Genomic DNA, 55860 nt, shown 5'->3' with positions numbered 1-55860 from the left:
TAATAAGTGTGCATTAAGCAGTGGTGACCATTGGCACCACTCAGTTCTGACTGGTATGCTGCTGAGTCCAGGAGATGTCCATAGACTGTGTGGCAGGGTGAAGTCTGGGGCCCTTTGCTGCACCAGCTGGCAGAGGAGAGGTTTCCAAACTCTTTCCTAATGCTGAGGTGAGATCTGTCAGGTAATAAGGAGTTTATACTTAAAATGACTGAAGGTGCCATTAGGAATGTGGATTGCCCCTGGGACTCCTCCCTGGCCTCCCACCCACCGCTGATTCCTCAGAGACAGTGAATGGGGCATTGCTGACTTGAGGTGGGACCACAGGTGAGCCCCCTCCTCTCCTCCTGCCTTCTGAGGTTCACTGTGAAATAGAAGCTAATTAAGGCTTCTCTCCTGTCAGTCACCAGGTGGAGAGGAGTCACAGGGAAGGTGACTCCCACCTGGAGCTCAGTGTATCTAAATAAAAAACTCTGGGGGAAAAAAAAAACCTCTCTGGATTTAGAAACTCCAGACCCTAGGAGGCCTCTGGGGCCACAAACTATGAATTAGAAGAAGAGATGAATTACCCATTTTTAAGGTTTTGGAGAGGAAAAAAAATTAAATGTAAAAGACAGGTGTTTTCCAGTGTTCCAATACACCAGGTAAAGCTTATTGATGGCTTCCAGCATGGGGCCTTCCAGGAAGTCATCCATGCATTTCATTCCCTTATTTATTCATTCACCCCCTCAACAGCTGTTTGGTGAATGCTCCCTGAGCCTGAGATTGCTAATAAGTGCTAAGTGAGGACTAAAGGTCAGTCTTAGTCCCTGCTGCCTCTCTGGGCCTGCTCTGGGGGTGTTGAAGGACTGCTAGTTTGAGGAGAGTTAAGGCCAGAGAAGGTAACATGGCCTTGATGAATAAATTGTCCCCAAAGCTCTGAGAACAAGTCCATGAAGCAAGTCAAATGAAGCTCTTGAAGTCTGAATGATGAAGTGGCCAACATCTTAGAAGAAGATGCTCCAGCTCCAGCCAGGGAGATTGTCCCAAACTCTGGATGGATTCCAGCAGCCCTGACAGAAGCAGATTTTACAGGGTGGTCACCAGTGGCCTCAGAGATTCACCTTTGCCACATCTCTGGGGCTTCTCATCCACGTCCCATCCTTAAAACCCAAGACCTGCCCAAGTCAGCCAGGCTTTGCCAGTCTGGAGGGCTTGGCAGGCCCGAGGCTGCCTTTGTGGTGGATTTAAATGGACAAGAGAGTCCTGCTGGGTACTGGTCCCACCTAGGTCTGGAGTGAGAAGCAGACAAGCCAGGGATTCAGTGCAGGAGGAAGACACCTCTGCCGCAGCCACCCCCCCGCCCCGCCACGGTGCTCAGCACATAGTAAGTGCTCAGTAAATATTAGTTAAATGAATGAATAAGTACTTTGGTGGAAGAAGCCCACAATACAGTGTGGGTCCAAAGGGAACTTAAGGAAGGCTTCCTGGAGGAAGTGACATTTGAATTGAGGTATGGAAAAGAGAGAGGAAAGAGTAGCCAGGCCAAGTAGGAAAGGATGAGAGTTCTTGGCAAAGGCCGAGGGGCCGAGGTGGTAGAGTTCAGCCCAGGCGCCCTTGGAATGCTGGGAAATGAGGCTGGAGTGGTAAACTGAGGCCAGATGTTCAAAAACCTAGGCATTGTGGCAGATAAGTTAGACAGAAAACGGTATTTGAATTTTAATGGGTGATAACTTTTATGCTCCCCTCCCTATTTTCTTGGCCTAGTGAGGTTTAATTGTCCTTAAAATGAAGAAATGGCCAGAGCGGGCATTTAACCAGTGGTGGCTGAAAGCCTTACAAGATGGCCATTTTTGCCCCCAAAAGCTTTGGAGCTAGACGATCCAGGGTTGGAATTCCCAGTTCTGTCCTTTACAGGGCAAGCCCCTCCTTCTCAGAATTCTGAAACAGGAAGCCAAGCACAATGTCCACCTCATAGGATCAAATGAGATAACCCATATAAGGTAGGGTTACTTTGCTTGCCCGAGAAACTGTCTGTCTCTCCGAGCCCTTCGGGGTCAGAGATCCAGCCTGAGTTACTGCCGGGTGCGGTGCCCAGCAGCGCTAGGCACACAATAGGTGCTCAGTAAATGAAACAATGCCGCGACGAATTCTGGCGTCGCACTGTGAAACTGTGTGTGGCCCTCTGGGTTCCGATTCCTCCCCCAGGCCGCAAGTGAGCGCCTTCGGGGCGGGGCTGGGGTGTTTGGGTTCTTCCCCTCTTCCCCCACCCTCGCCCCTGGCTCCGCGGCGTGAAAACAATAGGCGCTATTGGATGCCTGGAGACGGGTTGCTGGGGTCGGGTTGTGCGGAACACTAACTTTACACTCCGGGCTTAACGCTATAAACCGGGGGCGCCGGGGAGCTGGTGGTTCTCGCCCCTGAGCCCCCAAGACAGAACGCGACAGCCGGGGAGCAGCGCTGGGGGCCGGGCGCGGGCGGAGCCGGCTTTTCTGTCGGAGGACGTAGGCCCTCACGCAGCGCCTTTAAGGCTCCCGGCTGAGCCGGCCCCGGAGCTGAGAGCGGCGCGGGCGCGGGCGTTGCTGCTGGACCTGAGCAGGGGCCCGGGGCCGAGGACAGGCGTCTAGATAGTGCGGCTGGTCCCAGGCTGCTGAGGTCAGGTGAGGTGAGCGCTGGTGGGGCGGGGTGGGGCGGGCTGAGGCGCGGTGGGGGTGTGCACGTCTAGGAGGGAGTATCCGGGGGCTCCTCCAATGGCCCCGTGACCTACCCTCCGCTTACCGAGTGCGGGCTGCCTGGCCTCGCTCCAAGCGGCACGAGGTGATGAAGGGTCGGGAACCTGCACCTCCCTTTTTACTCCGTTCCCCCGCCCTGGCATCAGCCCCTGCGCGCTTCCTTCCGGTGCCTGGATAGGTTTGACATTCCCGAATCCCTGGTCCCCCTACTCCCCGGGCCCGGGGTGCCTGCTTTCCTAAGGCCGCGGACAAGGTGAGGATGGGTCGGGGACCTGCAACCTCTTTCTATTTGGCCTCCCCACTGCTTGCGCCATCATCAACCCGTGTGCGCTCCCCACCCAAGTGCCTGTGGGTGGTTTGGAGGCTCCTGCACCCCCGTTTCTCCCACTTTCTGGGGAAGGGCTGCTGCTCGGCTGCCTTCCCAGCCGCAGTCGCCTGCCCCCGTCCTGCCCCCAGACATCTGCACCCCTCAAGTCCTCTCCCAGCCAAAATCGACCTCCAGCAGCCTTTCAGCTCCCCTTTTCCCAGCCTGCCCCAATTCCCTTGCCCTTGCGCCCTCTCCTCCCCACAACTGGCGAGTCAGGATACTGGTCCAAACACCCTGACAGCCCGGAGCCGGCCGGCCGACAACCGCGGCATCCCCAGCCCACTCCTACAAGGGCTTCCTGGCAGTCTTGGAAATGCGGATTGTGTAACGCCAGCTGCAGGGCAGAGCACGTGCGGGTTTGCACCCCTGAACCCGCAGAGGAGTGGAAGAGGCCAAGTTGACAGAGTGGGGTAGGGAGGGAGGAAGAGGTTGCCAGAGGGTGAAAAGGCTGTGCATCCAAGGCCAATGTATGAGTCCTTTTTTGTGCCCCCGGGCCTGGCTGGTTAAGTAACAAAAGGTCCCTACTGAGACCAGAGGCCAGCATTTGTCTCACCTCTCGCCGGCTCAGAAATCCCTAATGGCTGACTCCACCTGGCTGGGAGTTAAAAATAGTTTATTAGTAATGATAGCTGACATACAATAAGCAAATACAGGGTGCCAGGCCCTTTCCTAAGCACCTTAAAAAAACTTACCTGCCTTATTCCTCCCAACAGCCCCATGAGGTAGGTGCCACCACTGTGCCCATTTCTTAGAGGAGGAAGGTGAGGGGTTCAGAGATGGTTCCCTCCCAGGGCACACAGTGAGTCTGACCTCAAAGCCCCCATTCTGAACCACTAGACTTATTTTATTGTTACTAATAAATTCTTATCAACAATATTTTTAAAATATAGGAAGTTAGAAATTAGAGAAATTAATAACCTGTGTTCCTACCATCAGTTTATTTTTCTAAAATTAGGTTTTCAGACCAGCAAGAGATCCTTGGTAGCCTCCTCTAGGATACTGATGCCCAGAGAGGAGAAGGGACTTGCTTGAGGCCACACAGCCTGACAATGCCAGGACCGGGTTGCAAAACAGGTCCTGGGATGGTTACTTGGGTACTTCCTGGGTTCTCTGATGCTGCCTCAACCTTTCGGCCTAGGCCCCTGGAGACCCTGCCCCCTCCCCCTCTGCATTGTGACCTCCCCTTTCCTTCTCTGCTTCCTTTGCTTTAGCCCAGGCTAGTGAACACACATTCTTCCTGCTGCTGCCTTTGCTTAGGCTGTCCCCACCTCTGGGAATGCCCTTCATGGAATCTCTAATGTCTAAATTGTCAAAAGTTCAGAAATAACAGAAGTAAAACCGCTGAATCACCAAAGTAGTAATTAGTAAAAATTTATTGTGCACACACCAAAAAGACAGAACCCGGAGCACTCAAACCAAAACGATGGAATGAGGGTCAGGGATATATTATTATAAAGCAGCTTACATAGGGAGAAAGCAGTGACGGTTTATTCTTTACAGTGATTGGTTATAGTATTAGAATTTTCTTAAATAACAGGGAATTGGTTAATAGTTACCTCATATCAACCTTGGGAAGCAGTTAAGGTTTTGCTTATGATTTTTAGGGACATAAGCAAGAAATGACCCAGGTCAAGTTAGTCTTGCAAAATAAATTAAGCTTTGTTTGTATGACTAAACTGGTCTCATCTGCTCAGGGAAGTTTTAAGGCTGGTCTCCATTTGTTTTTGATTTAACAAAATATTACCTACCCCTTAGGGTCTAGCTCATCTGTCCCCTCCAAGAACACTCCCCTGATTTCTCCCCTGCCCCCAACTAAAATTTGTTTCTTTCTCCCTTGGGATCCCATAGCTGGGATCCTACTACCTTCTACTCCAATGACGGCGTTTGGAAAGTTCTGCAGCACGCATCTGTCTTGTCCTCTTGGGTGCAGTTGTGCTGGCAGGATCACGAGTGTTCCCCAAGACTCCTCTTCCACCTGCCTGGTGAAGCCCCAGGACAGACAAAGAGGTCCATGGGGGATGGGGTGGTTTCTGAAGTAAGGATAAGCTCAGGATTTCTGAACCCTGCTACCCCAAACTCCCTTCATTGAGCTGCAGCTGATCAAAGAGAGAATGGCTCAGTGTGGTACCGAATGTTATAATTACATGTTTGTTTTTGTTTATAACCCAAAGGATTCCCACCAGAAAATCAGAGAGACTTGGGTCCAAATCCCATTTCTACCACTTGGTAGCTGTGTGGCCATGGGCCAGTTACCTAAACTCTGAGCCTCAGCTTCTGGTAATAGTACCTGCTTCAGAAGGCAGTGGTGAGATTTAGATAAAATAAAGCACAGGGCCCAGCATGTGGTAAGCACTCAGTAAGTACCAGCTATTATGAAGAGTGAGCACCACTTTGAATTACTGGAGAATTATTAACTCATTATTAAATGGCTCATACTGACTCTGCTTAGAGGTGGGTCAAGGGAGTTCGGGCCAAGGAGAGGTAAACATTTTTTTTTCTTTTAATTTATTATTATTATTTTTTAAAGATTCTGTACTTTAATTTATTTTTTATTTATTTATTTTTGGCTGCATTGGGTCTTCGTTGCTGCACACGAGCTTTCTCTAGTTGGGGCGAGCAGGGGCTACTCTGTTGCGGTGCGTGGGCTTCTCATTGCGGTGGCTTCTCTTGTTGCGGAGCACGGGCTCTAGGCGCGCGGGCTTCAGTAGTTGTGGCACGTGGGCTCAGTAGTTGTGGCTCGCAGGCTCTAGAGCGCAGGCTCAGTAGTTGTGGTGCAGGGGCTTAGTTGCTCCGCGGCATGTGGGCTCAGTAGTTGTGGCTCGCAGGCTCTAGAGCGCAGGCTCAGTAGTTGTGGTGCAGGGGCTTAGTTGCTCCGCGGCATGTGGGATCTTCCCAGACCAGGGCTCGAACCTGTGTCCCCTGCATTGGCAGGTGGATTCTTAACCACTGTGCCACCAGGGAAGCCCTCTTTTAGTTTTTATAGGAGTATAGTTGATTTACAATTTTTTTTTTTTTTTGAGATAAATATTTTTTGTACTCAGAAAGGCCAGTGAGAGTTTCTTCAACTCCAAACCATCCATTGCCTTTACAATGAGATAGAATTGCCTTTCTATTTTTTAGCTCTTTAAAAATTTATGAACTTCTAGTTCTGTGAGGATCTGCGCACCTGGAATGAATGTGTGAATGCGGTTTGTTCAATTGTAAGTGATTATGAAACAATGATAGGAGAAAAAAACTTGCTCTTAGAGATGACCTTGGTTTGCAGTGTGTGTTGGTTCAGGCCTATCTTGGGTGCAAGAGGTTCCATGCAAAAGTTATCTGGGTTTGGAGGGAAGGAAAGCAAGAGTGTTTTATCCTAGTACTCTAGTGAACTGCTAAGAGTGAAAATCAACTTTCCTGTGTCGTGTTCTTTTCCAGCTCCTGGTTATTCTGATGACTAGATCAATTATTACAATGATGAGTGTTCAAAAGAAGAGGGCCAGGAATGCCCCCCTCAAAGCTGTGTTTGGAATATGCTGGGAAGCTAGTTATGCAAGTTGAAAAAAATTTTTTTATTTTAAAATTTCTCCTAAATTGATTCTTTGTTGGAATACATTAGGATCCCATTTGATAATTTAAGGACTGTTGAGTTTAGATATTTTAAGACATAAGGTTTTGTAGGTTTCACAGTTCTATGGAATTTAGCAGACTTTAGGACTTTTCTTTATTTCTGTGACCCTGTAGGGATATAAACACTTATTGTACTATCCGTTAGTGACCTTTAGCCATATGTGGCTATTTAAATTAAAATTAATTCAAATTAAATAAAATTAAAAATTCTGTTCTTCAGTCACACTAGCCACATTTCAAGTGCTCATGTGCCATGTGGCCAGCAGCTACCGTATTAGGCAGAGCAAATAGAGAACATTTCTGTCTTCACAGAAAGTCCTATGGGATAGCACTGTTTATAAGGCCATGGGAAAGCCACTTGATTATGGGGTTAAGTTCCCTTCTTTCTGGCAAGTCATCTGCAGGCCAAGAAATGGAGTGTGCAGAGGATGTTTTACTGTCAAGAATGAGGATGTTAATAGATCCCCTTAGCCTCATTTTGGCTGAATGGCTCACTGGCTTTTAACACTGCCGGATTCAAAGGATGGGAGAGAGGGTGGAATCAGATGAAATGTCTCTGGGCAGTGCATCTCCTGGCTGCATGTTAGAACCTAGAGAAGGTTAAAAAATACCTATGCCTGGACTCTGCCCCAGGGCAGCTGAATCTGAATCTCCGAGGGTGGTCCCTGGAATCCCAGGAATCTGTATTTTTTTTAAAGCTCCCTGGGGGATTCTGTTGTGCAGACCAGGTTGAGAACCACTGCCTTCAAGAGAACAACTGCCTTCTAGACTGTTCCCTTAAAAAAAAAAAAAAAAATTCCTGAGCACTGGAAGAAAATGTTTCAAGGTAGATTTGGTGAGTGGCTAAAAATGCTCCTGATTAACTACAGTAATAAAGGTTGGAGTCAAGTGGGCTCACTTCCTGTAGAAGTGGTCTCCACTGAGGGCAGCTTTCCCCCTAGGGAGCATTTGGCAGCATCTGGAGACATTTTTGCTTGTCACAACTTGGGGGCCTCTCTCCAGTGGACAGATGCTGGGGATACTGCTAATTACCCTCACAATGCATAGGAAATGCATAGGAAAGCCCCTCACAACAAAGAATTAATCCGGCCCCAAAGACATAATTTTTGCAAACCAAAGTCCTCCCTGACCTTGGATGTAGTTGCCTCTTCAGAAGAGGTCAAGGGGGCTTCCCTGGTGGCGCAGTGGTTAAGAATCCGCCTGCCAATGCAGGGGACACGGGTTCGAGCCCTGGTCTGGGAAGATCCCACATGCCGTGGAGCAACTAAGCCCGTGCGCCACAGCTACGGAGCCTGTGTGCCACAACTGCTGAAGCCCGCGTGCCTAGAGCCCGGGCTCCACAACAAGAGAAGCCACCGCAATGAGAAGCCGCACACCGCAAGGAAGAGTAGCCCCCGCTCTCTGCAGCTAGAGAAGGCCAGCGCGCAGCAACGAAGGCCCAACGCAGCCATAAATGAATGAATGAACGAATGAATGAATGAAAGAAAGATAGAGATCAAGATATCCTCCTAAACGGAACCCTCAGAAACCCTCTTGATCATATTTCAGGTTTTTCAATCCCAGAAGCTGTGTAGGGTGTTGCTGCCCGTGGTTGGATGCCTTTGGGGCTGTACCAGGGAAGCTGCTGATTCAGGGAAGCTGTAGCTCCTGCTGAAGGTGTGGGCAGGTTCTTACTTACACTGCTGCAGGTTGAGATCCTCTTCTTGTGAAGTAATTACCCAAAGTGACAGCAGCCTTTCTCCTAGGTGGTTTAAGCTGTGGCTTTTGGCTGTTGGTATTGGGTGTTTGATCTGTGATATACCCAGAATAGGATTCAAGCTTGGACTTCCCTGGCGGTCCAGTGGTTAAGACTCTGCACTTCCACTGCAGGGGGCGCGGGTTCTATCCCTGGTCGGGGAAGTTCCACATGCTGCGTGGTACAGCACCCCCCCCCAACCCCGCCAAAAAAAAAAAAAAAGATTATATGGAATAGGATTCAAGCCTTATATGTGATAAAGTTTGGGAACTGAGCTATGGGTTACACTCTGGGAATATAAAGATAGCAGGCATCTGAACAGACCTGGGCACGGTGGCAGTGCAGGGTGATGGAGGTGTGGTGTTTCTGAACACAAGTTCGTGTGCCCGACACACAGAAAGGCCAAACAAACCAAAACGTCAGAGTTTGGAGCAGAGAAAGTTTATTGCAGGGCCAAGCAAGGAGAACAGGTGACTCATGCTCAAAAACCCCAAACTCCCAGATGGTTTTGGGGGAGACCGTTTTAAAGTCAAATCTGGGGTGCGGGCTGCAGGTTGTGAGTTTCTTCTGATTGGTTGGTGGTGAGGTAACAGGGTGGTGCTCCAGGAACCTTGCGCTCATCCTGAAGTTACCATCCTGCACCTGGGTGGGGGACTTAGTTTCTGCAGAAGAGGTCAAAGATACTGTGATGTATACTCCCTGAGGAGGAACCAGGACCCTGCCCCAAGGCTGCACTATTCTGACGGCTCCTCTGTTTCTGCATTCCCTCTCTTCCCTGATTAGCAACTGTTTGAATCTTCCCTTTGGAACTCAGGGAAGGTCAAGGAGGCTGAACGAAGCCTACAAACAAGAAATGGAGGACACAGAAGGGCTTTTGTGCCTAGGACGGCGCCATAGGGTCCTGCTCGGTTTCAGTGGCAGGGCTTTCTAGCTCCGCCTAGGAAGGCAGGCCAGCTCTTCCCGGCTGTGCTGTGAGCAGTCCCCATGCATCATCTCATTTTGTCTCCACACCGAGGCTCTAAGAGGTTCAGTGACTTGCCAAGGTCACACACGGATCAGTGACAGAGCAGAGAATTGAACCCAGGTTATGGAACTGCGCAGCTGAACCCTCAGAGGAGCATTTACAGATGGGGTAATGTTCTCCTAGCCAAGACTTGAAGGATGAGCCGGAGCTCACCAGGCAGGGGCGTGCTAGGGAGAGGGGAGCATTTGTGCCAAAGCTGTGTGGGTGTGAAGGAGCGTAAGGCATCGGGATTGCAGATCATTCAGGGAAAGGTGGGGCAGGGGCCTTCCATGTCATGCTGAGGGCCACTGTGAGCCACCAGTGGAGTAGGGGCAGAGGAGAGAAGAGCTGTGTGCCATTGGGCACCTGGCTTAACCTCTCTGGGTCTCACCTTCCCATCTGAACTGGAGCCTCTAAAGCTACACTGCTCTGATGAGGAATGTTCATTTTCTCGGTGGCAGTAATGAACAAAGTGAAGGAATGGCCTGCAGTGGCGCTGCTGGGGCCGTCCTGCTGATTCATGGCTTTCATGCTTTCACTTGGTATTTATACCAAGTGCCCACCAAGTGTTACCGAGTCCAAGCTAGCTCTGCTCGCCGCACAAGAGGCCAGTGAATCGGAGACGAGGTGTTGAGGCAAGGAAGACGACTTTATTCGGAAAGCTGGCTGATCGAGAAGATCGCAGACTAGTGTCTCTGATAAACCATCTTATCTGGATTTGGATGCCAGTTTCTTTTATAGAATCAGAGAGGGGGAGGTGGTGAGGAAGTAAAGTAATAAGGCAGAATAGAGAGGGAGAGGCGGAGAGGAAGTAAAGTAAAAGGGCCATCGGTCTTGCAGAACCATCTCCTGGAATGACCAGCCTCGGTGAGGGGCTGTGTTAGTTTCTTTTTTTCTTGCAGCCGTTGACAGGTGGGCAGGGTTCCCTGAGGCAGGCCATTATGTATGAGTATAATAACAAAAACCACGAAAAGCAAAGGTTAAAGTCAAAGAAGCAGATCCAATGTGGGGTCCCATTTAGCTCTTCCCTGTCACACAAGGGCAAGGCACGTGTATGCTAAAGTGCCATGGCAGATGCAGAGATGTAGTAAGACTTGTCTTCAAGGAGCTTGCAGCCTAGTGGAGGGTACAGCCAGTGTTTTCGTGAGTATTATGGTAAAAGATGCAGGTCATAAATACTTGTAGGTATGGAGAATGAAGCCGAGGTTGCTAATGGCTGGGGGACTGAAGGAGATAACTCTTAGTTCTGCCAGAAAGATTTGTTAGGGGATGGGGATAGATAGAGGGTATCGTCCAGGTTGACAGAAAATGGGGCAGTGGAGAAAAACACAAAGCCAGTTCAGGTACAGTCACCAGAGGGTCAGATTATCAGCCTATCTAGTAACAGATTCCCCATAGTTTCCAGGTTTTAGCGGGGAAGCAGACGTTATAACAGGAAAATATTCATTAATGGACTTGCCACTTACAAACTTGGGTCCCAGCCCATCGTGCCTCCCTCTCTTTTCAACACTGGTGTCCAGCCACGCTCCAGGAGCATCTACCTCTTGGTCATCGTCTCTCCCAGGTCGTTAAGGACATTTTACAAATACAAGACAAACCTTGGAGAGAGAGACATGGGATTTCATGAACTCACCGCAGAAGCCGCTTGACTGTGGAGGCAATAATAGATGGGATCTGGCAATGTGACACCTGTTAGTTGATGATGAGAGGGCGGGACTTGAAAATCAAAGGATTGAGAGGCCCGGGGCAAAGCAGTAAAGCATTTTTGCAAAAAACGTCCCCTGCGTAATAGCGCTGTGACAACCAAATGTTAACTGTAAGGACTTACCATACTCTAAGGCAATTTACATGCGGTTTATTCTTTGTTCTAAGAATTAGCACAGGATGGCAGTTATAACTTAAATTTTGTTCCATATTTGCTATTGATCTTAGGATAGACAGATTTTGATTTTTGTTTACTTATTTGGATAAAGTTCTAAACAAAACTGTGTTCTAACTTTGAAATTTTGAGCGTGGCATCACCTTTTTCTGATGCTGATTTCCCTGGGTTACAGAGATCTCTGGGGAAGAGATTCTGGCTAGAGAAGGTAGGGACCAGCTCATGAAGGGCTCTGAATGCTGAACCTCATGCTGGGAGCCAGAGGTCTTGTCCTGGTAGAACCTGCCAGCTGTTTATAACAGGGCTCCTTTTTGTCTCACACTGGCTTTGTCCCTGCAGTTAGAAAATACTGTAGACCAGCTTCCCTCCTTTAGAAATGACAAAGCCCTCTTTAATCTCCTTGCTTTTCTTTTGAGTTCAGAGCACAGATTCAAGCAATGGGAGAGTGTTTTGGGGCCCTGAGGTTCTATTTCAGGCCTTCTGCTATTGCATACCCATATAGAGGGCTATTTTAATTCCTTTCAGTCATGTGGAAAATAGTCACTTATGTGATGCTCTTTCTAGCACTTTACCTTTGAGAGCTGATCTCAGCCAATGACAGTGCATGTGTTCGCATTAATTCATAGAGCAGTGTTCAAATTAAAGCTTGTTCTGGGCTGCCTGAGAGCGTGAAGACTTTGTGGTCTTTGGAGGTAAAGAGTCAAGTGGCTTTTGTCTCCTCTTTTATCCAGTGGAAGACTGGCTTGTATTTCTGTAGGGTTTTCTTGCTTTAAGCATGATTTCAAGCAGGTGGTTATTTCAGACTAATCACCGCAGCCTACATCTTGATCCCAGAGGCTGATGCTTTGAAGGTGCTGGGCTAGTTGAGGATACGTTGTGCGTGTTTCATTGCCCTGCTTCTTGGCCAATACGATTTTTTTAGAAGATATGCCACTGGGTACATAAGCCACCTGCCTTCCAGCTGAGCCCCTGATTGATCTGCCTGCCTCTCTCTCCTCGGGCTGTGTCTCTTTTCCTCAGGATTGGGTAGCACGGTTTTCTGGTTCTCTGATTCTCTGTCTACAGGACCAGCCTGCTAGGCTGAGCTTCCTTGCCCACAGTGCTGCCCCAGGTGGCAGAAGCAGGGGATGGGGCTGTGGGCTTGGCTGGCTCTCGAGCAAAAACCCCCATGGGGAATCAGCTGCTAGTGATTTGGTACAAAGCAGGACGGAGTGAATCTTCTTATCAGTACCTTTCCCAGAACCATGAAGGAGATACACTTTCTGTGGCTATTGAGCGTGTGAAATGTGGCTAGCGCAGCTGAGGAGCTGAATTTTACGTTTTATTTAGTTTTGATCATTTTAAATTTAAACAGTCACCATGTGGCTAGTGGCTACTGTATTGGACAATGTAGGATAGACCACTGTACTTGAGTTTATATTGTATTTTTAAAAATATTTTACTTTATTTACTTATTTTTATTTTTGGCTGCATCGGGTCTTAGTTGTGGCACGCGAGCTCTCTTCTTTGTGGCTTGCAGGCTCTTCACTGTGGTGCGTGGGCTTCTCTCTAGTTGTGTCGTGCGGGTTTTCTCTTCTCTAGTTGTGGCGCGTGGGCTCTGTAGTTTGTGGCACGCGGGCTCTGTAGTTTGTGGCACGCGGCTCAGTAGTTGTGGTGCATGGGCTTAGTTGCCCTGCGGCACTTGGGATCTTAGTTACCCGACCGGGATTCGAACCCGCGTCCCCTGCATTGCAGGACGGATTCTTTACCACTGGACCACCAAGGGAGTCCCTATATTGTATTTTTTGATTAAATAGGGAAAACCTTGAACATGCACATGGTAGCAATTCAAAAAGTACAAAAGGATATCAGTGAAAAGTCTCCCTCATCTCTGCCCCTAGCCTCTCAGTTTCCTTCCCAGCCCCAGTCATGATTACCATCTGTATCCATCCTGAAACATTTTACACACATATAAGCATAACATGCATATTTCTCTCTCTCTCAATGCAAGAGATGTTATTCTACCCATTCTCTTCTGTTCCTTGCATTTTTAGTTAACAGTGTACCTTGGAGGTCATTACCCGTAGAGACAAATATGCCTCATTATTTTAATGGCTTATAGTTAATTTTATTTGTATTTAATGGCTATACATTATACTTCTTTATAAAGTTGTACCATCATTTACTTAACATATCCCCTACGAGTGGGCATGTGAGTTCCAATTTTTTTTGCCATGATAAGTAATACTATAACAAATAACCCTTCACAAACATGTTCTCAAACATGTTCAGGTCTGAACACAAATAAGTTCCTAGAAATTAGATTATTAGATCAAAGGTATGTGTACTGTACATTGCTGGAGATTTTGCCAAAATGCCATCTTTAGGGGTTGTTGATGGGAGTATAAATCTGTACCTTGTGTGAGGGCATCTATTTTCCCACGGCCCCAGCAGCACAGTCTGTTATTACACTTTTTGTTCTTTGCCAATACAATAAACAAAGATCACCATCGCCGTGTAGGTTTAATTTGCATTTCTCTTGTAAATGAGAGTGAGCATCTTTTTATATGTCGAAGAGTCATTTGTATTTCCTTTCTGTTACATGATCTACTCAGATCATTCGCCCGTTTTTTCTACTGGATTTTGTTGTTGTTTTTATTGATTTGTAGGAACCCTTTATTAGTCTGTCGTCTCTGATATGTATTGACACATTGTAACCTTGTCCATGATATCCTTTTTTTTAATATTTATTTTATTTACTATTCATTTTATTTATTAATTTGGTTGTGACGGGTCTTAGTTGTGGCAGGCAGGCTCCTTAGTTGCGGCTCGCCGGCTCCTTTAGTTGTGGCACGTGTGCTCCTTAGTGGAGGCCAGCAGCCTCCTTAGTTGCAGCTCACGGGCTCCTCAGTTGTGGCACGCAAACTCTTAGTTTCGGCATGCATGTGGGATCTAGTTCCCTGATCAGGGATCGAACCTGGGCCCCTGGCATTGGGAGCATGGAGTCTTAACCACTGCACCACCAGGGAAGTCCTATGATATCCCTTTCCATGTGGACATTTAAAAACATTTTTATGCAGTCAGCTTATTAATCTTTATGTTATGGCCCCTAGGTTTTAAATCTTAACTTAGAAAGGCTTTCCCTGTGAAGATGTTTTCAAACAGAGTTCTCATGTTTTCTTCTAGCACTTTCATGGTGTTATTTTTTTTTAATTTTTTAATTTTATTTATTTTTTTATACAGCAGGTTCTTAGTCATCCATTTTATACACATCAGTGTACACATGTCAATCCCAATCGCCCAATTCATCACACCACCCCCCCCACCCCCCCGCCGCTTTCTCCCCTTGGTGTCCATACATTTGTTCTCTACATCTGTGTCTCAACTTCTGCCCTGCAAACCGGTTCATTTGTACCATTTTTCTAGGCTCCACATACATGCATTAATATACGATATTTGTTTTTCTCTTTTGACTTACTTCACTCTGTATGACAGTCTCTAGATCCATCCATGTCTCAGCAAATGACCCAATTTCATTCCTTTTTATGGCTGAGTAATATTCCATTGTATGTATGTACCACATCTTCTTTATCCATTCGTCTGTCGATGGGCATTTAGGTTGCTTCCATGACCTGGCTATTGTAAATAGTGCTGCAATGAACATTGGGGTGCATGTGTCTTTTTGAATTACGGTTTTCTCTGGGTATATGCCCAGTAGTGGGATTGCTGGGTCATATGGTAATTCTATTTTTAGTTTTTTAAGGAACCTCCATACTGTTCTCTATAGTGGCTGTATCAATTTACATTCCCACCAACAGTGCAAGAGGATTCCCTTTTCTCCACACCCTCTCCAGCATTTGTTGTTTGTAGATTTTCTGATGATGCCCATTCTAACTGGTGTGAGGTGATACCTCATTGTAGTTTTGATTTGCATTTCTCTAATAATGAGTGATGTTGAGCAGCTTTTCATGTGCTTCTTGGCCATCTGTATATCTTCTTTGGAGAAATGTCTATTTAGGACTTCTGCCCATTTTTGGATTGGGTTGTTTGTTTTTTTAATATTGAGCTGCATGAGCTGTTTATATATTTTGGAGATTAATCCTTTGTCCGTTGATTCGTTTGCAGATATTTTCTCCCATTCTGAGGATTGTCTTTTCGTCTTGTTTATGGTTTCCTTTGCTGTGCAAAAGCTTTGAAGTTTCATTAGGTCCCATTTGTTTATATTTGTTTTTATTTCCATTACTCTAGGAGGTGGATCAAAAAACATCTTGCTGTGATTTATGTCAAAGAGTGTTCTTCCTATGGTTTCCTCTAAGAGTTTTATAGTGTCCAGTCTTACATTTAGGTCTCTAATCCATTTTGAGTTTATTTTTGTGTATGGTGTTAGGGAGTGTTCTAATTTCATTCTTTTACATGTAGCTGTCCAGTTTTCCCAGCACCACTTATTGAAGAGACTGTCTTTTCTCCATTGTATATCCTTGCCTCCTTTGTCATAGATTAGTTGACCATAGGTGCATGGGTTTATCTCTGGGCTTTCTCTCTTGTTCCATTGATCTATGTTTCTGTTTTTGTGCCAGTACCATATTGTCTTGATTACTGTAGCTTTGTAGTATAGTCTGAAGTCAGGGAGTCTGATTCCTCCAGCTCCGTTTTTTTCTCTCAAGACTGCTTTGGCTATTCAGGGTCTTTTGTGTCTCTATACAAATTTTAAGATTTTTTGTTCTAGTTCCATAAAAAATGCCATTGGTAATTTGATAGGGATTGTACTGAATCTGTAGATTGCTTTGAGTAGTATAGTCATTTTTACAGTATTGATTTTTCCAATCCAAGAACATGGTATATCTCTCCATCTCTTGGTATCATCTTTAATTTCTTTCATCAGTGTCTTATAGTTTTCTGAATACAGGTCTTTTGTCTCCCTAGGTAGGTTTATTCCTAGGTATTTTATTTTTTTTGTTGCAATGGTAAATGGGAGTGTTTCCTTAATTTCTCTTTCAGATATCTCATCATTAGTGTATAGGAATGCAAGAGATTTCTGTGCATTAATTTTGTATCCTGCAACTTTACCAAATTCATTGATTAGATCTAATAGTTTTCTGGTGGCACCTTTAGGATTCTCTATGTATAGTATCACGTCATTTGCAAACAGTGACAGTTTTACTTCTTCTTTTCCAATTTGTGTTTCTTTTATTTCTTTTTCTTCTCTGATTGCCGTGGCTAGGACTTCCAAAACTATGTTGAATAATAGTGGTGAGAGTAGACATCCTTGTCTTGTTCCTGATCTTAGAGGAAATGCTTTCAGTTTTTCACCACTGAGAATGATGTTTGCTGTGGGTTTGTCGTATATGGCCTTTATTATGTTGACATAGGTTCCCTCTATGCCCACTTTCTGGAGAGTTTTTATCATAAATGGTTGTTGAATTTTGTCAAAAGCTTTTTCTGCATCTATTGAGATGATCATATGGATTTTATTCTTCAATTTGTTAATATGGTGTATCACATTGATTGATTTGCGTATATTGAAGAATCCTTGCATCCCTGGGATAAATCCCACTTGATCGTGGTGTATGATCCTTTTAATGTGTTGTTGGATTCTGTTTGCTAGTATTTTGTTGAGGATTTTTGCATCTATATTCATCAGTGATATTGGTCTGTAATTTTCTTTTTTTGTAGTATCTTTGTCTGGTTTTGGTATCAGGGTGATGGTGGCCTCATAGAATGAGTTTGGGAGTGTTCCTTCCTCTGCAACTTTTTGGAAGAGTTTGAGAAGGATGGGTGTTAGCTCTTCTCTAAATGTTTGATAGAATTCACCTGTGAAGCCATCTGGTCCTGGACTTTTGTTTGTTGGAAGATTTTTAATCACAGTTTCAATTTCATTACTTGTGATTGGTCTGTTCATATTTTCTATTTCTTCCTGGTTCAGTCTTGGAGGGTTATACCTTTCTAAGAATTTGTCCATTTTTTCCAGGTTGTCCATTTTGTTGGCATGGAGTTGCTTGTAGTAGTGTCTTAGGATGCTTTGTATTTCTGCGGTGTCTGTTGTAACTTCTCCTTTTTCATTTCTAATTTTATTGATTTGAGTCCTCTCCCTCTTTTTCTTGATGAGTCTGGCTAATGGTTTATCAATTTTGTTTATCTTCTCAAAGAACCAGCTTTTAGTTTTATTGATCTTTGCTATTGTTTTCTTTGTTTTTATTTCATTTATTTCTTCTCTGATCTTTATGATTTCTTTCCTTCTGCTAACTTTGGGTTTTGTTTGTTCTTCTTTCTCTAGTTCCTTTAGGTGTAAGGTTAGATTGTTTATTTGAGATTTTTCTTGTTTCTTGAGGTAGGCTTGTATAGCTATAAACTTCCCTCTTAGAACTGCTTTTGCTCTATCCCATAGGTTTTGGATGGTCGTGTTTTCATTGTCATTTGTCTCTAGGTATTTTTTGATTTCCTCTTTGATTTCTTCAGTGATCTCTTGGTTATTTAGTAATGTATTGTTTAGCCTCCATGTGTTTGGGTTTTTTACGTTTTTTTCCCTGTAATTGATTTCTAATCTCATAGCATTGTGGTCAGAAAAGATGCTTGATATGATTTCAATTTTCTTAAATTTACTGAGGCTTGATTTGTGACCCAAGATGTGCTCTATCCTGGAGAATGTTCCGTCGCACTTGAGAAGAAAGTGTAATCTGCTGTTTTTAGGTGGAATGTCCTATAAATATCAATTAAATCTATCTGGTCTATTGTGTCATTTAAAGCTTCTGTTTCCTTATTTATTTTCATTTTGGATGATCTGTCCGTTGGTGTAAATGAGGTGTTAAAGTCCCGCACTATTACTGTGTTACTGTCGATTTCCTCTTTTATAGCTGTTAGCAGTTGCCTTATATATTGAGGTGCTCCTATGTTGGGTGCATATATATTTATAATTGTTACATCTTCTTCTTGGATTGATCCCTTGATCGTTATGTAGTGTCCTTCCTTGTCTCTTGTAACATTCTTTATTTTAAAGTCTATTTTATCTGATATGAGTATTGCTATTCCAGCTTTCTTTTGATTTCCATTTGCATGGAATATCTTTTTTCATCCCTTCACTTTCAGTCTGTATGTGTCCCTAGGTCTGAAGTGGGTCTCTTGTAGACAGCATATATATGGGTCTTGTTTTTGTGTCCATTCAGCAAGCCTGTGTCTTTTGGTTGGAGCATTTAATCCATTCACATTTAAGGTAATTATCAATATGTTTGTTCCTATGACCATTTTCTTAATTGTTTTGGGTTTGTTTTTGTAGGTCCTTTTCTTCTCTGTGTTTCCCACTTAGAGAAGTTCCTTTAGCATTTGTTGTAGAGCTGGTTTGGCGGTTCTGAATTCTCTTAGCTTTTGCTTGTCTGTAAAGCTTTTGATTTCTCCATCGAATCTGAATGAGATCCTTGCCGGGTAGAGTAATCTTGGTTGTAGGTTCTTCCCTTTCATCACTTTAAATATATCATGCCACTCCCTTCTGGCTTGCAGAGTTTCTGCTGAGAAATCAGCGGTTAACCTTATGGGAGTTCCCTTGTATGTTATTTGTCGTTTTTCCCTTGCTGCTTTCAGTAATTTTTCTTTGTCTTTAATATTTGCCAATTTGCTTACTGTGTGTCTCGGTGTGTTTCTCCTTAGGTTTATCCTGTATGGGACTCGCTGCGCTTCCTGGACTTGGGTGGCTGTTTCCTTTCCCATGTTAGGGAAGTTTTCACCTATAATCTCTTCAAATATTTTCTGCGGTCCTTTCTCTCTCTCTTCTCCTTCTGGGACCCCTATAATGTGAATGTTGTTACATTTAATGTTGTCCCTGAGGTCTTTTAGGCTGTCTTCATTTCTTTTCATTCTTTTTTCTTTATTGTGTTCCGCAGCAGTGAATTCCACCATTCTGTGTTCCAGGTCACTTATCCGTTCTTCTGCCTCAGTTATGCTTCTAATAATTCCTTCTAGTGTAGTTTTCATTTCAGTTATTGTATTGTTCATCTCTGTTTGTTTGTTCTTTAATTCTTCTAGGTCTTTGTTAAACATTTCTTGCATCTTCTCCATCTTTGCCTCCATTCTTTTTCCGAGGTCCTGGATCATCTTCACTATCATTATTCTGAATTCTTTTTCTGGAAGGTTCCCTATCTCCACTTCATTTAGTTGTTTTTCTGGGGTTTTATCTTGTTCCTTCATCTGGTAAATAGCCCTCTGCCTTTTCATCTTGTCTATCTTTCTGTGAACGTGGTTTTTGTTCCACAGGCTGCAGGATTGTAGTTCTTCTTGCTTCTGCTGTCTGCTCTCTGGTGGATGAGGCTATCTTGGTGTTATTTTTTTATGTTTAATTCCTTGACCCCTCTGAAATAATTCAGGGGTTTTGTGGATTTACCTTCAATCACCCATCTACCCGTCTCCTCATTTTTCTGCTGCAGCGCCTTTGCCAGCATTTCTGCTCTGTCCAGCCCTGTTTTTGAGCTTTGTGGTCCCCTCTCTCTAGCCACTCTAGTAGAAATATTGTATTCATTTGCCCATTGGTTGCCACCTTCCTCTCATTCCTTTCTGAGTATAACTTTAGGTAACCCTAACCCCAGATGGAGAAGGGGAGTTTTAATCTTTATTTGAAGGTCTTAGTTAAGTTTGAAGCCTTCAGAACCTCCTCTCACCCAAGCATGCCTGTTTCCCTTATTGCCTTTCTGGCTCCTGCAGCCCAGGAATCACCAGCTCAGTCCCATGCTTTATCCTCATCACAGATTCCTTCTCTGACCTTCACACCCTCCTGGCCAAGCTCTTTATCTCACTTGCCCTGCCTACCCTTTGTGCAGGTTGTTTAATTAGGGGAGGTGACCTGAACCGGAGGGAACTTTAAAGCCACAGGATATTTGCACTTCTCCTGTGCCAAGGAGGAGATGTTCCCCCTTGCTGGTTGGTTGTTAGCACTTCATTCATATTCTCTAATATGATTTAATGCTTTGTCATTTTCTTTCCTTTGATTCCAGAGTCTCATTTTCAGCTTCTGCCAGAGCCAGTAGCAGTTGGGAAAGAAGGCTGTGCTCTTCAAAGAGTGAGTATGGATTTTTAACACCATATGTTACAGGGGGGGGAAAACAGGCAGCCCTTTAATGAGAGTGGGGCTACTCTGTAAGCTCCCTGGCACCCTTCTGCAGGCCAGCCTATTTGGGGGCAGAGGTGTTCTCTGTTTCAGGAGGTCTGGTGGGGAGGGGATTGGGCACCTGAAGATTTTTAAAGCTCAAGATATATATCCAAAAGCCCTCCCTTCTCAAAGACTGTGCCTGGAGCAGGGCTCTGAGTTTGAAGGGAGTCGAGAAGACCGGGGCCTGTGAGGACCAGGATGCTTTCCTGGGGAGTGTGACACTTGAATCAGCCCCAAAGGCAGAGAGGAGTTCATCAGGCAGGCGGGACAGGGAGTGCTCCACACGAAGGGGACAGTGTGAGAAAGATGAAGTGTGAGGCTGTGCGGGGCTTTCGTGGGGGCAGGAGTTGGATATTTGGGGTGCAGGCGGAGGTGGGGGCCAGGAAGTTGAGTCGAGATCATACGGAGTGCTCAGAGTTCACACTAGACCAGAGCCCCCAGTCCTTGGCGTGAGCTGAGAAGATTCCTCTGGCAGCTGGTGGTGGAAGGACTGAATGGGGTGTGAAAGAGCAGTCTTCACAGAAGTGGGAGCAAGGAGAGATGAGGACCTGGATGCAGGGTGGTGGCTGAGGGAGCTGTGGTCTGACTCCTACAAAGTCTCACACCTGGTGGGAATGTTTCTTCCCCCATGACATTCCTAGTAAACGTTAAGCCAAAGGAATTGGTTGCAAGAGGCTTTCGGGGGTGTAGACCCACTAAAACTGTGCTGTCCAATGCAGCAGCTCCTATTCATATGTGACTCTCAAGCATTTACAATGTGATGGATGTGACTGAAGGACTGAACTTTGAATTTTATCTAATTAATTTAAATTTAAATAGCCACCTATAAACAGTGCAGTTTGTCTACACTCAGACAAGTTGGCTCCAGCGCTGGCACCTCCCCTGCCATTGCCTGACAGGAGTGTTGAGCAAGGAGGAAGAGTGAAAGATGCATCGGAGTCTGGGAGGCCAGACTGATGGGGATACTGTTGGCAGGAATCGACAAGTCAGGAGCAAGGGGAGAGATGTACCTAAGACCTTGTAGGACAGGACTTTTGGGTCATGGAGATAGTCAAGCAGGCTTCTGGAAAAGTCTGGAAGAAGGTCCTGGCCAGGTATGTTGATTTTCACGTTTCCTGTAGGAGGGAGTGGCAGAGGGTGTAGATATGGTGAGCTCTTCCAGGAAGACAATGAAGAGCACATCACGGGACTGTTCAAGGGGGCAGGTAAGGAGAGCATCATGGGACTATCAGGGGAGAGCGGGAGCAGAGAATTTTAGGAACCAGGCTATGCATGCTCAGAGCCATGGCTTGTCTGAACAGCAGGGGTGTCTGAGCTGCCAAGTACAGAGGAGGAATGGGCTCAGCCAGAGTGAGGGGGAGACAAGGCCAGGAGGGCAGAGGTGAGCACCTTATGGCAGCAATCCTAGGGTCGTGCCACACTTTCAGTAATGACTGGGCAGGCTTAACTACTTCCTTGGAACTTTCAGTGTGATTTTCTGTCGCGTTGGAGAAGATTACTGTGACGAGGCGTTAGAACTGCTCATTTCTCAAATTACTCTGTCTCATCGATCCTGGGGCTTCCATACAAGAGAATCTTAGTATCTTTTTTAGCTGTTGGTCATTAGTGATAGTTTTGAGGAATCGGTTTATCTTTACAAGAACCTAGTTTCAGGGCTTCCCTGGTGGCACAGTGGTTAAGAATCCGCCTGCCAATGCAGGGGACACGGGTTTGAGCACTGGTCCAGGAAGATCGCACATGCCACGGAGCAGCTAAGCCCGTGCGCCACAACTACTGAGCCTGCGCTCTAGAGCCCGTGAGCCACAACTACTGAGCCCACGTGCCAAAACTACTGAAGCCTGCGCACCTAGACCCCATCCTCCGCAACAAGAGAAGCCACTGCAGTGAGAAGCCCACGCACCGCAACGAAGAGTAGCCCCCACTCGCCTCAACTAGAGAAAGCACGCACGCAGCAAGGAAGACCCAACGCAGCCAAAACTAAATAAATAAAATAAATTAATTAATTTAAAAAAATTTATTAAAAAAAAAAAAGAACCTAGTTTCAGAAATCAGTGTTGGGTAGATGCAACAATGTTTAACAGCTGGGATTTTATACTCAGATTTCAAGAACTTAGTGCTTTTTCCAGGTGGAAAACACTGTGGAAAGAATTTTCATATTGTAGAATTAAAGAAAAAAATTATGAGCAGCACTGGTTAGTTTTTTGTTGTTGTTGTTTTTTGGTCTTTTTTGGGTGTGTCAGTTCTTAGTAGCGGTACATGGGCTCTTCGTTGTGGTGTGCGGGTTTCTCTCTAGTTGTGGCGTGCGGGTTTTCTCTTCTTTAGTCGTGGCGCGCGGGTTCCAGAGCGTGTGGGCTCTAGCAGGCTCTCTAGTTGAGGCCCGCAGGGCTTAGTTGCCTGCATTGTAAGGCGGATTCTTTACCACTGGACCACCAGGGAAGTCCCAGCACTGGTTAGTTTTTCAAAGACACCAGCAACAATAAGGTAACAAGTTGTTAACTTGTAAAGTTAGCATGTTACTTCCTCTTAAAATAGTTCTGGAGAAGTGCAAAGAATGTCTATGGGAACACTGAACTGGGAACACTGAACTCCTGTGCCTTTTGTGTAATTGATGCACAATAAATATCTGCTTAGCAAGTGCTGAGAGAAGGCAAAGGTAGCATGAGCCAGGCACACCTACAGGATTGGATTGAAATGCAGCTCATGCCATGTACCAGTCAGGTGACCTTGGGGGCATTTGTTAACAACTTCTGTAAGCTTCAGTTTCTCCATCTTTAAAATGTGAGAAATGCTTCTTACTCCCAGTGTTGTGCAGGATAAAATGAGAGGATGTATGTGGACCACCTGCACGGGGCCTGGCATACAGCAGTCATCCAATACATGGAGGCTGTCGCTCTTCTATCTTTGGCTATGGTGGTAGTGGCCATGGTCATTATTGTTGTTGCTATAGTTATTAAAATAATCATTATTTTGAAGAGACCAGGACTTCAGTTTGTCAAAATTGATGGCATATGAGTAGATGTCCAGGGGAAGGCAAGATTCTATAAAAGTGTTTTACATTCTGTTTATTCTTGGAATTTTGCTTTATACCTTAAGATTAAAGTATCAGAACTCAGGATGACGGGTTTTAAAAGTCAGTGAGAACATTAAAAGACAATTGTGATACGTTATGCCTGACCTCTAACCCCCGACTAAACTTGGGAACATGAGTCCAATGTTTATCTGGATCTACTGATTAATTTTTGTCCCTGCGCTCAGAGATAAAGGCCTTGAATGCACAGCTTGGATGTTAACAGGGGAAGGCCACGTGGCAGGCTCCGGTCTCGGGGTGAGAGCGTGTTACCCTCCCTGGTACCATAAAGGCCAGCTTTCCTTCCTGATGTCCCCTCGTGTCAGACTGTGCCGCAAAGCTGCTGAAATCACTGTCATTAACACTGGGCTGTCTCACGTGACACACCAGATACGTAAAACGAGTTCATTTTTCTTTTTCAGTCTATTCAGCCATTATCAAACACCAGAACATTATCAAACATTGCCACGCACCAGATATTTCCCAGATACTGTTTTAGGTTTTGGGGAAAATGTAACAGGGAACGAGATTCTCGTGTGGAGCCAGCCAGATCCTACTCTTCAATTGTCTGGCATAATTTCAGAAATGTTTTAAGTCACCAGAGTAGGAAAAGGCAGACGAGATGTTTTGGACGAATGTTCTCATTAATAGATGAGGAAACCAAGGTCTCCCAGCCGGTGCGTGGAAGAGCCAGCGGAGCGCCCCACCCCCGTCCATCACACACATCTGCCCCAGTGGCAGCCATTCGTCTGTCACCACCATGATGTTCACCAGATCCGTGTTATCACCGATTAGCATTTTTCTTTAACTCATTTCCTTCTTTTAACTTAGATTAATGTGCATCACTACCGTAAACTGAAAATATCCATAAAAATCAACACAAACAACGTTATTAAATAGCTAGATACTGTTGCCTGCGGGAGGCTCAAGGGTTAGAAAGCTATTTAATAACCACACTGAGAGTTTCTCTTTGACCTAAGCAGGGCGGGAAAAGAACTGCAAAGAGATGACTTTCTCAGTATGAGTGTGAGTGTTTCCTGATGCTGTGTAGCCCTGAGTGTTCTCCTGCGCCCTGAAGTCATCTTGCAAACATCAGTTGTTTGGGCCCTGTGCTTAGGGAAGCTCCACGCTCTACCCCTTAGTTGATGTTCAGTCATTGGTGATTCTGGGTTCACAAGGCTTCAGTTTTTCTGTGTCCAGCTTCCGCCTTGGGTACATAGAACAGCCTATAAACAAACCCCAGCAGGGTAGGGCAGCTGCCTTTTCAAAGGCTGGGGCAAGTCCTTTGTAAAACGAAGGATGTTGCAGAGGTAGGAATAATGGTCAGCTCTTTATAGAAAACTTAGAAAACATTAGTGTCTTCACTCAGGGCCTGTCTGTATTTGATGTCATCAGGGAAAGTGTGCAGGATTCTTTGTAACAAGTCCAAGCCTTGCTAAATTGATGATGTTCTGCAAAAGCTCCTCATTAAAGACTTTATTCTGCTGTTAAGTGGAGGATGGAGCCAGATAAAACCTTCCCCTAAACTGACTGTGACATCCCTAGCAGGCATTGATGAAGCCATGAGGTTTCTTTTTGATGATCATGACTTCATGTTGGGGCTCCCATCTCCAGTGTCAGAGTCTGTGACATATATGGCTTTGGGCATAAAATGTTCTCATTCCTAGTCTAAAAGAACATCATGCAATTAACTTCCTGCAGCTCAGGAATCAGAATTCACGGTGACCCTCAGCAGTTTTTAAGGCCTTTATGTGATGTGGAAAAGTCCTCTTGAATCTGACATTTCCCATCTTCATCAGCTCTTGTGACCCACACTATTCACATAGATTCGTAAAATTCCCTTCACTCTGTGATTAACTTGCTTACCCCTTGACAGTGGGGCCTTTGTAGCACCGTAAATTGTACCCAGCATTAAATAGGTGACTCCTCTGGGGAGTTTTGTAATTATTGAAAGAGAGAAAAGTCAGGTCTCTTATAGCATCATTGGGAATGGTTGTCCCTAAGACAAATAGGATTGAACCCATTTTGTAACTTTGATTTTCATTAATTCATTTGCACCTTATTTGTGTCCTGGGCTTATTCTAGGCACTGAGAAAGAACATGTATGATTATTCCTACCCTCTAGGAGCTCTGGTTCTGGGAGGAGAAAGAGGCCAGTGATATAAGTGTGCTGGAAAAAGTGTTTACAGTGACTGAGAAACTGAGAGGACAGTTGAATCAGAAACACAGACAGTGCTTCTGCCCCTGAGAAGGCGGCAGCTTTCATTACTGTAGACTCAGTACTGTCCCCGGATAGAGTGTGTGTGAAACTGAAAGGAACCATCTAACCCACCTACAGATGTATCTGTTTCCCCCTCTAGACCGAGGGGCTTGTTTCACCAAACCTCTCACAAGAGACCAAACATCTAAATGGAGATGTCACATCTTCATGGAGAAATCAGGGGTGACAAATGTGGGTATTTAACAGCAGAGAGGTTACAAAGATTGAGAAAAGGCCATTTGAAAAAAATTAGACCAAGTGGAGTTAGGAGCATAGAGAGTGGGTCCAAGTCAGAAACTTGTTTTATAATCATGACTACCAGCTGAGTGACCTTGGGCAAGTTACTTAACCTCTCTGTGCCTTAGTTGCCTCAGCCTATAATTAGGGAATGAAACAGTCACCTTGCCTGTTTGATGGAGTTGGTGTGCTCAATCAAGGGTTAGCAAATTACAACCTGAAGGCTGTTTTTTACAATAAAATTTTATTGGCACACAGTCACACCCATTCATTACATGTTATATGGCTGCTGTCTCACTACAAGGGCAGCTTGAAGAGTTGCGATAGAGACCTTATAACCCGCAATGCTGAAATATTTATCATCTGCCCTTTACAGAAAAAGTTGGCTGACCCCCATACTCAGTGGTCATACTGTGCCATCATGAAATCATTATAAAATTGAAACACACATCAGTTGATAGAGGTGTATGGGACAAAGCCTTCCATTTCACAGGAAATATAAGGAAGACCATGATTTGCTAGATGTTTGCTTTTTCTTGAAGAAGGCTCTTTTTTATGTTAGTGAGATACACACTTAACACAAGTGGCCAAGTCCTCAGATGGCAAAGGGCCACTCCTGACTTACAGATCCTTGCAGGAGTTGTTTTCTCTATTGGGGAGGATGACGGGACTTGAAATATTTTTTATTCCATGAAAAAAGAATAAACCATGTTGTGAGTGAGTTCATGAGACAGGACTGGGTGGGGACCTCTAATTCAGTGGTGATTTCTAGAGTGCCTAGAAATGGGTCAGGCCCTAGTCTGAATGCTGGGTGGGGATACAGTCCCTCCTCTCCTGGAGCTCACATCCTAGCCTTCAGATGTGTCCACCAAGTCTATGGAAGGACATCAGAAAGTATACTGAAAACTCTGCTGTTCTAATGTGTTCCCTCCTAACTTTTTACTGTATATTACTTATATTTGAAGTCTATGCCTGTACATGATACATAACCAAAGATTTTAAAGTGTAGACCGTGAAAAGCAAGTCTCCCTCTATCCCTGACACCCATCTGATTCCCCACCTCAGATGCAAACACTGTTGCTGGTTTCTTGTACACCTTCCAGTGATAGTCTGTATATAGATAAGCATCCATGTGTACATGTGTATTTTTTCCTTCCTCTCTTCCCTTCCTCCCTTCCTCCCTTCCTTCCTTCCAGGTCTTCTGTCCTCCCTAACTTTTCATTTTTAAAAATTGCAAACCTAATAGGAAAGTTAGAGGTTACCAGTACATTTCACCACACTTACTTTATTTCTCCTTCCCCTACACACACACGCACGCACGCATGCACACACACACACGGGCAAACCCAGATGCACACACGCATGCACACATGCATGCACACATATGCACACTCAGATGCACACACGCTCACACACACGCACATATACATTTTTTCTTTCCTCAACTTTTAAAAGTGAGTAGCAGATATTACTATTCTTTATCCCTTAATACTTCAGCAGACGCTAGGAACAAGGACGTTCTCTTACATATAAACATAACCACAATTTCATCACCACACTCACTAATACAATAATATTATCTAATAACCAGTCCTTACTCAAATTTCCCCAGTTGCCCCCACAGTTTCCTTTATAGCTTAAAAAAAAATCCAGGATCATCTTAAGGATTCCTCATTACATTTAGTTGTCCTGCCTATTTAGATTTTTTAAAGCACTTGCCTACTTTCGTTTCCTCCTGATCCTTGCCCTCATTCTGTGTCATTCACTTCTCTGTCCTGCTTTGCTTCTTCACCTTGTCTCCTGAGACGGACTTTTTTTTTTTTAATTTTTTTAAAAATTTTTATTTATTTTTGGCCGCATTGGGTCTTTGTTGCTGCACGCGGGCTTTCTTTAGCTGCGGCTACTCTTTGTTGCCGTGCGCGGGCTTCTCATTGCGGTGGCTTCTCTTGTTGTGGAGCACAGGCTCTAGGCACGCAGGTTTCAGTAGTTGTGGCATGCAGGCTCAGTAGTTGTGGCTCGCGGGCTTAGTTGCTCCAGTGCATGTGGGATCTTCCTGGACCAGGGATGGAACCCGTGTCCCCTGCATTGGCAGGCAGATTCTTAACCACTGCACCATCAGGGAAGTCCCTGAGACGGAGTTTTTCAATACTGTCTCTCTCTTCAGCCCCTGCAGGTGTCAGCCAGCCCTAAAGAGCAGGATGGATCTTGACGTGGTTAACATGTTTGTGATCGCGGGCGGGACGCTGGCCATCCCAATCCTGGCATTTGTAGCTTCATTTCTCCTGTGGCCTTCGGCACTGATAAGAATCTATTACTGGTAAGTTCATTTTATAGTTCAAGTTTTCAGGAGTATCATGGCCACGCCATCTTCTCTGCTTGTCCTTTTTGGTTGTGGCTGTTCAACATTTATCATGAAATATTTCAAACTTACAGAAAAGTTGAAAGACATCCTTTCTTGAATGTTGGGAGTGTTCCTGAAGTAGTGGTAGCTTCTCCCCAGGTAAATTCTTCCAGGTTTCTGATGGTGTCTTTGCTCAGGAGACCACTCTGTCTCCCAATGTCACTGATTCATGGGAATTCCTTTGGTTTTTCTTGGTCGTTGGATTCTGATCCAGTGATGTCTTGACAGGTGCAGTGAAATGCACTGAAAAATGAGTCAGAAAGAGCAGGATCATGGAGATGGCATGGGTAGGACAGAATGGTTTTAGGTTTTTTTAAAAGCAATCATTAGTTGCGCCTACCCAGGGATGCCAAAAAAAAAAAAAAAGTGTTCATTAGTAAAGTGATGGAAAGGAAAAGAAGTTTCCAAAACTTCTGTCATTCTTGAATCACCTTTATGCTTCTTGCTCTATCTGCGTACCACCTCTACTTTTGTTTTGTATTTTCTTTAGAGTGACTTTTTAAGAAAACCTTCAATCAATTTAAGAGTGACATATCACTACCTTAAGTGGAAAGCTTGCCATACATGCCAAAAATATTAAATTAATATAAGAAAGTAAAAATAAGCACAATGCCATTAAACTATGTTCATAAATTCTAGCCTAGATACTATTGCCTACCAAAGACTCTCTCCTTTCTCTTTGGTACAAAGTCTGAGAGGTGTGAAAGGTATAGAGCCTTTCTCCTTGATGGAGTCAGAAGGTTAACAGTTGAAAAGAGAGAAGCTTTCTCATGATGTGCTTCAGGGACTTTTCATGCCACAGTCCATTTACCAAATAAAATCACCTCTTACACTCCCATGGATTCGTCCCATGATGAAGGAAATACTGAAATAGACCTGGTTCCTCTCTGTGCCGTAGGGAAACACACTGAGATTTTATCACGACTTCTGGAACTTAGGACTGCCTTCTGTGCCCCGAGAGAAGAATGCAGGGAGGTTGTGCTTGTGCCCTTTATCTGCCCTCCCTTCTGGCTCCCTTTTGTTTCATTAGAGTGTGGAATTTTCCGCCTGCCAGCCGGGCTCTGATCCTTGAAAAGAAGCTAATTGAACAGAAGGGAGCTTTCATGTTTCACTCACTCTTGTGGGGAGGTGATGACCCCTTCATAGGGTCACCCAGGACCCGCCTCCGCATTGATGAAGCTAAGATTCTGGCTGCTTAAATGCCATTGCCCTTGAAGCACTGGCAGTAGGAGTGCTTTGGGGCCAGGACTCCCATGTGGCCCCTGACATGGAGAGGCCAGAGTGGTGTGCCCCTCTCCACCCTGCAGAGGCACCGTGGACCTCCACATGCAAATTTCATTTTTCTTGAAGTGAAGCAGAGAATGCAGTTCAGTGATGTGACCCATAATCATGTACATGGCTGCATGCAGAGGTGTGATTATTCTACCCGCCACCACATGCGGAAACCAGCCTCTGCTGCAGAGTCCCCCAACACCCAAGTTCCTTGGGCCATCACGGAGAAGGCTTTCAGAGTCAGAATGTTAGAATAATTTTGATGCTTGATCTCTCAAGAGAAAATTAACTTCATAGCAAATAATTCACTTTTTTGAGTTAAAATTCATATAATTTAAACTTCACCATTTTAAAGTATGCATTTAATTGGCTTTAATATATTCACCGTACTGTGAATTACCACTATCTCATTGAGAACATTTCCATCTCCCGCAAAAGAACCCCCCTACTTGTTAGCAGGTACTCCCAGTTTTCTACTCCCTCTCTTCATCCCCTGGTAACTAGTAATCTACCTTCTGTCTCTTCGGATTTGCCTGTTGTGGACATTTCATATAAATGAGATCGTACGATTTGTGGTTTTTTTGGGTCTGGCTTCTTGCGCTTTTCAAGGCTTACTCATGCTGCAGCGTGTATCTGTACTTTGTTCATTGTGATGGCTGAATAATGGTCCATTGTATGGTTATACCACATTTTATTTATCCAAATGGACGTTTGTGTTGTTTCCACTTTTTGCTATTATGAATAATGCCTCATAGCAAATAATTCACTTTTATTAACAAGTAATACCACCAAAACCCAGCGAGGCGCCACAGAGAACATTCAGTCCTTTATTATTTGATGGCGCAGATGCAGGTGACCTTAAAGCCTGCCCATGCCGGTCACTTCACTCAGAGCTGTAGCCGGAGAATGAACACAACGCTCTTTATTTTGTGAACTCAGCCACACAGGCCAAGAAGAAACCCAGTTGGCTGGGGAGGGTGAAAATCCTAGAAATCCTTTCGGATTATGCCGGGTAGCGCTGTGGCAGGGGGGCTGTGATTATAGTAATAGAACCCGTAATGCCATTGCAGAGTCGCCGGAATTCCTGTGAGCGGCTTCCCCCACCCCACTGAAACGCACAGCCTGTTTCCTTCAAATCACCTCACTGCAAGGGACACTTTCACAGTGGTTGTCATAGGGTGAGCAGCTTTGCTGTGAGTCACTTATGTCCCTTAACCACAGCTACTCCTCCAAAGGCCTTCATTTTACTCCGCTGCCCGTAACGACCACCCATAGGTTCACCCTGCAGACCTGGCTTAGCCAAGTTGATTTTCAGGATTGCGATGTGAACAGGAACAGCAGGCAGTAGAGGTAGCTGGGCATCCCTGATACCCCAAGCCACGCTGCCGAGTGAGCATATGGGTATGAGGAAGGCATCTCGGGGCGCTCTCGCCTGGACTTCCCTCTGGGTCTTCTGAGCTCCTCAGGGCACAGTGTCCCTGGTGGGTCACAGCCAGCCTTCAGAGAACTCTCTCTGGGTCTAAGTGTCCCTGGAGCGTGGCTAGCACAGTTCCACAGAGATGGGGACTCTGATAGCTCCTGCAGGAGATGGCAAATACGTGGCTGTGAGAGTCCACAGAGAGCCACACTGGAGATGCCGTGGCCACTGTGGGTGACATCAGGGGCTGCTCTGGCTTTCGTTGTGTAAACTGTCAAAACTGTTCACCGAATGAAAAAGACTGAGATTTTTAAAGATTTTTGTTTTCCCAAAGAAGCTCAGTTGTGCGATCAAGATAAGAAATCGTACATATAAGAGAGAGAAGAGGATTAATTGGAAAAGAGGAAATAAAACTGATGTTGTTTTTGATGGCATGATTGTGTACGTAGAAAGTCCAGAAGAATCTATCGATAATTTGTTAGAATTAAAAATGTGAGGGGCTTCCCTGGTGGCGCAGTGGTTAAGAATCTGCCTGCCAATGCAGGGGACACGGGTTCGAGCCCTGGTCCGGGAAGATCCCACATGCTGCAGAGCAACTAAACCCGTGCACCACAACTACTGAGCCTGCACTCTAGATCCCGTGAGCCACAACTACTGAAGCCGCACGCCACAACTACTGAAGCCCGCGTGCCTAGAGCCCATGCTCTGCAACAAGAGAAGCCACTGCAATGAGAAGCCCGTGCACCACAACGAAGAGTAGCCCCCGCTCACCACAACTAGAGAAAGCCCGTGCACAGCAACGAAGACCCAAAGCAGCCAAAAATTAAAAAATTAATTAATTAATTTAAAAAAATGTGAATTTGGCAAGATTGCTAAATACAAGATAAGTAAACAAAAATCAGTTGTATTCTTATATAATAGCAACAAACAAATAGAAAATGAAAATATCTTGTATCAACAAATATAAAATACCTAAGAATAAATCTAAAGAACAATGTGCAAAGCCTTTACTCAGAAAACTACAAAGTATTAGTGAGAGAAATTTTGAGCAACCTAAATTAATGGAGGGGATAGACAATATTTGTGAGTTGCAAGGCTTTCCAATAGAGAGATGTCAGATTTCCCTAGAGTGACCTGTAGATTCAGTGTACACACGTTTTAAAATCCCAGCAGGTTTCTTTCTTATAGAATTTAATAAACTGATTCTTAAATTTATAAGGAAAAACAAAGAGCCAAATTAAGCAAGACAGTCTTGAACGAGAACAATACTAGATGATTTACACTACCAGCTATCAAGACTAGTTATTAAGCAACAGCAGTCAAGACAATGTGAAATTGGCACAAAGGACAAATAAGCCAACGGGACAGGAGAGTCCGGTAGCAGATGTAGATAGATATGGTCTCTTGAATTGTGACAGGTAGCACTGCTCTGAAGCAGGGAAAGGGGACGGGGTCAACTAGATACCCATCTGAAAAAAAGTCAAACTTGACCCCTTTGGCAGGTAGAATTACTAAAACAGCCCCACCAAGAACTACCTCCGTAATCCCCAGAACCTATGAGTATGATGAAATATTACTCCCACGGTTATGTTGTATTATATACACTTGACCTAAAGATGGGGAGATAATGGCCAATAAACATGTGAAATGATGCTCAATTTTGTTGGCCCTAAGGGATATTCAAATTAAAACCACAGTGAGATACCATTTCACACCCATCAGAATGGCTAAAATGAAAAGGGCTGACTGACAATTCCAAGTATTGGCAAGGATGTTGTATTAGTTTCCTAGGGCTGCTGTAACAAATTGCCACAAACTGGGTGACTTACAACAACAGAAATTTATCCTCTCACGGTCCTAGAGGCTAGAAATACTACATCAAAGCGCTGGCAAGGTTGGTTCCTTCTGGAAGCTCTGAGGGAGGATCTGTTCCATTTCCCCCTCCCTAGCTTCTACTGGTTGCCAGCAACCCTTGGCATTCCTTGACTTGTAGTTGTGTTACTCCAGTCTCTGCCTCTGTCTTCACATGGTGTTCTTCCTTCTGTGTGTTTCTGTGTCCTAATTTCCCTCTTATAAGGACACCAGTCGCATTGGATTTGAGGCCAACCCTAATCCACTATGACCTCAACTTAACTTGACTACATCTGCAAAGACCCTATTTCCAAATAAGGTCATATTCACGGTTTCCAGGTGGACATGAATTCTACCGGGATACTATTAACCCACTATAGATTTGCAACAACTAGAATCTGCTGTATTGTTGACTGAAGTGTAAACTGGTTCATCCACTTTGGAAAACTGTTTGACAAAATGACCCACTAATTTCACCCAATAGAAGTGTGTGTATGTATTGATCAAAAGATATATACAAAAATGTTCCATAGCAGCTCCATTTATAATACCTCCAAACTGGAAACACCCAATGTCCATTAATACTGTAATAGATAAATAAATTGAGGTATAGTCATACCATTATTCACACAATGGAGTACTATATAGCTATGAAAATGGAAAGAAGTAATGCTACATTTTACAACATGAATGATCCTTACAAACATAATATTGAGTGGAAGGAGTCAGATACAAATAAGAACTTATTGTATGATAAAATTCTAAAACATGCAGAACTCTCCTGTTTGAAAATGAGGTAGTGGTTACCTTTAGGAGGTATTAATGGGGCGAGGCGTGAGGTGGATATCTGGGATGCTGGTTGTGGTCTAGACCTTGATCTGGGTGGCAGATAATGGGTTCATTCACTTTGTGCAGATTCATCAGGCTGTACACTTATAATATGTGTACTTTTCTGTATTATTTATACTTATATTGAAAGTTTCTCTAAAAAATAACAATGAAGGATGTAGAGAAATTGGATCCCTCATATACTGCTAGTGGAGAATGTGAAATGATGTAGCCACTTTGGAATACAGTCTGGCAGTTCCTCAAAAGGTTTTTTTTTAAAAAAGCTACTATATGACCCAGGAATTCTACTCCTACATGAACTGAGAACCCCCAAGAGAATAGAAAACATATGTCCATAGGAAAACTTGTATATGTATGTTCATAGTGGCACTATTCCTAATAGCTGAGAAGTAGAAACAACCCAAATGTCCATCAACAGTTGAATGGATAAACAGATATGGCATATCCATACGATGGAATATTATTTAGCCTTAAAAAGGAATGAAATACTGATACATTCTATAATGGATGAACTTGAAAACACGCTAAGTGAAATACGCCAGACACAAAAGGCCACATATTGAATGAACCCGTTCATGGGAAATGTCTAGAATAGGCAAATCCATAGAGACTTGAAGTAAACTAGTGGTTGCCAGGAGCTGCAGAGGAGAATGGTGAGTGAGTGCTCATGGGTATGGATTTCTTTCTTTTTCTTTTTTAATTGTGGTAAAATATACACAATATAAAATTTACCTTTTTAACTATTTGTAAGTATATAGTTCAGTTGGGTTTCTTTTTTCTTTTTTTTTTTTTTTTTTGAGATTGAAGCAGTGCAAGCTTTATTCAATGGCCAGAGAATGGAGAAGTGGGAACTTAGTTTACAACTATCAACTTAGTTTACAACTATCACCTTAATGGCGAGAAGGATTTGCTTTTTTGGGGGGGGGGGCGGATATAGTTGTTTTACAATGTTGTGTTAGTTTCTACTGTATACAGCGAAGTGAAGTAGAGTACCCTATGCTGTACAGCAGGTTCTCATTAGTTATCTATTTTATACATATTAGTGTATACAGGTCAATCCCAATCTCCCAATTCTTCCTACCCGACCCCCCCTTTCCCCCCCTTGGTGTCCATACGTTTGTTTTCTACATCTGTGTCTATTTTGCAGTCAGGTTTCTTTTTGATAAAAATGTTCCAGGATTAGTGGTGATGGTTGTACAACTTTGTGAATATACTAAAAACACGTCAGTTGTACCATTTAAAAGGGTGAATTTTATGGTATGTAAATTTTATCTCAATAAAAAGAAATGTATATTCAACATCCTTGTCCTTAGGGAAATGCAAATGAAAACCACAGTGATATACTACACACACATTAGGATGGCTATTATTAAAAAAATGGAAAATAGCAAGTGTTGGTGAGGATGTAGAGAAACTGGAACCCTTGTGCTTTGCTGGTAGAAATGTAAAGTGGTATAACTACTGTGGAAAAGTTTAGTGGTTCCTTAAAAAGTTAAACACAGAATTACTATGTGATCCAACAATTCTACTTCTATACCCCAAAGACTTGAAAGCAAGGACTCAAACAGATACTTATATACCAATGTACATAGCATTATGCACAATTGCCAAAAAAATGGAAACAATCCAAATATCCATCAACAGATGAATGATAAACAAAATGTGGTATATACATGCAATGGGATATTATTCAACCTTAAAAAGGAATAAAATTCTGATGTAGGGTACAACATGGATGAACCTTGAAAACATTATGCTAAGTGAAATAAGCCAGACACCAAAGAACAAATATTGTATGATTCCACTTATATGGCTATCATATTTGTCACAAAATTTTCCACAATTTTCCCTGGAATTTTGGCAAATGATATATTTGAAGGACAGAATCTTTTTTATATAATAATAAAACTACCATTTATTGAATATTTCCCGTGTGTTGGGCATTGAACCAGACTTTGTAATGGATTATCTCTTTTAACCTTAACCATATCCTTAATAGAATGCAACGTTTTCCCATATTATAGATGAGGAAATTGAGTTTCATGATCATATAGCCAGTAAATGAATGAGCTGGGATATGAATGAGTGAACAAATTCATGTTACCATATCATATTTCATATCATGAAATATGCATGTTTTGTCATAAGAGCTGTTAAGCTAGCCAGTTTTATTGTGTCTTTAATGTTTTGAATAGGCAATATATTCATTGAAAAAGTACTAAGAAAAGCATGGTAAGTCTCCCTCCCACCGCTGTTCCCTCTCCACCTACTTCTCACAGTATTTCCCACCTCCGCTCCAGATACTCATTTTAGTAGTACCTTGTATATGCTCCCATGCATTTTGTATGCAGGTATGAGTAAATATGAATATATATCCTCATCTCCCTCTCCCTTTATTTTACACAAAGGGTTAAAGTTGGTCCATTTAGTCTATTTGCTATTGTAAGACTTGGCTACCTCTTTGGTGCAAAGTATACCACAGAGTGAATCTCTGATAGAATTAATTATCTTTCATCTTGGAGAGATTCTTCATGCAGAGAGTTCAATTTGTTTAGATGGTAATTTCATACTGAAATCAGTTTCAGGCCAAACTCCAGCACTGCCAAATCTTATGTAACCAACAGAAGCTGAGCTTTCAACCAGCTGCCATATGTTGTAAGGAATAAAACCAGAGGACTGATGAGATAATTCTTAAGAAACACGTTCTCACTCTCAGAGTCTCTAGGAAAAATATATCTGGAGTGGAAGGCAGGGGAGGGTATATGACCTTTATCAAGCTTATCCACCATAGTGGAAATAACATCTGTACAAAACCAAATGTTTGTTATCATAAATTCTGCATCACAATTAAAATCCAAACAGTTTTTTTTTTTAAGCAGTCAAATCAATCAAAATCCAATACTTGAGAATGAAGAGCTTCTTTGAAACCACAGTAACATTTAAATATGGTTAAGACTCTGATGGCCAGTCCTTGTGTCTGAGTGATTCCCTGGGCCCAGCAGAGGGACCAAGTTTCCAGAGCCCTGAAGACAAGGGATAACACCCCAAAATATGGTCTGATTTTCCACTCCACGTTCATTGGCCAGGCAGCTGCTAAGAACAAAGGCTGCATCTCCCAATACCTGGCAAACAAATGCAGTATATCCTCATAAATTGATTGCTTCTCTGAGGTGCCCTCTAGTGTATTTGTGGAGAAGCTTCAAGAACAAGTCAAGGAGCAGCTGTCCTTCTATGAGACTGGAGAGGTTCCATGAAAGAATCTGGATGTCATGAAGGAGGCAATGGTTCAGGCAGAGGAAGCCGCCGCTGAGATTACTAGGAAGCTGGAGAAACAGGAGAAGAAACGCTTAAAGAAGGAAAAGAACAGTTGGCTGCAGTTCCCCTTGCATCTTCAGAAAACAACATCAGTGCTCAGGGGGAGTGCGAGGAGACAAGTGCAAGATCCAGAAAGAAGACAGTGAAAGCCCCAGGAGGCTTCTCAGGAGAATGGCATGGAAGATTCTTCAGTCTCTTTCTCCAAACCCAAGAAAAAGAAATCTTTTTCCAAGGAGGAGCTGTAAGCTGTGGACCGGAGGAGGCTGCTGGCAGCAAGAGCAGCAGTTCCAAGGAGTGAAAAAGTTCCAAAAGTTACCCCAGGAAGATTAGAATGGACCTTTCCCTGGTGAGGCGTAACCTGCGGAGGTACTTCCCAACCCATCTCCTGTATCCCAATAAAAACAAATTCACAAGAATAGATAAATAAATAAGGTTAAGACTCAAATGCAGAAATCTGGTGGGTTGAAAGGCTAATTAAACTTCCAGCTTGCTCAAATAGAATTACAAATAGGCAAAGTAGTGTTTTTCACAGCAGTCACTGGAATCACCCACACTGGACAGCTGTGAGGTATGTTGAGCCCTGAGACAATAAGGAATCCAGGCATCCATCAGACAGCCTTCTGTCCTTTGTTCTGTCCTTTCTTCCCATCCAGAGATTTGTGGATGTGGAATGACACCACCACCAGCAACTGCAGCCTTGATGAGTCCGATTCTTCATCTCCATGAGTAGCAAGTTGTAGGTGACAAGAGGGAACACACTTTACCTTTAAGTCTTTTGATGCATTTCCTTCCAGTTAAAGTACCTCTGCAGTGAGGTCCTCTAGGACTCCAGCGCGACTGCCCTGTACCCAGAGTCACTGACGCCCACAAGTCCACAGCTGCTCGTCCCAGATTTCAGGTGTCAATGAACATGGCCCACCAGGAACTGCAAGCCAGCTGTCTTCGAGGGGAAACCACCTTTGTCTTGGCGTCTCTGGAGTCCTTCCCAGCCTTACCACCAGCCGTTTCCAATTCTGCTGAAGCTCAAACAAGCAAGGCAGAGAAAGGACTCAAGTCAGACACCCAGTGAGGTCCCATTGCCTGCTCCTTCTTTGCACTGCGATTCTAAACTGCTAGAAATTCATGTTAACAAAGGGTTATTATGTGTCATGCTTCTTAAGAAAACACCCCCTTTTCCCTTTCTAATAGGCTGCTTAGTAACATATATACATGTTAATTACAGAATAATCATGTAAGGTGCTTTCTGGAATGGTTTGGCTTAGTGCTCCTTGAGGGTGAAGCTCTGGGGGCTCCAGAGACATGCGTGGAGGATGAGGGCTGGGAAAAGTGTTGGTCTTACTTCAAAGTGAGACTATACAGAGTCCCCCTCCCGAAGCTGCTTCTCTGGAGCTCAGTGACTTTGACTTGCCTGTATTTTCTGTCCCCAGGTACTGGCGGAGGGCACTGGGCATGCAGGTGCGCTATGTGCGCCACGAAGACTATCAGTTCTGTTACTCCTTCCGCGGCAGGCCTGGGAACAAGCCTTCCATCCTCATGCTCCACGGATTCTCTGCCCATAAGGACATGTGGCTCAGCGTGGTCAAGGTGCAGTCCTAGAACCTTCTCTCTTCAGAGGGTGTCACTCAGTCAAGAAGAGGTTTCCACTTGGACACGATGTCATCAGGGGTAGAAAGCAAGGGGAACCCAGAACTGTGGCTCAAATCATCCTAAAATTAATGCAGTATATTATTCAGATCCTTTTATCAGACAAAATCTATTGAATTGAATGTTATTTGTAAAATCTGTCCCTTAAAAATCGTTTCACCGTATGAGTATTTCTTAGGGAAGATTTCAGACACTTAGCTTCATCTCAGGCCTGTCATGACTATCAAGATCCAGCTTTTAAAAAATCATTTGTTTTTTTATACTCCAAGATTCTCCCCTTCCTTCCCCTCCTCCTCCCTTTTCTGTTTCTCCTTCTCCCCTCCCCATTTCCTTCCGTCTTCCTTCTATTTCTGCTTTTTCTTTTCCGTAGCCCTTTAGAGAAACAGTCTTGATCTGGCAGCTTTCTGGGATAGTTTTCCAAATCACTCCCTTTCTGTCCTGGTTTACTTGGGTGTGGCAACTTGCTTTACTGGTGAAGATGGGGGCTGGGAGAGGTCTTGGGAGGGAAGCACTCAAGCAGGCTCCCACCTCAAGCAGGACCATACCTGAATGATCCCAAGTATGCTTCACACCAGGAGGAAAAAGCTCATACATCCTCTACTTCCTTATGTTCTTATTTCCAAATTTCACTATGACAGTCATCCTCATGCCTTAATCAACCTCTCACTTGCTGTCTCCATCTTTCATATAACTGGATATTTGTTAATTGATAATTGATGTTTCTCAGGTTCCTGGTTAAATGTGACACATATTTAAATGGAAGAAGGTGTTTAGGATAAAAATACCCTAGGAATTAGACCTAATGCAGGAAAAAAAAGTTGAAACCAGAATTAGGGCAATCAGACATGGTTCTTAGGAAAAGCATTGCTCCTGTGGGCGCTGCAGCTGGACAGGACTCTGGGAGAACAGAACTATCCCTTATAGTCCCAAGTCAGTGGCTGCGTGACTGGAGTTAAGTGTGGAAGGGGTGAGGGAAAGGAGAAGGATGTAATACCTGCCAGCTGGTGTCAAGAAAGAGCAAAGGACGCAGGCCTGCTACCCTGACCTTTGTCCCCCTTTTCCAGTCATCCCCTGAGTCCCCTTCCATTTCTGTATTAGATTTTGGGGGTTTCTGCTCCCTATAAGGCTACTGGCAATGTTTATTCACATCAGACGTTACTAGGGTAAGATACTGGGTGGTCCAGGTTCATAACCTCCCCGGGAGTGGCTGTCCAGGTCACTTGGTAAGTAGGGGTAGCCTCCCCAGAAAAATGGGCAGACATGTTCTACACTGCACATACTGACACTCTGCGCCTGTGTATCCTCAGTTCCTTCCAAAGAACCTGCACTTGGTCTGCGTGGACATGCCAGGACATGAGGGCACCACCCGCTCCTCCCTGGATGATCTGTCCATAGATGGGCAAGCCAAGAGGATACACCAGGTAAGCAGGAGGCTCCACCAAAAATTGCCCAGGTGGGTCTTGCCCACCATTGCATGCCCAAGTCTGAAGAGCAGGCAAGGGAGTTCCAACCATTCTCCAATGCATTCTGCCTGCAAGTAATTGCAAGCAAAATGGCAGCAGCCCAGTGGTATCCTTGGTCAGCTGTGGAGGACCAGGGCTTATTGCAGACTGTTCTCCTCTAAGCCTATTGCAGTTGTTTCTAAAGAAATACAATCTGGGCATTTTCTCAGCTCTTCAGAAAGGGAGTTTAGAATTCCTCAAGACCATTTATTTTTTTAGAGTCTGTTTTTCTGCTTACCAGCTACATGATGACAATAACAGCATGTCTGCCTAATTGTAGAGGATGGGGAGGGTGCTTTTTGCATTTTGTTCTAATTTAGTATCTGTCTTCAGCCGCCTCTGACTGGGCTTTCAAGGTCATGGGGCTCATGAACTATTTCAAAATTTAGTTGTTCATAAGCTTCAAATTGACGTATTTTCCCCAGTTGAGGATATTTATTTAATGCCTGCCCCTCTCCTCCCATTGAACTATGTATTCTGTTGAGGTCAGGAACCTTGTTTCTTTGACTCTTTGCTGTATCCTCAGCAGCTGACCATAGTTCCTTGTACATAATAGACATCCAATAAATATTTTTTAGGTGAATGGGCAGATGGGTGGAGAGTTGGTTGAATGGTTGGATAGATGGAAAGTTGGATGGATGGTTGGATGAGTGGTTGGATGGTTGAATAGACGGATGGGTGGATCATTATCTGAATGGATGGTTGGATGGATGGGAAGGCCTGTAAATTAGGGCAGCAGTCAGCAAACTGTGGCCCGTGGGCTCTGTTTGGCCTGCCACCGAGTTTTTTGTAAGGTAAGTTTTATTGGGACTCAGCCACACTCACTCATTAACGTGTTGTCTTTAGCTGCTTTTGTGCTACAACAGGAGAGTTGAATAGTTGCAACAGAGGTCATGTGACCCACAAAAATTTTCCGAAGAAAATATTGACTCTTGGAACCTTTATTTAAAAGTTTGCTGACTGATGAATTAGGGGAATCCTTGTTGATTTTATACTTACAAATGACCCTTCAGTAACCTGTGCCAGGTAAAGAGAAGTACATGCATGTAACAGGGCTCATCTGGATAATAGATGCAGTAGATTCCAGATTCCCTTTCATCAACAGTCCTTTTCACTTGTCCGCATAGGAAGAACAGAGGTTTTCTACTCTGTAATCACCACTGTCATTGTCCACAGCTGTGTAACCAAGCCTCTTTCTCATTTCCCTTCCTAGTTTGTAGAATGCCTCAAGCTGAACAAAAGACCCTTCCACCTGATAGGCACCTCCATGGGCGGCCACGTGGCTGGGGTGTATGCTGCTTATTACCCATCAGACGTCTGCAGCCTGTCTCTTGTGTGCCCTGCTGGTGAGTTATGAGGCTGAAATAACCCTATGAGTGACTTGAGCACAGCGGGGTCTGAATCTCTGAAGACATAAATGGCAGTGTCTGCTATGACTGTTTTTTTAGAATCATCTTTTCGACGATATTTTAGAGATACTAATCAGATTGCTTCAGTGATACAAACAATAGTTGTATAACCATAATCATAACCATATTGAGTGTTTTTTTAATTTTAACATCTGTATTAGAGTATAATTGCTTTACAATGGTGTGTCAGTTTCTGCTTGATAACAAAGTGAATCAGTTATACATATACATATGTGCCCATATCTCTTCCCTCTTGCATCTCCCTCCCTCCCACCCTCCCTATCCCACCCCTCTAGGTGGTCACAAAGCACCGAGCTGATCTCCCTGTGCTAGTGGTCACAAAGCACCGAGCTGATCTCCCTGTGCTATGCGACTGCTTCCCACTAGCTATTTATTTTACATTTGAAAAATATGGAACGCTTCACGAATTTGCATGTCCTTGTGCAAGGGCCATGCTAATCTTCTCTGTATGGTTCCAATTTTAGTATATGTGCTGTCGAAGCGAGCACTTGAGTTTTAAAATACAGAGCCAGCCTTATTCCACAAAGAATTTGAGGTTAATTTAAAAGTGTATAGTACCTTATGACATATAAATACTTTGAAATATAATGATAATATTAACACACAACATTTATTGAATTCTTATGAGCTAAGAATTTATATGGATTTATATGGATTTAATTCTTGCCTTAACCTTATGAGGTGAAGGTACTATTATTATGCCTCCTCCTTTTTTTGCTGAAAACTCAGAGATCTTTATTCATTATAAGATTTTTTTTTAAATTAATTAATTTATTTATTTTTGGCTGTGTTGGGTCTTCGATGCTGCACGCGGGCTTTCTCTAGTTGTGGCGAGCGGGGGCTACTCTTCCTTGTGGTGCATGGGCTTCTCATTGCTGTGTCTTCTCTTGTTGTGGAGCACAGGCTCTAGGCACGGGGGCTTCAGTAATTGCAGCACATGGGCTCAGTAGTTGTGGCTCGCAGGCTCTAGAGCACAGGCTCAGTAGTTGTGGCACAGGCTTAGTTGCTCCAAGGCATGTGGGATCTTCCCAGACCAGGGCTCGAACCTGTGTCTCCTGCATTGACAGGCGAATTCTTAACCACTGCACCACCAGGGAAGTCCCACAAGATTTTTTTTTTTTTAATCAACAAACTTTAGTTTCTCTGTTCTTAAAGGTATTCATGTCAACTTGAGCTGTAACATGTCCCCTGAAATTATGATCTGAAGTTGGATTTTTATTTTTTTTATTTTTAAAATATGGTACTTCATGAATTTGCGTGTCATCCTTGCACAGGGGCTATGCTAATCTTCTCTGTATTGTTCCAATTTTAGTATATATGCCCCTGAAGCGAGCACTAAAGTTAGATTTTAAATTTTTTTTATATATAAGCCTTCAAACTTGGATTTAGAGTGTGTTAGTGTGAAAAACCTTAATTTTTCTTTCTTCTTCCTTTGCTTGCTCCCCTCCCCACCCCCAGTACTTTACTGGAGTATGGTTTACACATAGTAAATTGTCCAGATTTTTAGTGTATATCTCAGTGACTTTTTACATATGTAATTCTTACCCAGATCGATTTAGTATGCCCATTTTATAGGTGGGAACATAGAAGTAATTATGTCAGTGCTGGAGTCAGGATAGGGACTGACCCTAGGCTGTCTCGCTCCAGAGCCCAAGCTGTGGTTTTTGGGGGAAGTCCTTTCCTATTCACTACCTCTTTTATTTATGACTCATATTCATTACCTCCTTTACCCGCTAGAATCCAGCCATGAATTGAACTTGTACACCTTCCACTGAAACATAACTAAATTTACCTTTGAAATCTTTTACTTACTCTGAAAGTTAAGTTTTCAGGTCTGTTAAGCTCATTGCAATCGAAGGCAAGCTCCCAAAGGGTTTTCTCTTCTCCTTTTCCCAAGCACTGTGTCTGAAATCATTTAGTCTTATAAAGTTTGAGAATTGGAGGAATAGCCCCTCTGGAAGGTTATTTAGATTTTAAATCACTTACGGAAGGTCAGATCTTAAATCACTTACGGAAGGTCTTGTTTGAGTTTATGTTCATTTGCTCAGAGAAGAGTTTTACACCAGAGTTTCCATTAGAAGTTTAGAATTACATTTGTTTATATACGAAAATGAAAAGATACGCTTTTTTTACTTTGAAATAATTTTACATTTACAGAAATGTTGCAAAGATAGTACAGAGAGGCCCACATGCCCTTCACCCAGTTCTCCCCTTTAACAGCTCATGTACCTCAGTAAATTTGTCACAACTAGGAAACCAACACTGGTTCATTACTGTTAACTAAACTCCAGGCTTTATTTGGATTTCATTAGTTTTTCCACAAATGTCCTTTTCTGTTCCAGGATCCAATTCAGGATATACCACATGACATTTAGTTTAGGATTATTTTTAAAGCAGAAGGAAATAGATCGTGTAATCTGCCCATGGCATCATGAGAGCCACATGATACCCATGTTAGATTTAGAGGAGTTGCTGAATATAGGAGGTTTATAAAGTGTGGATTTCTGTGGCACAGTACGGATACCACTGCCTCTCTTGCAAAGCTCTAGCTCTTCAGCTAAGTTAAACACCTAGAAATCTGCTCAGTGTTGGGAATGAAATTAGTTTTACCCTCCTGTATACGTCAGCTCGTGTGAACTCTTGGTGTCGTGCTTCAGGTGATAGAAGATAATGGTCCGTCTCAAAGCTGTTCAGGCTCAGGATCGCCTGATGCTCCCCTGGAGGAGGAGGGACTGTGTGGAGGGCAGCTACTGCCCCAACATGGGGGGCAGCTCACACGGGGACTCATTCTCGCTGTGTTTATGGATTGACCGCAAATAAGAGATTATCAAGTGGGTCCAGGCGGACGGAAGGAGTAGTCAGTCACTCCAGTCCAGTCACCTATCTCACCAGGTCTCCTCTCAACCATACAGATGTGAAAGGGGCTCAGGCAAGCTGTCTTCTAGACTGGTGCTCCTTAAACTCTATCCTACGTATGAATCTCCTGGCAACTTCAGTGAGATTCTGATTTAAGAGACTTAGGGGAAGGGCTGCTGAGATGCTGCATTTCTTATGGGCTCCCAGTACTGCTGGTCCATGGACCACAGTTTGGGTAACGAGCCCCTAAAATATTCCGAAGAATTATTTTCTGTGTTTCTCAGAGTGTGGTTCTGACTTTGAGCAAGGATGTCGGTACCAATGAAAAAGAAATCTACTGGTGAAAAACACCAGAAATATATTAGTTCTGGGCTGATACTGGAAGTTCTCTATATAAAATGGGGTTTGGTAAGAAGGTAGATATATTGCCAAGCTGTTTTGGTTTGAATCTCACAGGTCTGCAGTACTCAACTGATAATCAGTTTGTACAACGGCTCAAAGAACTGCAGGAGTCGGCCGCCGTAGAGAAGATTCCCTTGATCCCATCCACTCCAGAAGAGATGAGTGAAATGCTCCAGCTCTGCTCCTATGTCCGCTTCAAGGTGCCCCAGCAGGTAACGTGGTCTCAGCAGCAGTGTGCCTGCCCTCTGTCCAGGGCTCAGGTGGCCAGTACCTGCTTTCTCCTTGCATTCCTGCCTTATACTCATCTGTTCATTCATTCAACAAGTATCTGTATCATGCCCATGATGTATCCGGTACTGTGCTTGAGCACCGTGGGGAGTAAATAAGTCAGAGAAGGTCCCTGGGCAGATGCAGGCCAGTGGGGGAGGCAGACAATTAACAAGAAGACAAATAATTACACATTGTAATAAGTTTTATAGAGGAAATGAAGATGGTGCAGAGACTGAAAACAGGGGAGGCCGGAGAAGCTTTGATAAGCCTCTGTGAGACAGCAGCATGGGCAGCAATGGATAAAACACAGCCAATTCAAGATGCTGGAAGGAGGCCAGGGTGACTGGAGCCTAGAGGGTGAGGGAAAGAATGGGTTGAGAAAAGGCTGGAAAGGGATTCTGAGGCTGAATCAGAGATTCTCATTTTTTAAAAAATCTCAGGACCCCCTTTACACTCTTAAGAATTATTGAGAACCCCAACAAGCTTTTGTTTATAGAGGTTATAACTATTGATATTTACCGTATTAGAAATTAAAACTCAGAAAAACTTAAAACACAAGGATACACAGCACTTATTTCATTAGCCTTCAGAATGATGACATTATCCCTCATTATGTAGGCTCTGAACATCAGTATGCTTTAGAGAGAATGAAAGTGAAAATGACACGTGACATTTAGTGTTATTATGAAAATAGTTTGACGTCTTGGACTCCCAAGAACCACTTTGAGAACCACTGGGCTAGATCATGTAGGACCTTATAGGTTATGGGAAGGAGACTGGAGTTTTTCTAAGTACAATAGGAGAAACACTGAAGGATTGTAGGTGAGCACAGGCAGAAGCAGAGAAACCCATTAAGGTGCTGTTGTGGCTTGGAGATGAGGGTGGTGTAGACTGGGGTGGCAGCAGTGGAGACAAGACCGGAGAAGCTTTGGGAGGAAGAAGACAGGACTTACTGGCAAATTGGAATGAAGGATGAGGGAAGGTGAGGAGTCACAGGTGACTTTCTGGTACTTCAGTGGATAAAGGTAGTGTTTTCTGAGTAAGAGAAGGAGACGGATGGTGGGCTTGAGCGATAAGCTAAGAGCTCCATTTTGGATGTTTGAAGTTCAAGTTCCCTGTGAGACCATCAAGTGCAGGTGTCAAGTAGACAGTTGGCTATACAGGTGGAGCTGAGGAAAGTCTGGCCTGGAGTTGTACAATTAAAGCCATCAGCCAGTGATGATATTAAAGGTCTTGGGTCCAAATGAGGTTGTGTAGGGAAAGTGTGTGGAAAACCAAGAGAGGAGAGTCTGAGGCTGAGACCTCACAACAGCAAATTATCTCACTCTGTTGCAGGAACTGGACCCTGCCTCAGGGTGGGTGGGTCCTCCTAGGAGTTGAGAGAATGGGCTCTATTTAGAAGTTGTGAACATGACTCATTCATGGGTGTGGCCCATCTCTGAGGAAGCACCCAGAATCAGATTCTGCGGTATGTTCTATCCACGAAATCCTCTTTTCAGTCATGACGTTGCACTGATCCCCTGTCCACTGATCTCTTTCCAGAATAGAGTGGCCAAACAGGGTTTTAGAAATTTCCATGTTTTGAGTTGTCAAGGATGTGAAAACACTGGGAGAAAATAAATGCAGGTCCCAAAGTCTCTTCTGGAGCACCCGAGCACTCAGCCCATTGTGTCACATTGTGTTATGATCTTCTGTTGGCTTGTTTGTGTCTTCCGTTCTTACCTCTGTAAGAGCAAGGACTCTGTCTTTGGCTGTTCACGCATGAGGTAGCTCCTAGGTATAGATTCAATGGATCAGTGGATGGGAGGAAGCCTGGATAATGCAGGGATGGAGAATGGATGTGTAGGTAGATACAGGATAGATGGATGCATGAACTGATGCATGTGCGCGCATCGATGACTTAGGGATGCTGAAAATAGCTGGATGGCTGAATGCTTGGTTGGATGGATGGGAAAATGTCTGGAGACAGCAGGGATGGAGGGTTGGTGGATGCAGGATAGATGGATACATGGGTAGACGTGTGCATATATGATTCAGAGGTGCAGGATGGATAGGTGATGGAGGATGGGTGGGTAGGTGGGTAGGTGGGGCAGAGGTGGAGGATGGATGGAAGATGGATAGATGCGTGAGTGCAGGATAGAGAATAGAACAAAGAAAACGTCTGATCCTCAGCACTGTGTGTTGGACAGCTTGCCATTGGTCTCACCTCTGGGCTTCCACTTCCAGAGGAGTCAGATTCTGTCATGCTCCAGAGGGTGCGTTTAGTCCAGAGCAGTTATGGCAGGATGTTCCCACGTCAATCAGTGCACAGGACTCCTGAGAGTGCCTTTAAGGGGTTCAGACCATTCCCAGGGAGATGAGAGGAGTGATGGCTGCTAATATGAGCCCTGGACACTACCTCAAGAACCCTGAGGCGGGGGGAGAGGCGGGCCGTGTTCCTTCTGGCCACAGCACCTCTCTGGGCCCATCTCGCAGGTCCTGGAGGCCTGTCCTGTCCACGTGTGCTGCTGCCTCACAGCCCGCGGCAGGGAGGGCCAGGGCAGTGTCACACAATGAGCACAGGACGCTGGAAGCCTTCCCACAATTTCCCCAATAGTTTATTTCTTCATTGTTTGAGAGGCCCTTCATCCCCAATGGTTTAATTTTTTTTAAATAGACCTGTTGTTCATTGGGTATTACTGAATAATTACTTGATAGTATTTCCATGCTGATTGTGTCTCAGGCTAAGCGGAGATTTTCTCAAAGGTAAAGCAGCTATCAGGCCATCTCGGGTGTATTTTACATGCCGCAGGGGACCTTTGGCTTCACAGTATTACCAAAGTTCCTTTCTAATGAGATGAAAAAAGCCTCTTATGAACCTAACTCCCCATTACATTGCATAGTACATCATGGGAATTTGGAGGACCAGGCCCTACAAACCTTGACAATGCCCTAAACTACTGGAACCCTAAACTGCTGGACTTCTTTTCCTTCGTTGTCCCAGACCCATGTGAGGCCTGAGGATATGAATCTTCCCTTGCCTTCTGACTTTGGGTTATTTATCCTCAGATCCTGCAAGGCCTTGTCGATGTCCGCATCCCTCATAACAATTTCTACCGAAAACGTAAGTAGCCCTGCGTTAAGCTCTGAGCTTGTGTGACAAGTCAAGCTTTATGGGTGGCTGGCTCTTTTTTCTTACATTTCTGAGACTGATAGTTTTCTGGGGCCCCTCAAGAAAAAGGCGGTGGCTTAGACTCAAAGACCGTCTGTACTCGGTGGTGTCCACGGCACAGCCCAGCATGCACTCACTTTGTTTTCCTTCTCTCAAAAGTGTTTTTGGAGATCGTCAGTGAGAAGTCGAGATACTCCCTCCATCAGAACATGGACAAGATCAAGGTCCCGACGCAGATCATCTGGGGCAAACAAGACCAGGTATGTAGCGTGTCCCTGTGGCCTCCTGTGCCAGTCACACCGGGCTCTGAGGAAAAGCTAGAGGTCATTTATAATGGGAGGCTGGCTGGTTTCTGATCCCAGGAAGAGGTGGCACACACCTGGTCCAGGTGCCAGTGTTCACAGGGAGCATCGTTCTGTGAGCTGAGCGCAATGACATTGACCTCTTAAAATGTAAGGCAATTTTTTTTTAAACTTGCTTACAAGCTTTATTTTATAAATGTGTTTATTTTATTTTTTTATTTATTTTTGGCTGCGTTGGGTCTTTGTTGCTGTGCACGGGCTTTCTCTAGTTGCGGCGAGCCGGGGCTACTCTTCGTTGCGGTGTGCGGGTTTCTCATTGCGGTGGCTTCTCTTGTTGCGGAGAATGGGCTCTAGGCTCACGGGCTTCAGTAGTTGCAGCATGCAGGCTCAGTAGCTGTGGCTCGCGGGCTCTAGAGCACAGGCTCAGTAGTTGTGGCTCATGGGCTTAGTTGCTCCACAGCATGTGGGATCTTCCCGGACCAGGGCTCGAACCCGTGTTCCCTGCATTGGCAGGAGGATTCTTAACCTCTGCGCCACCAGGGAACCCTGTAAGGCAATTTTAAATCATTTTTGCAAATTATTTTTCTCAAAGCCATATAATCACATGGTACAAAAAACTTCAAAGAGTACAAAAAGATTTATAATGCGAACTTGGTCTCTTTAACATTCCAGATCCCAATTCCCATTTCTTCGAGGCAACACTTACACTCTTGTGTATATTTCTTAAATTTTCTAAGGCAGGAGTTGGCAAATGTTTTCTGTAAAGGGCCAGATAGTAAATATTTGCAACTTTGCTGGCGATAAGTTCTCTGTCACATCTACTCAACTGTGCTGTGTGTTGCAAAAGCAGATGTGGGGACATGCAGACAAATGGCAGGCAGAGCTCCAGTGAACCTTTAGTCACAAAACAGGCGGGGGCCATTGTTTGCCCGCTCCTATTCTAAGCATATATCAATATGGGTAAATAAGTTTATCTGTAAGTTTTTCAAACATGCTATATATATACTGTTTTGCACCTTAGTTCACATATATAAGAAAGATATACCTTGGAAATCACTTCATATCAGCCCATACAGATCTACTCATTCTATTTTTAAAAATATTTCATTTTGAAATAATCACAAATTTATAGAAGAATTGTAGAAATAGTACAGAGTACTCCTATATTGCTTTACCAAATTTCATCTGTTTTAACTGCTTTATTGAAATATAATTCACACGCTGTAAAATTCACCTTGTGCACCCCACTGTAGCCCAGTCGTAGAACACTTCGGTCACTCCCCAAAGTTCCCTCTTGCCCATTTGCAGTTAATCTCCATTCCTACCCCAGCCCCATGCAACCACTGATCTGTTTGTTTCTGAAGTTTTGCTTAGAATATAGTTTTCTAGAATTTTCATAAAATGGTATCGTATTGCATGTAGTCTTTTGCATCTGGCTTCTTTCACTCAAGCATAATGTTTTTGAGGTTTATCCGTATTGTTGCATATACCAACAGTTTGTTCCTTTTTATTGCTGAGTGTCATTCCATGGTATGTGTGTACCACATCTTATTTATTCCCAACTTTTTAACAGTTGCCACACTGGCTTTATCACCCTCATCTAGACAGACCTAGAAATATGTATTTTTGGACCATTTGGAGTAGGTTGCTTACATTATGTGCCTTTACCCCCAATATTTCAAGGTGTATTTACTGCAAACCAGGATATTCTCTCACATAATCACAGTACGTTGTCACATTTAGGAAGTTTAACATTGATGCAATAGCTTTTAACTAATCTACAGTCCATATTCCAAATTTATTTGTTGCTTCAATAACGTCCTACACTGAATGTCAATATTATGACATAGTATGAGTGTGTTTCATGTTTGGTAATTGCAATCATTGTTGCTTTTGTTGTGGTCATCCATGTACAATGCTTGGTGTCAGTCTATTTATCTCTTGTAAAAATAAAATACAGTGTGTGTGTGTGGAAAAAAAAAAAAATAACGTCCTACATAGACTCCTCCTCCTCCTGCCCCCTGAATCAGGATCACATACTGCATGTCATGTCTCTTTCGTCTCCTTTAATATGAAATGTTTCCCTCAGTCTGTTTTTATCTTTCGTGACATTGAGATATTTGAAGAGGGCAGGCCAGTTATTTTACAAAATGTTCCTCAGTTTGAGATTGTTTGCTGTTTCCTCATGATTAAATTCAGGTTATATATCCCTGCCAGAATATCTCATGGGTGATAAGGTATCACATCCTCAGAGGGATAGTGTCTTTCTGCCACCGGGTGATGGGGATTTTTTTTTTTTTGGCCACGCTGTGTGGCATGTGGGATCTTAGTTCCCCAACCAGAGGTTGAACCCGTGCCCCCTGCAGTGGAAGCACAGACTCTTAACCACTGGACTGCCAGGGAAGTCCTGGTGATGGGAATTTTGATTGTCTGGTCACGACGTCTTGTTTTCTTCATCATAGACCAATTATTTCTCCCCTTGCAACTGATAAGCAGTCTGTGGGGAGGCACTTTGAGACTGTGCAGATATCCTCCTCCTCATCAAACATTTCCCTTAGATTTATCATTTGTGAATGATCCTTGCCCAAAACAAAATTTTATGTTCTTTTTGGGAGCTGCATAGTACTCCATTATATGGCTCTGCCACAGTATATTTAACTAGTGCCCTGTTGATGGTCACTTAGGTCATTTTCAATTTTGCCATTAAACAACACGTCAGTGAACATCGTTATACATGTGTGTTTGTGGAGTGTTGAGAGCATATCTGAAGGGTCAGTTCTTAAATGTGGAATCGCTAGGTCAGAGGCTTTGTACATTTTTCAATTTTGATAAGCTTTGTCAGATGGCTCTATTAGTTTACTAGGGCTGCTGTAACAAAGTACCACAAACTGGGTGGCTTAAACAACCGAAATTGACTGTCTCACAGTTCTGGAGACTGGAAGTCCGAGATCAAGGCATCAGCAGGTTGGTTCCTCCTGGGAGCTCTGAAGGAGAGTCTGCTCCATGCCCCTCCCCAAGCTTCTGGGAGCTTGCTGGCAATCTTTGGTGTTCCTTGGCTTATAGATGCATCACCCTCATCTCTGCCTTCATCGTCACATGGCATTCTCCCTGTGCCTATGTGTCTCTGTGTTTAAATTTCCCCTTTTTGTAAGATGCCAGTCATACTAGATTAGGGGTCCACCCTGCTCCAGTGTAACCTCTTCTTAACTAATTACATCTACAACGACCCTATTTCCAAATAAAGTCACGTTTTGAGGTTTTGGGGGTTAGGGCTTCAACATATGGATTTGGGGAGGGGGCACAATCAACCCATAATAAACCCTCCAAAGAAATACTCATTTATACCCCAGAAGCTCCCCTTTGGTTTGCAACTGTTCTTTAAAAATCATATCTTACTGAAAGTTCTTGGAAAGTTAAAAGCAAGAGGAGGCGGTGGGAAATGGAGCCCACAGGCAGACAGAATTACAGTGTCTGTTAAAGGGTATCTAGCGGTCTTATGCTGTTGACTGTCATGAGAAAGGAAATTAGAGTAAAGCTTTCCCTGTTGAGACAGCTCCCCTGTGGACACCAAGGTGAAAGCCACCATTGTGAGCCCTGGGCAGGCTGCACATCCCCACTGTATGTGTGTGAAAGCACAGGCAGGAAGTCAGGCTGCACCACAAAGGCTCACGACTGCGGACGACCCAGGAGAAGAGACTGGGGAGGAGGAGCCAGGTCTGTGCGCCTGGCGCAGGCGGGGAGGCAGCGGTGGTGGCGTCCGCGTGCAGCTATCTCACGTCAGCCAGGTGCAGCCGAGAATGCACAGCACGGGAACGAGGGCATCCAGAGGAGGGAGGCCTCCTGTGCTTCCTTCCGCACCAGCCAGGGACTGAAAGCAGCTTTGTGGACGCCTGATAGGAAAAGTGGGACCCAGGCTGGGCCAGCAGGGGGTCATTCAGTCAGAAATCAGAGTCAGAACAGTAAAGGCCTTTCTTCATTCTGAAAATCCCATAGGTGATGTGGGCTCTCAGGGAGCAGCAGGGAGAGGCGAAATCCCGTCATGCTCCCCGTTAGCTGTTCCTTGTTGCATTTTTGCAGCCCAGGGTGCTCTTCATTCTGCTCACCCCGCTTCCCCGTGGGCGGCAGATCTTGGTTTTAATGATCTGGGTTGATGAGACTAAAGCTCAAAAACAGACCGTGCTCGAGTTTGTTGGGGTTTTGCTTTTGCTGTTACGGATGGAGAGGAGGGCCCATCTTGTCTGGGATGAGTTGAAGGTGAAAGTGATTAAGAGAAGGGGAGTGAATACAAACGTGACACCAAAGGAGGGTGTTGGGGAGAAATTCGGTAGGTTGGCTTTGAAGTAGCAAGGTAACCCAGGTGAAAATGAAATTGCATTGTTCAAAAGGTGCTGGCCCTGGAAAAATGGTGGCCTCCACGTTGGAAAAGCACTCCCTGTTATTCACAAACTTCAGTGCCGGAGGTCCCACAGCTCAGGGACCCACCCCCCCAAAGGACTTTCAGGGCATACTCCTCCAGCTTGTGATAATTAGTCTTCCCCTCTTGCGCGTCTCCTGTGTGGCCTCCCCACAGCTTGGGCTCCCCTAGTCCAGGGGCAGGGTGCGTTCTCCTGGCCCAGCCTGATCACATCACTGGCCGCTGTCCTTGACACAGCCCCACGGCCCCCAGCTGCCCTCAGACTGAGGCCTGACTCCCAGCGTGGCTGGAGGAGTGGGCCCCCTCTGTCCCACCCCACATCCATCCCCACTCAGACAGCACCAGGCTCCTTGCTGTCCCCTGCATTTGCCATGACCTCCCACCCTTGGGCTGCTCCCTCTTCTATGAATTCCCCTCCCGTGTGGTTTCTCAGCTCCCAGGATCCTCCCCCATCAGAGTCCTCGCTACATCATGCTGCATTTGTCTGCTCTCCTGTCTGGCTTCCCCACCAGACCAGGATGTCCTCAGGGCAGGGACTGTGTTTCCACCTCAGTAATGCTGCCAGCAGCACACCTCCTAGCGCCGAGTTGCAGGATAAAACATGAGGCATGTGGTCACTTCCATCAGAGAGCCACAAGCCCCAACACTGAAGTGACTTGGTCCTAAAAATCACCCCTGCCAGGCCTGGATGGGAGTTCTGTCCACGGAGCGCACAGGGGTCTGAACCTTTTCCGTCTAGTTTCCTCTCTCATGCTGCAGGTGCTCGACGTGTCTGGGGCGGACATGTTGGCCAAGTCGATTGCCAACTGCCAGGTGGAGCTCCTGGAAAACTGTGGGCACTCGGTGGTGATGGAGAGACCCAGGAAGACAGCCAAGCTCATTGTCGACTTCTTAGCTTCTGTGCACAACACAGACAACGACAAGAAGCTGGACTGAGGCCCCAGTGGCAGCCTGCACTCTGCACCCAGCATCCACTCCCATCTCCAGAATCTGACGCAGCCACCACTTCTCAGGGATCCTGCCCCAAATGCGGTGGGAGCGCCAGCGTCCCTGAGGAAGCCAAGTCCTCCAGCCCCAGTCTCTACAGATCCACAGAGCTGCGGGGGCCACGAGGAAAACTCCAAGATGTTTTTCACAAAATGCACATTCACATGGAACGAAATAAGAAAACCCATCCATGAAATCTACCCAGAAGTCTTCAAGTTCATGTCACAAAGCGCCCACATTGGACCATAACCACCGAGGACATTTTCTTTAAGATGTTCCTCACAGACTGAGGCTCGAGGTATTTCTGTTGCTTCTGACACTCTCCTGTGCATGCTCAGTGGCTGTTTTAGGAGCGTTAGTCCCCGTTCACCAAGCCCCTCTTGTTTATGTCTAATTTAAGTTTTACGTAGAGTCCCATATGTGAATGCAGCCCGTCAACTGCAAGACCACGGAGGAACATGGCAGGCTGTAGAAAATATTTACACACGCAGAAGGGCGTGTTCTGCCTTGCCAGCTCTCAGAGCAGCAGAGAACACAGGTGGGTGATTTGACCAGCACCCCTGTGTCAGGTATGTCTTGAGTGAACCCAGGACAGGGGCAGTACAAAGAACACCTGGCAGGGTGGGTTCCCTGGGAATAATTTATTATTTTTAAAAAAGAACTAATAAAGCAATAATGTTCTAGACATCTATCTAAATAATCAGACTCGGGTTCCGCTCCCAAGCACCTCTTTTCTATCTTGCTGTGCTATTGAAAACCCTTGGATGTAAAATACTAGTTTGTTAATGAATTCTGTGAATTCTGTGAACAGTAATGTGATTGAAAATAAATCTAAACCGCTGTAAAAGTGACCGCAATGACATAAAATAAATTTAATAAGTCTAGATCAGCAACATGCAAGTGGTTTCTGGTTTTTGTGTTTTTTTTAACATCTTTATTGGAGTATAATTGCTTTACAATGGTGTGTTAGTTTCTGTATAACCAAGTGAATCAGCTATACATATACATACATCCCCATATCTCCTCCCTCTTGCGTCTCCCTCCCACCCTCCCTATCCCACCCCTCTACTGGTTTCTGTTTTTAAGCTCTTAATGAAGTGCAACGTTGGCAGATGTTCTGTTAACTTTAAAATGTGTTTTTTAAAGTAAGGCTTGTTCTACAGGCATTGGAAGAGCTTGCTTGCATGAGTTGCTAGTTTCATTTCCAGAAATCATGTTTGCAATTTTTATTCAATTGAAATTATATATCAATTTTTTTAAAATAATTAATTAATTTTTGGCTGCGTTTGGGTCTTCGTTGCTGCGCGCAGGCTTTCTATAGTTGTGGTGAGTGGGGGCTACTCTTCGTTGTGGTGCGTGGGCTTCTCATCTTGGTGGCTTCTCTTGTTGTGGAGCACGGGCTCTAGGGCGCACTAGGACTTCAGTAGTTGTGGTGCATGGGCTCAGTAGTTGTGGCTCACGGGCTCTAGAGTGCAGGTTCAGTAGTTGTGGTGCACGGGCTTAGTTGCTCTGCTGCATGTGGGACCTTCCCGGACCGGGGATTGAACCAGTGTCTGGCAGGTTCTTAACCACTGGAAGGCAGATTCTTAACCACTGCACCACCAGGGAAGTCCTGAAATTATATATCAAAAACAAAAGGCATGAGTCATCAAACTGTTCCTTTTGACTCTCTTCTGTGGCATTTAGGAACCTAAACTCCCCAGGAAATTCACTCTTTCAAATCTTCTTACAGAGTCTGCAGCCATGTAGTTCTGGAAATAAAGTGAGAACTTTGGTGAACATTGTGGTTTAAATTGGAATTCAGGACTTGGTCTGAATATTTT

General features: G+C 44.4%; 1 protein-coding gene across 6 annotated transcripts; it reads left to right on the top strand.

The window, feature by feature from the left end:
* Positions 1–2252: 2252 nt before the first annotated feature.
* ABHD6 (abhydrolase domain containing 6, acylglycerol lipase) lies at positions 2253–54937 on the top strand. 6 transcript variants are annotated; one of them, XM_082344813.1, is made up of 10 exons: positions 2253–2636; positions 20256–20320; positions 28139–28291; positions 38507–38663; positions 40031–40144; positions 41439–41571; positions 44968–45125; positions 48232–48286; positions 48494–48594; positions 48697–50625. In XM_082344813.1, exons 3-10 carry the CDS (start codon positions 28173–28175, stop codon positions 48781–48783), a joined length of 924 nt encoding a protein of 307 aa, XP_082200939.1. In that variant the 5' UTR covers positions 2253–2636; positions 20256–20320; positions 28139–28172; the 3' UTR covers positions 48784–50625. The 6 variants fall into 6 exon arrangements, with proteins under 6 accessions (XP_082200939.1, XP_082200938.1, XP_082200936.1 ...); XM_082344812.1 differs by lacking the exon at positions 48697–50625 and adding an exon at positions 53790–54937 and having other exon boundaries at positions 2256–2636; XM_082344810.1 differs by lacking the exon at positions 48697–50625 and adding an exon at positions 53810–54937 and having other exon boundaries at positions 2262–2631.
* Positions 54938–55860: the final 923 nt, after the last annotated feature.

The sequence above is a fragment of the Balaenoptera borealis genome, assembly GCF_965194805.1.
Source record: "Balaenoptera borealis genome assembly, chromosome: 12".
Lineage (NCBI taxonomy): Eukaryota > Metazoa > Chordata > Mammalia > Artiodactyla > Balaenopteridae > Balaenoptera > Balaenoptera borealis.
This window is presented reverse-complemented; position numbering and strand designations above follow the sequence as displayed.

Bases quoted from the DNA above. Each gene is read 5' to 3' on its own strand.
- ABHD6 (XM_082344810.1), top strand. From the start codon at position 28,173: ATGGATCTTGACGTGGTTAACATGTTTGTGATCGCGGGCGGGACGCTG. The intron at 28,292-38,506 runs GTAAGTTCATTT...TTCTGTCCCCAG, and splicing joins CTGATAAGAATCTATTACTG to GTACTGGCGGAGGGCACTGG. The intron at 48,595-53,809 runs GTATGTAGCGTG...CTCATGCTGCAG, and splicing joins TCTGGGGCAAACAAGACCAG to GTGCTCGACGTGTCTGGGGC.